The following is a 71,875-nucleotide window of genomic DNA, read 5'->3' on the forward strand; positions in this document are numbered from 1 at the left end:
GAGGGAAGGAGGGAACCGGGGGCATTGTGGAATTCGTACAAGCTGGCTGCATGTTCCCTGGCCTCTCTCTGCGTTTCTTTAAGCACCTCCCCTGCACCAAGCGCCTCCTTTGGGAGAGACTGTTTCCTAATTCAACTGAGATTCACAGACCCAGGGCCCTTGTTAGGAAATGTCCTCAGGAAATGCTCTTGAAATAGGTGATTGTGCATGTTCTAGTATCCTGTTTCTACCTCTGTCTGGCCCTTTCTCTCTTTCCAAAAAAAATTTCCTACTTCTAGGAATCTTAAGATATAGTAGCCAATCAATACATGTATGTATTCATTTTCTCTGTCCCAAATGCCTCTTTTGGGTACAATTATGAGCAGATGCTTGTCCTGGGTAGTGAGGGTTGGGGGCGGGAGTGTCGAATTCAGAAGGAGGAGGCACATGGATCCTGGCCCTGCCCTCTGGAAGCTTTTAGACTCCGAAGGAATTTCAGGGGCACACCCAGGACTACACCAGACAGAGAGGGAAAATTAGTTTCAGCTGAGCATCAGGGCTAGCTCTAAGTGCTGGTGGGATGGGGAGGAAGGTAGGAGATGGGGGAATCAGTCCGGATGGGTTAGGAAAGCCTTCCTAGAAGTGGGGCAGCGCTTGTGGAATAGGGTTGGAGAGCTGGAGGGTCAAGACTGGACAGGAAGGGGTGAGGAGGGCATCCCTGGCAGGGCAAGTAACTTACACAGGCCAAAGGCTCCCCCTGTGGAGGGTAAGTGGGGAGGTGAGGAGCTGAGTCAGGAACGAGGTGACAGGCTTAAGGGTAGGGGAAGGTAGAATTAGGGAGGGGCTCTAACAGCTGGGTCAAAGAGTCTGGACTGAGTATAAACTATTGGAATAATTGCAGATTATTGCACAGGGAAAGGGTGTTTCTGAACATTGCATTGAGGAAGATGTTTCTCTTTATTGTTACAGGCTAGATTGCAAGTTGGCTTTCTCAGGATTCCCAATCATATGTTTGCTTTTCCTTCTGTAAGTATTCTGTCTGCTTCTGTCTGAGTCACAAAATGTGATTATTAATTCCATATGTTTTGTTCTTCAGGTGGCTTCCCTGGTATCTCCATACTTCGCCTGTAGGTCCACTTTCACTCATCTTCAGTGAAAGCAGGAAGGGCCCAAGGACCACCCTGCATAACAAAGTTGAAGGAAACAGGAATGCTCAAAAGCACTGCCCATCTCCGACCCTGCCGTTCACAGCTTCCTCACCTGGGATTGTTGCTCAGCGTCCATGGATGGACTTCAGAGGCGTGTGTGACATTTTCCTGAGGTGAGCAGCCTCAGAGGGGTCTGTGATTCAAAAAATGTTAAGATCCACTGTTCTACTCTTTGTTGAGAGGTAAGTGGCTGAGGACGGTTCCCAAGACAGAGAAACGGGGTAGAAGCGTACTTAGTGACAGTTCCAGGAGCCTCCAAAGGCAGTTGAAGGAGATGGAAGGAGAAAGAGCAATTGGGAAAAGGGAAATAGGTTCAGGGGGAACTAACAGGAGGAGCGCCCCATTTTTCCTTTTCTTCCCCTTCTTTCTGGCTGCTCTGCCTTTTTGGCCTTGTTTGGCTTTTTCTGCCTTTCTTGACCCTCCAGCTCCCCAACCCTATTTCACAAGCTTTGCCCCACTTCTAGGAAGGCTTTCCTAACCCATCCGGACTGATTCCCCCATCTCCTACTTTCTTCCCCATCCCACCAGCACTTAGAGCTAGCCCTGATGCTCAGCTGAAACTAATTTTCCCTCTCTGTCTCATGTTGTTCTGGGTGTGCCCGTGAAATTCCTTCGGAGTCTAAAAGCTTTTTTGCACGCTCCATGTCCTGACAATTACAGGATTCTGATTCCTCTTCAGTTCAAATCTATTGAGCATCTGCCATCTATCAGACTTTCACTGCATTATCTCATGCAGTTCGTTTGCTGAACCTCAAGTGCACTGAATTGAGCCGGTCATCTCCCTCAATTCATGGCAAGTTAGCATCATCGGTTCATGTAAGGCCCCTTTTCAATTCATTCTCTTTTTCTCTTTCATCCTTCATCTCTATTCTCATTACCCCTCCTTATTGGAGGCACTCACTTTAGTGCATTTAATAAAAGCTCTCCCAACCCATGCTGTATATGTCTATTTAGATGTATTCATCCGTTCAACAAATGTGGAGTGCCGACTATGTGTCAGGCACAGTTATAGGGGCTGGGAGTGCGGCCAGGAACAAAGCAAGAAAAAATTCCTGCCTTCATGGAGCTTACATTCTAGTGAACAAATAAACCATGAACAAATAAATAGGTAAAACATATAGTACCTTAAATAGTGATAAATGCTATGGAAAAAAAGCAGAGCAGGGGGATAAGGGTGTTGTGGGTGGTTGGGAGTGGATTGGAGCTTTATATGGGGCAGTTAAGGATGGCCTTCCTAAAAAAGGTGCTATTTCACCAAATGCAGGTAAGGGAACAATCACGTGAATATCTGGCCAGGAATGTCCAGGCATAAGGGACAGCAAGTACAAAGATCCTGAGGTTGGATCTTGCCTGGTATGTTAGGGACCAGAATGGTCAGGAGGCCAGCGGCTAGAGTGAAATGAGTGAGAAGAGAGAGAAGCAGAAGACTGAAAAATGGTTGGGTCAGTGGCAAATGCTGGAGGACTTTGTAGGCCACTGTAAATACAGACTTTGGCTTATACTCTGAGTAAAAAAGAGAAGCCAGTGGGAGGTTTTGAGCAGAGGAATGAAATGATCTGTCTACTTTTTCCCCTTTTTTTTTTTTGAGGAAGATTAGCCCTGAGCTAACATCTGCCACCAATCCTCCTGTTTTTGCTGAGGAAGACTGGCCCTGAGCTAAGATCCGTGCCCATCTTCCTCTACTTTATTTGTGGGACACTGCCACAGCATGGCTTGCTAAACGGTGCATAGGTCTGTGCCTGGGATCCGAACCAGTGACCCCCAGGCCCCTGAAGTGGAGCATATGAACTTAACTGTTATGCCAGGGGGCTGGCCCCATGATCTGCACACTTTTAACAGACATATGTATATCCTTGAAAAGCATACAATGTTATTTTGGCTTTTTAAAAATGTACATTAATGGCCTTGTGCTATACACCTTAGCCTGCTCTTCTTCTCCCACTTAGCATATTTCTAAGCTCTCCCAGGCTGCTATACGTAAATCTACTTCACTGTTTCTGACTGCTGTGTAATATTCCATTGTGTGCATACAGCACATTTTATTTATATATTCCTCTAGTAATAGATGCTTGGGTTGCCTCCAACTTCTCACTACCACCAGCAGCGCTGTGATGAATGCCTTCATATGGGCCTCCTTAGCACCCAGGAGTTTCCTTGGCTGTATACCTAGGAGTGGGATTGCTGGGTCGGAGGGTGTGCTTACTTAATTCCACTAAGATTGTGCTTCAGGATGGCGGCCTCAGCTACATGCTCACCAGCAATGCACGATAGTGGGTAACTTCTCATTTAATTCTCATACTGATTCAGTAAGGTAAGTATTATTGTTCCCATTTTGTGGATAAGGAAATTGAGGCTTAGAGAGATTAAGCAAATTATCTAAGTTTATATAGTCAAGTGGAAGAGCCAGGGCTCCAATCCAGAATTTTTGATATAATGTTTTTTGCTCTTACCACCGTAGTACCTGGTACCGCCTCTTCCAGAAACAAGATGCGGCATCCACAGGCAAAGAGACTATACTTCTTCTTTGTGCTATCTTCCTCTCCTAATTATTGCCTCCCTTCAGGTTGGCTGGACAGAAGACACAATTCTTGAGGTTCAAGGAACTGCTAAAGGAGAACTGTGGCCCCCACGAGTCTGTGAGTCTAGTGAACTGGAATGTTGACACGTTATGCTAAGTGGTGAGTGGGGTGAGCACAGGTGTTCCGAGAGTGCACAGAGAGGGCACCATCCAGCGGAAGAGTCAGGGAAGGCTTCCCGGGGAAGCAATTTCTGATCTGGGTATTGAAGATAAGTGGGAGTTAGCTGAGTGAAGGGGGCCAGAGAGCATTAGAGGAAGGAGACAGGGTGAGTCCAGAACTGCGCAGCTGGAGCAGGAACTGGGAAGGAGGCGAGGCTAGAGGATTAATCACGGGTCAGATTATGAAGAAAGGAAGCCCTGGCAAAAGAGTTTAGGTTTTATGCTGAGGGCGGTGGGGGGCCACTGAAGGGTGTAAAGCCGGTTGGGGGAGGGGACGACATACAACTCCATCAGAATTATAGTGTAGAGGGATTCCACGAGTTAAGAATTGACTTCTTATCTATCTTGCCTGCTTGTGGGTAAATCATAGTGTTGGAACTGGTGAGTGGCAAATAAAGGAGTCTAGACAGACTCGTAGAGGGAAGGCCTGACCCGATAACCCGAGGGTTCCTTTTGATAATCTATAGAGAAGACTTCAATTTGGACTTCATCTTTCTGTCTTTCAAAACCTCTGACATTTCCTGAAATGCTCTCAAAACCAGAGCCTCAGTGGAGAGAAGAGTGTGTGGCTGCTTTCCCTGTTCCCCACTACTCGTTCCAGGGCGAGGCTGCGAATTGTTCATCTGAAGCCCTGCTCCCCGTGAGGAGGGGACCATTTGAATAGCAGCAGGGGGGTCGGGGAAGGAGGAACCGCATGCTGGGCTCGTTCATTAAGAAAATATATTTGGCGTATTTAGACAATGGTTTGAGCGAGTTAAAAATAACTCCTCGTGAAAAATTAATAGGGAGCTATAAGTGAGTGTTTTAATACAAACTCACAGAGCAGGGCATGTTCTCCAGGCGGCCGGTGGTTGACATCACAGATGGTGCAGGGTGTTTATAGAGCATGGTGTGGCCAGTGAGGAGAGTTGTCTGTAGAAGTGAGCTCGCCTTCTCTCCCAGAACCCTGGGGAGAGAGGAGACAGGAGGCCTTGGTTTGGGTTGTGAGCTACTGAGCCGGGTGACTTATTTCTTCTCTCCCTACCCATCACACTCTCCTAACTGTGGACATAAAAATTGTAGTGAATTTTGCTTGGTTGCTTTGGGTGAGGTTTATTGAGTGTCAGAATTCATAAAAAGTCCTTTCTGGCTCTTTCCCTTTCTTAGTAATGGACCCCCGGTTGGCTGCTGCATCCATTTCTCCAGTGTTTCCTTACCCAGCAGCAAGTTGTTCTCACTCTTGCAGGTAGTTCTGCAGTCCTTGCCCCTGTCTCCCTCTTCCTCTCTTTTCACAGTACCCCAGTGTCCTACATGAGTAAAGTGAAGGGTTGGACTGTACGTTCTCTGCCACCACCAGAGCTAAATGGATAATGCAGAATGAGGGAAATGGGGACCAAAGTGACATCTGACCTTGGCTGGCTGCATTTGGGGGCTAAGGGTTTTAAGACTGGGGGGACCAATATTTGTATTTTAAACCCAGATGATATTTTAAAAATGGTTCTGTAATTGCAATGAGGCCCTCTAGGCCGTGAATTAATGTGTCATAACTCACGCCCAAGCACTGCGCAAACATCCCACGTGTGAATTATTACACAATAAATTCATGCCCTGTTGTGTCTTACAGCTTAATTAGTACATGAAGCTACATGAGTTGGACGAACCCAAATGGGATTATGTCATGCGGTGCGTAAAAAAGCAGAATGTTGGGAGGTATTTGGCACTCTTTCGGGGGGAATGCAGGGTTGATTTTCCTATGACATCCTTTGGTGTCAGTTTCTATGATATTTGGGCTGCAACAGGTGACGTGTAACTTCTGAGCTTTGGTTGGTTGGTTGAATAATGGGTTCAGTAAATATTTACTGTGTGTCCTAGCCATTATGGAGGGATAGCACATATGAGATGAAATATGGCCCCTGCCCTTAAGGAGCTTTATTCCAATACTAGAGGTAAGGCATGGCTGCAACAACAGCAGAAAGTGAGAAGGGCCATAAGAAATACACAAAGAAAGTGTCTCGGGAGTTCAGAATGGGGAATGATCATTTTGGCTGGCACGGTGGTGAGGGTTGGTTGGTGAAATCGGAGAAAACTTTGTAGAGGAATGGCATCTGTGTTGGCTCTCTTCAGGGACAGATAGGATTTTGCCACACGTGAGGGGCCGGGAAAGATTCTAGGCAGAGAGAATAACGTTAGGAAAAGCACGGAAAGCAAAGCAGTGTTCAGAGCACACTGTGTATCTTGAGCCTTGGCTGAGTAAAGGGGCAACGTGCACAGGTGAAGTGGAGCCAGGGCTTTCCTACGAGTACAAGGAACTTTGGCTTTGCACCCACTACCCAAGGTGAAAATCCTTGGGGTTGGTTCTTCTACTTGGTGATATCTGTATTCTTGGACTTCAAAGTTTCTCTGCTACTGTCTGCTTTGGTAACCTGCTCAGAAAGTGCACAGCTGAGAGTCAGGTGTCCTCGGTTCTAGTCTTGTTTCTGCCACTAACTTGCAATGTGAACTTGAGCATGCTGCTCAGTTCCTTCAATGCTTTGCTTCCTCATCTGTAACATGAAAGGTGAGAACTGATCATTTCTAAAGCTCCACTTAGTTAAAAAAGTTTCCCCTGGTTTTTCTGCCCTCTTACTCTCTCAAATGTCTCTCTCCTGCAAGCTATGTGAACCTGCATCCTGCCCACTTTTCACTATAACCCATTGTTGGAGTGTTAGGGGTTTTATAAATAACACCCTGTTTCCTCCCTGCTATGTTTGGAACCAATTGATAATCAAGACATAGAGATGAAAGAAGGAAACAAAGGCTGCCTTCTGACACTTACCTTCCTTTAATAAAACACCTAGATTCAAATACCAAAGTTAATCCTTTCACAATGGGGACATCATGGGATTCCTTTCACAATGCATATATCAAATCACCATGATGTACACTTTAAATATCTTACGATTTTATATGTCAATTATACCTCAATAAGACTGAAATAAAACAAATAAAATTTCAAAGTTTTCTGTGTGTCTTTATTTTCTTTATTTCATTCCCTAGATTGTAGATCATAGTTAAGGAGAGTATCTTGTTCACTCCCTGACAGCATCCAGCTGGGTGCCAGGCACATAATGAGCATTTAATAAATATTTGTTTAATTGAATTGAGCCTTATTCATTTCTTTGGTACAAATGATTCTCCTTCCTTTTGGGCTAGCATTTTCTTACTCCTTTAAGATTGTCTTCCAGGAGACCTCTTTGATAAACAGCGTTTCTCCCCGTCCTTCCAGGGTCTAGAAGTGTACCTGGCTGCGTCTAACTTTGTCTTTGTTTCGCTACGCCCAAGTCATTGTAACTATCCTGTCTATTCCATCATAGTGGAATCTTGTTCAGGGCAAGGACTAGGTTCTCTCCTTCCTCTAGACCCAACAGTGAGAACAGTGTTGTTCATACAAAGAGCGACAAGGGATAATTCACCCCTGGGGCCGGAGAATGCCTGAAACGACCTCCCTCTGTACCTCTCCATCTATTCCCACGGAATTCGGGGAGGGGCAGGAAGTAGCAAAATTGATAAAAGGCCCAACCCACTCTACCTGACTCCAGGGAATCTCTGAAGACTAGACTGGCTCCAGCGTGGGCACAACAGGCATCTTTCCTGAAGCAATCAGAGTTTTATGCTTTGGCATAGAAGAAGCGCCAGTGTTTTTCTACTGTACTTATGTATGGGGCCTGCCTTGGGAGGGAGGGATGGGAAGGGGCTCTCTTACTTTCACAATCTCTGATATTTCCAGACAGGGAGTAGGTGACACCAGTGAAACCTACTAGAGGCAGGGTTACCCATATACTTGCCAACACCTTTAGATGCTTTTTGAGAGGCTGGTGTAAGAACCTTATGAGAGCACCTAAGATTCTTTGGGGAGAGAGAACTCCCACCCAAAATAGGACTGAAATAGGAAGAAGCAGTAACTAGACAGGTATTGAGACATCATTACTTTGGAAGGAGCAGGTATGAGTGGAAACTGAGAAAGAGATTTTGGTCAAGAGACGCTTCCTGGAGGAGGATGCCTATGGCGCAATTTGGGAAATAAAAGGATAGGCAAGTTGGAAAAGAAATGGGACAGTGGGGCCGGCCCTGTGGTCTAGTGCTTAAGTTCAGCACACTCTGCTTTGGTGGCCTGGGTTCACAGGTTTGGATCCTGGGTGCAGACCTACACCACTCCTTGGCCTTGCTGTGGTGGTGACCCACACATATAATAGAGGAAGATTGTCACAGATGTTAGCTCAAGGCTAATCTTCCTCAGGAAAAAAAAAAGAGACAGAAATTCTAGGCTATTTGGACCTTTAGAATAGTGGAAGAATGAGACTCTTATGAGGATATGTTTTCTCACATTTGAAGTGGGATTTATGAGCCAGGTTTGTACTGTGTATTGTGCCCTGGAGGGAGATTTCGGAACAGGAAGGTATGAGAGATGATTCTCATTGCCATTTGGAGGATAGATAGACAGATGGAGATGGATAGATGGACTTTTCTTGGGAGACTCTTGTAGAAACTGCTCCAGTCATATAAATCCTTGCTTTTCAAAGTATGGTCCACGGACCAGTAGCATGGGTATCACCTGGGAGCTTGTTAGCAATGCAGAGTCTTAGGCTCCAACTGAGACCTATTGAAGCAGAATCTGCATTTTTAACCAGCTCCCAAGTGATTTGTATGCTTTTTTCAGGTTTCATCTAAGCACTGGCCTTAGATGATTGATGACAGCTGTCTGGCCTTGGAGGAGCACTATGGAAGAAGGATCTGAGAACTTTGGAATTCGGGGCACAAGAAGAGGGGCCTAGATTGGGGAATTGAATTTTGGGAAGAGGGAGAAGTGTAGCCCTGGCTTACCTCCTTGTCTCCAGGCCTCCAACACCAGTCGCTATGCCAGGGCTTGGCACTCTGCCCACCTCAGGTAAATGTCTGCCGCTCCCACGCCGGAGTCTGCCTGGTCCTTGGGGGCTCCCCTGGAGCAACATTGCATGAATTGGGATTGCTGCCAATTTGGCTTTGTCTACTTCATATGGATGCACTGAAAGGGACTGGGGAGGTCATATTAGTCATGCCCCTGCCTTAGGGTTGTACTGTCTCTTAACCAAATGGGTGGCAATTTGATCATACTAATTGAGGAGGCTACGGGGGTTGGAGAAATTGAAATAGGAGTTCTTAACTATCTGTAATAGAAATTAGGATATCTTCATCTTTCAAAGGCTTAAGGAGAGACCAGATGACTGGATAAGGGGTCATATCCTGGCAGGGACCAAATTAAGGCTTTTTAAAGGAACTTTTGATGATTTTTAGCCAGCTAATGACAAATAAAATATACGAGATACAGAATTCCAGAGACCTGGGGTGATAAGCAATGGAAAAAAGTTACGAAAATGGAAAAAGTTCTGGGCTGAGAACTTCTCTGAAGCTTTTGAGGATTTATGTACTTCATCCCCAACAAGAATGAGTGACAAGGAGAGGTCAATATTTAAGGAAAACAGGTTGAGACTGAACACGAGGAAACATTTTCTGAGGTTAGAGGGATGACTGAGGGAGGAGAAATGGGAGGACAAAGACTCTCTGGCCGCACACATGGGTGTATCAGTTTGGTGGAGTTTGGATGCCTCGGAAGGGCTCCTGCCCTGAAACAGGGAAACGAAGTCTCAAATATTTTCTATCTCAAGGATTCTCTAGTCAGCTCCTTAAATGAAAGGCTGGGGAGGCTGTGTGGGGTATGACAGGTGGTGAGGTGGGGGGACGATGAATGATGGAAGAAAAACCAAATCTCGTTAGAGCACTGAAATCATTGCTAAAAATTTCAAAACAGGACTTGGGTTTAGGAGAATAAGTTGCACTTTAGGGCTCAAATAAGAGTTTTAGGTTTCCATTTGTTTTCACTCTACATGTATTTATCTTGTCTCATTAATGACATTTTAAAAACTCCTAAGGGAAAAGAACATCTTTTTAATTTGTTACTTCTTTGTATCTCCAATGCCTAAAAAGTGATGAGGATAGTAATAGCTACCGTTTGTTGAAAATACGCCCTGTCCTTTGCTCTAAGCGTGGATAAAAGTCTTCTAATTTAATACTATAGTTCCATGAAGTGAGTATTACTTATCCTCATTTTACAGACGATGAAACTAAGGCTCAGAGAGGTTAAGCAATTTGTGCAAAGTAAGGAGTGGAGCTAGGATTTGTATCAGCTCTGAGGAAAGGTCGTGCTGCTCACTCCTGAGCTGGACTCTGCACAGAGCAGTGGCTCAGTCAAGGACAGATGATCCTTGAAAGTTGATGGCATATTTAGAAGTGATTGAAAGACAGCGAATAATTCCAAATGGTGAATAATGAGAAAACAATTTCTATTTGTTCTTTAGAATGTAGTCAGAGACACACTTAGTGACACATGCAAGCTTATACTCAGACATTCCCTCATTCAACTTCACTGGGCTCCACCCTGCAGTCAGGAGCTCGGGAAGGGGAAGAGGCTGAGAATATTATATTCATAGAGCAACTCTTTGAGAGTCATTTGTGTACGCATACTATGTGGGCATATGTGTTTGCATTTGACTGGAAATAGGCGCCAAGTAGTGGGGCATGCTTATCTCAATAGGTCTATAAACATGAATATATTTGTTGGACTTCTCGTGTGTGTGTGTACGTGTGTGTGTGTGTGCATGCACACGCATGTACATCCTGAAGGAGTTAAACCAGCTGTGGGGAACTGGCTGCCTTCCACCCCTGCCCCTGGTTGATGTGTTTGTACCAAACCCTGATATTTATTTTTCATCGCCTCTCAAGGGAACTTCAATGAGTTTTCTTTCTGGAAAGTTTATGGCTAAGATGCTGGGCTGCTTTGGGGCCCCTATAAATCTGCTATAATCAGAGGAGGTTTGCAGAGAAAGAGAAACAGCAGCCGCAAGGCAATCCCCTCCTGTGTTTTACTTTCTAGCCTCATACACAGTTGCTCTTGGATGTGCCCCACCCGCGTAGCTCCCTCCACTCTCCTAGAACCCCTGATGGAAGGTGCTCAGAGAAGCCATTTCATTTACTTCTTTGCCTCCAGGTGGACTTTGTACTTTAGCCATCCCAGAAAGAGAATTTAAAATTATACTAATTAAGAAATCTAGAGTTGAGATTGTGAGAAACTCATCATTTATGAAACTGATTTCATAAAAAATCAGAATGAACTTTCACAGAAGCAAGGGTGGTGAGAGGAGTTGAATGTCTCTGTTTAATTTTTTAGAAAACTTTTAAAAAATGTTGTCTGAAATGCTCCTGGAAGAAGGGGCAGGATGAGCCGCACATTATTAGGAGGCAAACACAGCATGGGAACTCCCCTCTCCACCTTCCAATGCTGGTAGTTGGGAGATTTTTTTATGAGGGATTTTTATGACAAACGTTACTTTGCATTTGACATTTAACAGCATCTCTTGTCCAGGGAAGGAGGAAATATAGATATTTATTGACATATGGTGTCAGAAGATGAAGGAAAATTGACTATGGAGAAGGAAGGGGGGGGTCTCCCTTTCCCCAGGTATGCAAATTATCTAACTTAATTTGTGTAGCATATGCTTTTCTGTGCTTTCTCCTCTTCTCAGTAATGAGATTAAGAAATCATTTCGTTGTTAATAAAGAACTCAGTGGGAGGAGAGAGGAGATGAGAGACATAGATGGAAGCATAATGGGACCGTGTCCTATTTGTTTTTTTTGTGAGGAAGATTGGCCCTGAGCTAAAATCTGTTGCAAATCCTCCTCTTTTTGGTGAGAAAGATTTGCCCTGAACTAACATCTGTGCCAGTCTTCCTCTGTTTTGTATTTGGGACACAGCCACACAGTGGCTTGATGAGCGGTATGTAGGTCTCTGCCTGGCATCCGAACATGCGAACGCTGGGCCGCCACAGCGGGGCTCATGAACTTAACCATTACACTACTGGGCAGGTCCTGGACCCTCTCCTATTTGAACCTTATATCTGTTACATAAGACTAGATACAAGAGAAGTGGGGATAAACGGAACCTGAGCTGGCACTTGGGTCCTGGTCCCTGTTTCCTCTATTCAAAGCCTCGAGCTTCTGCAGTGTTATCTTGAATATCACTGATCCTTGCATTTCAGTCTCTAATGATAAACGGAAGTTCAATATCAAATGATGCCCAAACTCAAGAAATCCTTCCCAGTAGGTATGTTTTTCCCTTTACTTCCCTTCTCCCAATCTACTGAAATCCTACACAATCATCATGGTCCAGCTTAAATGCTCTCTCCTGCCCGAGCCATCCTGGATGACCCAGCTATTTCCTTTGAACTCCTATATTCCTCTGACTGTGTCAGTCTTATCATATGCTGTCTTACTGTTCCCTGTCTTCGGTTGTAGTTATCGTGTATCTTCTTTCTCTCTTGTTCAACCGTAAGCTTCTGGAGTGGAGAGACTGTGCCCTGTATATTTTTATATTCTCTCCAAAGTGCTTAATACAGAGCTAAAGAATTGTTAAATAACTGTGATGAGTTGTAGGGAAAGAGGTCGTGGGTAGAGATGTAAAAGTAGGGACATTATGGATATTGATTAAGGATATTATTGTTAATAAAAGTCTGGACATGATACTTTCAGGTATTGATCATATTATTAGGAAATTTTTATCCCACCAGTATATTTATTCCCATATAACTTATTTCTTCATCATTCATTCTTTCTTTCATTCAAATAGAGAGCTTTTCCTAGTGGGGAATAGACAATAAGCAAGAAAACAAATGTTCAAATAATTACAGATTGTGACAAATACCTGAAGGAAATAAAATGGTCTTATGATAAAGAATAATGGGATCTTCGTTAGATAGGGATGTTAGGAAAAGCATTTCTGGTCACTGTCATATATTTACCCTACTATAATTACGAGTTAATATGATTTATAACCTGGAAACAGCAATAATAAAATCAGTAACAGAATTAGAACAACAGCCTTCCCACCAGGGGGCGTTTTTGTCAACCCAACCTTAGGTTTGGTTCCTTCCTTCCTCCAACCTTTGCCTTGGGAAGGGGAAGTCAGGGCCCTCCCCTTGCCTCAGGATGGACCCTGCCCCCTCTTCTCTAGCCTAGGAGTCAGCAAGCAAAACAGGTGTTAAGAGCTTTGATCTTGCTAGAGACTTGGAGACAGATCAAGGTAGAGGCCTCTGAAATAATGGCCCAGGATGTGAGAAGCTGGGGAAGAGATGGAGACAGAGCTAGACAGAGAGAGACAAATTGCTGTCACAGAGACTCCCTTTTACCTCCCACATCAGTCTCAGTGGGTTCTGGGCTCTGTACTTCTTGGGAGAGCTAGTCAGGACCTTTGAGCTTTTGGGGAGAGGGGAAGATGTCCTCTCAGTGACATTAGAGACCACCTTGGTCATTCCTGGAGTCCCTGATCCAGGGTTGAAGACATCCCAGGCTGTGAGGAGCATATAGGCTGCCAACATCCCAGTGGCTTCGGGTAGTTCTTTCGTTATCAGGGGCTGCCTTTGACCACTTTCCTTCTCCTTCCTCCTGGCACAAGTTGGTAGCATGAGTTCGTCTCTTGTAGAGGACTGGTCACATTAGGAAAGGTTTGGGAGTGGGTAAGAAGAATATGAGATTGGTGCCTGGAGATTTTACACCCGATAACCCTTTCCTGACTCCCTGCTTCCTGTTGGGATGATGCATTTCAGTTGCTAGCCTAAGACTAAAGGTTCCCCTTCTCACGAAGAGCTTGACCTCCTTGGTCATGCTGAGGGACACCTCATCTTGTTGAGAGGATCTTACTGAGGTTAATGTAAGTTCTCTAATTGAAGCTATGGCCCTCACGTCTCTTCAGCTTTCTCCCACCCTATCAGGACTAGCTTCTCTGCAAGTGTATCTTGCACAAGGATAAAGCCTGTGCCTCTGCTTCAAGATGAACCCTACCTCTCTGCTCCATGGTCCAGAAATGTACCTCGAGGACTCATATTGCTCTGTTTTGAAGAGACACTTGTTGGAGGAGGAAGAACTATCCTTCCTTTTAGCTGTTTAAGGGCACGTGCAAGACAGACCTCCGGTCATCAGAGATGGACAGGTGCTTTAGAGCAGTGGTCTCTACATAGCCTTTGAAGTCAGACAGCCAAGTTCTTGTCCAAGCTGGGCCACCTGCTGTGCCTGAAGCAGGAGGCATGCAGGAGTAGTCATACTTCTTCTTCCATCTGCGCTAGGGCCAAAACCTGAGATGAGCTGAAGTTGGATTTAGATCTGGCAAGGGACTTTAAGCTATGGGTGCAGGGTAAATGAAGTGGAATAGGAATAACACTGCTTGGGAGAGGAAAAGGAAGAGTGAGGCAAGAACATACGTGGAGGCAGGGGAATGGTTAAGCTGACTCCTGAACCCAGGGAGCCCAGGCTTATGTAGGGGACAGAGTTAACAATCTCTGAGATGTGCTAATATTCCAGCTCCTAGCTGGAGGTCCTTTCCGGAGTCTATTGCAGTGGGCAGCAGCCGTATTGCTTCCTTCTTAGGCAGACAGGATAGGGCATGTAGCTCTGGACAGGCCGGGGCAAATCCTGGTGCCAGGGCTGATATTAATGCGGATGAATATGGGCAGGTTTTCCCAAGGAGCTTTGTTCAAAAGATGGTAGAGGGAGGAGGAGAGGATGGGAGGTAGAGGAAGAGAGAGGGTCCAGTTATCCTTTCTGGGTTCACTGGATTAGGGGATGAGAGAGAAGGGGAGACTTCGGTCACAATCATGGTCTGCATTAACTGCTTTCCTTTCGTACTTTATCCTTTTCTCAGCTACTTTCCAAAGAACCGGATTGCTAATAACTTCCCTCATCCTCCATTCCACATGGTCTCAGTCAGGGGACCATCTTCAAGTCCTGAGTCTCTTCTGGAAGAGGCTCTGCAACAGCGAAGCAGCATGCGTCGTGGGAATTTCGCCCCTAGACCTAAACTCATTTCCTTTTCTGACAGAAAATCTGTCTGCCTACCTCCTCTTCCTCTCTCCTCTTCCTCTTTCCCCTCCTCACTAGGCCTGTTTCTTTCTATACCACTTAGTGGAGCTGGGGGGAATGGCTGTGCATTTCATTCATTCCACTCTTGGATCATCAGTCCTCTGGTTCTCCGCCTGCAAGCCCTCCGCTCACTACCTCCTGTCCTCTCAACTCCTCTCCCCCCGCTGCCTGGTCAGTTCTTCTTGCGTTCTTTCTTTCTCATTTCTATTTCTTTTTTTCCCTCTCAACCTTCTTCATCTATGATTCCAGTGTTGAGGAGATGGGAAGATATGTTTTAGGGACAACATCTGTGAGGGAGTGGACTTCGGGCACAGCAAGAGGCATGGCGGTCAGACATCAGGAAGAACCTGATAGGCACTGACCCGTGGCCCAAAGGGCAGCTGCCTCCTGACCCATCCTCTCTAACAGATAGGGCTGAGGTGCTCGTGACAGAGACTTAAATTAAATGTGGTTAGATTAAGGGGTCAATGTAAAGTGACTGTTTGGTCCTATAAAGCAATATTCCTTCACCCATTCTTTCTTCTCAATCTCTCAATTCAGACTTTGTTTTGTGGGCTTCTAACGTAATTGTTGATCCTTAAGAAGATGGTACAGACCGAGGCTATGACTGGACTCCAGCTCTCTCTCAGCTGCAGCGAGGTTACCTTCTTTGGTCCATCTTGTTCTTTGGACATGACCCCAGCCTTCTGGCCTCACTTCATTGATAATTAGCTCAAATTCGGAAGTTGGATGGCCACAAAAACATGGGCTTTTTTGGCGAGTGGTTCTCTGTTTTGATTTGTCCATTTGCCTAATTCTGAGTAGACCCGGGATCATAATGATGATGATGATAATGGCAGCAACTATTTATCAAGCACTTATGTTAAGACACCATCCATATCATTTCACAATATGTACAACTATAAAATAAATAGACACTCTACCTACTCCATCTTATTCAATTCTACAAGAATTCCATGGAATAGGTGATATTATTCTCATTTTACAGATGAGAGATGGAAGCTTAGAGGGGTGAAGTTCCTTGTTCAAGGAATTTCATCTACCTGACTCTAAAGCCTAGCTTTTCCCCGCCACTGTGCTCTATTGCACAACCGTCGTTTTGCGATCTTTAGATGGAAGGCTTTGTATCCTTCGTGATGCTGTTTTGTTTGAAGCAGCATGAGGAACATTTAAGATGTACTGACTCTCAGGAGTGGAAAACTCTGGTAGCCTCTGAAGGAGACTGTGGATATGCTTTGCTCAGTAATAACAGGGGGATGGCTGAGAGACTCTTTTGACCGAAGACAGGGACCTTTTTGGCCATTCTGGGAGCAATACCTGGCATATCATAGGAGCTATGAGTCCAGTGAAGAGAAGGTCCTTAGTCAATTTAGGAATGGGGACACCTGTGAGAGAACAGGGTACCATCCAGCCTCCTCTAACCTAGCCTCAGAGAGATGGTGACTCTGGGGGTATCTGGGGCTATTGGCAGAATATTTATCAGCTTTCTGGATTATTTGTGGCAGAGTTTGAATTCTAGACTGGCTTTCCTCAGTGACACTCTGCTCTGCCCAGCCCCCTCAGTTTGTTCTGCTGTATAACTCCCTTATTCCCCCTGAAGGGGTGTGAACTTCTCATACAGTGATGCTGCATAATGACGTTTCAGTCAAAACAGACCACGTATACGACAGTGGGCCCATAAGATTCGTACCATACAGCCTAGGTGTGAGTAGGCTATACCATCTAGGTTTGTGTAAGCACACTCTATGATGTTCGCACTACAACGAAATTGTGTAATGACACATCTCTCAGAACATATCCCCATTGTTAAGTGACACCTGACTATATTTATTTGAGTCAAATGGAATTAACAAGCTAAACTCATTACAAAATATTATGTAGTACTTTCCGGAATCTCTGTATCAAGTGAGCGGGCAGTCACGAATAATCCTAATTAGCAGATAATTCAGATTTTAAACAATCAAAATGTTATTTTAGTTTGGACTTGATCCTGATGTAGGAACAGGATATTCTTCTGTTCTTGGAATTCACAAAATTTCAGATCAAATAATGGAGCTTCCCTGAAGGGGCTCAAATCCTCTTAGGGAGATGGACACAGTCTGGCTCTCTGCCTGACCCCCATGTCCACTCTCTGAACTCAGACTACTACAAATAACCTGCCTATGCGGACAGGGTCTTTCTCTCTGTTAATTAAATTAAAACATTTTAGCAATTTGTTTTTCACTGTGCCCTCTGAAAGACAGACGGGTGCCCACGATGACCAGCCCAGCTCTAGGAATGTGAGCTTCTCAGGCACTGGAATCTGCAGCCCTCCACCTGAAGAGCTGAGGAGAAAGCCCTGCAGCTGGTGAAGGTGACAGAATCAAGCTGCTTTATAGACCTGAGAGAACTTAAGTGAGGGGAGGATGTGGAAGGGGGGTAGGTTGGAGTAAGCAGGCAGCTTGAGATGCTCCTTGGTACTGGCTCCTTGGCAACGGTTACTAAGCAACCCTCATTCACCTCTCTTGGCTGCCTTCTCCCTCTGCACCCCCAGTACCCCCCTCCCACTTCCTCCCTTAGCTGCCGCAAGGAGCTAGAGAGCTTGGAGTGAATGACAATTTGGAGAAACAGCCGCAGCCCGAAGATCTAAGAGGCTCTAAAGAAGATGGATAAGAAAATCGATGCATAATAAAAACTGCAGGCAAAGCCACCTTGATGGAGGGCGGGTGGCTCTCTCCTCCCACCCTCGTTAGTCTCTCTGGGCTCAAGGCTTCCATCTTAGCCCAGTGTCTGCTCTTTCCTTCTTCCCATCTGCCTTTTGCTGGTTTAGGGAGAATTGTTTGCCTCTGGGGTGGAAAAAGGGAGCAAGGAACCCAGAGAAGGAGAAAACAAAGTATATGCAGGGTGTCTGTAGAGGTGCTTGATAGGGGAGGGAGAGGGGAAAGGTAGGGTTTATAAGAGAGAAGCTTTGAATGGAAATGAGTTTAAATTGCACCATAAAGTAATGCCCTTAGTCCAAGGAAAAACCTTAATAATGGAAGTAGGAAGGCCCCATGTGAAATGTGTGAAGCTACCCTCTCAGCAAGAGAATAGAGAAAAAAGTATAAGCAATCTTTCTGGAAGGACGAGGTTGGAATATGGCTTGCATAAATGAAATAATTTTTATATGAGTACCTCCTACTGGCACATAGTGGGGATATAATAAATATCACCTTTTTTTTTCTTAGAAGCTGGAGATGGACGAAAAGACATTTTAGAGGTCCATGTTGGCCTGAGAATTTGTGGAACAATTCTGTGATTATTAATGGTTTTGGTTATTACTATCTTTCCATCCACACAGTCAGGAAGTCTTTTCTGATATCAAACTCCACCCCATTCTGTTGAAATGAGAACATTTGATCAGTTAATCAACTCTTCATTCCTTGGTGTTTACTGAGCACCAGCTGTGTGTCAGGCACTGTGAAATTGGTACTAGGAGCATTGTGTCTGTTTGTGATACAGGGTTTAAATATTATGCACAGAGAGTGGAATAGAAATTCATTAGGGAGTGGGGGCCTCAAATCGATGTATGAGAGTGTTTTGAACATTGTAAAGTATGCCATGGTTGTAAGGATTATTGATGAGGAGACTTATTTTAGGATTTGAAGTCCTGCACTCCAGTAGGGAGGAGAAGGGGTCCTGGGGTTAGAACTCATTCAAAGCAGGCGGGTCCTGTTGGGAACAGTGCTCTGCTGGGATACCTGCGGGTTTGGGATTACAGTGCTGACCGGCAGAGGACTGAGATCAGAGCAGAGTGCTTCTCCCACCTGGCTCAGGCTTATCTGCCATGCTCTCCTTCTGCTCGTTTGCTTTCCAGTTTCTCTCAAACAGGGGATGTGCTCTTTGCTAAGCCATCTCTTTCCTGTCCTTCAAAACATTCCAGAAGTTCCTTCATTTCAAGGACGCCTCCTGGATTAGACGGGAGCTGGTGACTTTCCTGGTCTCACTGTGACTGGACTCGGAACCCCCTCATCTTCATTTTGTATCCCTCCCCGACTCCATTTTTCAAACCCTGTCCTGCCCTCTCATTTTGCACACATCTTGGTCTCTATTCTCAATTACATTTACTTCTGATTTCTGTGGGATATTATTATTTAATATTGCAGCCTTACCTTCTGATTTTCTGGGTTCATTTGTCTTTTACTTATTATATCATTGTGACTGTATTAGCAGACCTTAACGTGCAGGAAGCTCATCTGTGTAATCTTTTTCTGTATAACCCAGCCCAGAAGTATGTGCAGACAGATGATGAAGAAAAGCTTAACGCTTATACTGTTACGACCTGCTGCTTCTTATATCCATCCTGCATCCCATGTTCCCACCTTCCTGGTCTGTCACCCATCACTGCCTACCACCCGCCTCCCCAGCTTGCCCACTCCGCTTTTTATTTCTGTAACTTGGATTCTTTTTATGCTTGATTCTGGTCATAAAAATCTCAAGAAATTATGGGGGGGGGAGGAGCATCAGGCTATACAAGTTAGAGTCTGACAGATACGTATTCATGGACTTATAAACTGGGCACCAGAAACTAAGAGTACATAGTGTAAAAGAAGGCTTGGAATTGGAAATTTGGCTCACTTAAGAAAGCCTTCCTGGCAGGGGAGAATGCTGAGCAGGGCTTGAAAGAAAGGAAGGGATAGAGCTAAGTAAGAAAGAGAAGGGGATGTGCCAGACAGAGGTCAGTGTGAGCGTTTGGAGGCAGAAGAATAGAAACAGGTTTGCTTTATGTAAAGCAAAGAGTGAGCATTGTGGGATTGCAGCATGAAGCTTAAGTTCTAAAGCTTAAGCTGAGGAATAATGACTTGAAATTAGGGGTAATTGTGAGCTACTGCTGGCCCTGAGAAGAGGAAAGTTCAGGATGATGGTGAGGGTTAAGTTTGTTGAGTGGGGAATAGTTAGATGGAAACCAGAGGCTCGTAGAAAACTTCTTCTGTTGTCCTGATTCTGACCAGAGACCTGGTCAATGGCCTGGCTGAGGTGTGGGGAGAAGAGGGCGGTGGAGGAGAGGGGGTGAAGATACAGGGAGCACATTGTTTCCCCAGAGCTTGCATCACAGACTTATTCCCCTGGAACAAAACCTTCTGTTTTCGGCTCCTGCTGACTCATCTCTCCCTTCCCCCCCCTCCCCATTAGAGGAGCTCTCACAGGCCTGCTGACCTGCTGCTGCTGCTAGTGTGGCAGTGATGGGAGAGGACGACTCCACTGGGCCAAGACTCTTGGGTTGTACCTTTTTGTATTTCTTTATTTATGTTTTTTTAGACTCTTACTTGAATATAAAGAAAAATTGAAAGAACCTTTTAATCACTTCCCCTCCTTCCAGGTTGGATGACCTTTGACTTATTTCAATTGAATAGGAAGGTGCTAGACTTTCCTGAGCCTTCTCTGGCCACTTACTTGCTCAGGTCACTGTCCCAAGCTTTTTCGCAACATCTGGAAGGTGCCGGGAGAGGCCGTGGTTGAGGCTGATGAGGAGAATGGGCTCCCTGAAGGGATGTTGAGACCCTGAGACTTAATACCTTAGAAGTGTAAGCATCTTCAGAAAGGGTTAATAAGATGACGGTAGGCCTAGGAAAAGGGAGGATAAAGGAAATCAATTCTCCAGACTTGGAGTTCTGGGACTAATTTTCTATCTTGAGGAATCCTGGGTAAAGTTAGAGTGGGAAGCTTCCTGGGGAGGGAGGTTGGGATATAACAAATCTAATAACACAGAGTAGGTTAAATGCTGAGGATTTCAGGAATAAAGGTGGAGGGAAAGCCAGCAGTGATTGAGTGGGTTCATGCTTCTCTCTTGGTTGTGTTTGCATGACCTGCACAAGCTGAAGCCTGAAGGCCCCCAAAGGAGGTTGTTCCGTCCAACCCCAGAGCCAAACTGAAAGGAAGCAAATGAATATTCATTGAGTACTTACTAGGTGCTAGATGCTGGTCTACTCTTCATATGTTTTCTAATGAAGTTAAATCCTCATAAAAACCTGCACACGAGGCTCAGAATTTAAGGTCTCAGCTAATAACTGGTGGAGCTGGGAGGCAAACTCACTTCTGACTTTGAAACCATTACTTTTTCCATGACGCTACACTGCATTTCCATTCCAAAAATTCACTTCTTCAGTTGGCCAGTGTGGTGTCTCCAATCACATTACATGCACAATTGTGTGTTTTAAGGCACTGTGCTACATGTTTTGGGTGACAAAAAGAAAGGCAGAGTCCCTACCCTCCAGGGTGCTTGAAGTCATTTGGGGAGATTTTGTGTACATATCATGTGCATATTTAAGTATAGCATTGGGAAACTGTAAGTCACGGCAGTAAGACAACGCCCAGTGAGTGATACAGATAATTAAGTGCTATTGGAATTCTGAGAAAGAAGGGAGAATTGGGATTGCTAGGGAAAGCTTCATGGATGTGGTAGGATTTTAAGGAAAAATTTAAGAATAGAAGAGAGGAGAACATTCTACATGAATAGAATGGCACAAAGTCATGGAAGCAGGAAAGCAAAAGATATATTATAGGGCTAGTAAACAGAGCTTTCTCTGAGCTTCTTAAGGTCAAGGATAATAGGTATTTACATTTGTTTTCTAAATATGCCAAAGGTATTAGCTAGATGTTAAGTCCATATTTTTTGAATAAATGAATGAATGAACAACCTGTTTGTCTGGCACAGAGAGATCCTGTGAGGACCTTGAAAGAGATGAATAGAACTGTAGGCACTAGTGGAGGAGATGAAATGACACGCAAAAACTGTTTAAATGAGATTGTTCTTGAGGCAGTAGGAAAAGAGACAGAGGCAGGGAGATTAGTTAGGATGCTAATGTAGAAGTTTCGATGAGAGATGCTAAAAGACTAAACTAGGACAATAGTGCGGGAATAGACATGAACGAATGGAGGTACCAACATTGTGGACGCGTGATGAACAGAACCTGATCACTGATGGACTTTGACGGGCTGGCGCTGGGGAGGGTGGGTAAGATGAGAAAAGAGGGAAAAAGAAAGAGGAGTCAAAGGTGAAGCTGGAGATTTGGTGATTAGTAAAATAGTGGTAGCTTTAACTGAAACAGAGAAAGTTAGGAGGAGAGGCTGGTTTTGGAGGGAACGTGAATTACACTTTAGATTAAGTTGCTGGTAGAACCCTCACTAGGAAAATTCATCATACATTGGAAGTGGATGACGGGAGAATGTAGTCACATGTGGGAGCACAGATTCAAAACTCACCCACATAGAAACGATAATTGAAGCTGTGAAAATTATGAGATAATTGAGAAAAAGGTGTGTAGAGGGAAAACCAGAAAGTTGGAGGTATCTTTGAGAAGGAAAGAGTACATTACAGGGCCACCTTTCATGTGCTGTTACCAGCTCTTCACTTGTCTTGTTCTTGAGAGGTCAAGTTAAAGAACTCTCTAGAAACACATAGACCCTATGCTCGGCCCTCTGGAAGTCTTCTCTTCTCCACTCAAGCCCAGATGTTGACCAGCACAGTAATAGCTTGGGCTTTCATGGAAAAATTTTGGCTCCTCTGGCTGAATCAGATGGAGTCTATCCTAAATAAATGTGTCTTCTCAATTTTCAACTCTCTAGAGAAGAAGCAGCAAATCCTTGGGCAGTTCTGTTCAGGCTAGCTTAAAGTGCCCATGCTTCGATGCAAACTTGTTTTGCACCCATTTATGAAAGACTAAGAACCTCCGTCTGGGAAGTGGGTGGGTGGGGTGGACAGTGATTTGTTCTTGAGCCCCAGACGCTTCACCTGACTTTTTCACAACTCCCCACCCTTTTTACTTTTCATCCAGAGATCTCAAAGCTCTAAACAAGCCTTGATCCTCCCTGACCCCCTGAGTCATCTTCTGCTTCCATTTTCCCAGATGGGGGTGCAGTGGGATCCCATGTTTGGGGATGGGTGCTTGGGAGTGGGTAGGGAGGATGAGGTGGCAGCCATGGGATCCAGGTGCCCCTTCCCAATCATGGGGTGGGGTGAGAGGCAGGCATCAAGGTGGCTCCACGTAGTTTGGTTTCAGCTCATCCTTTTGAGGTTGTTTTATGACTGAAGAGACTCCGGTAAAGAGTTCGAGCTGAAGAAATCGAAGAACAAACAAAGCTGTAAAAGACGCCGATAAAATTCCTCCCAGCTCAGAATAGCCTTTGGAGCTTCTCTCAAGAATCTGAGAGTAATCTGGAAAGGCTAATTAAGTCTCACAGCCCCCCGTAGGGACCGGGGCTGGATCAGGGCAGGACCAAGTTAGGAGAGGGGAGCACTGAGAGAGATTTTCATTCTCTCCCTCTTCTCTAAACATCCAATTTGGAGGTTGAATTAAGACAGAGGGGGAAAAGGGGAATGGATAATGGGAAATACTGCTATTTTGTAAGAGCCCTTTTTATTAAGGCATGCTTGAGAGTCATGGGGAAAGTAGGAATTGAGGACCCTGAATTGGAGAATGCTAAGAATGGAGTGTAACTGGTTGGGAAGAAAGGAGAGGCTCTGGGACTGTGAGCATAGTAGGTATGCACGGGGGTGGTATGAAGAATGGGTCTAGATGGGGTCGAAGGCACCTGGACTTGGAGGATGGCAGTTTGAGGGTGAGTGGATCTGAACGAGGGGCTTATCAAGCTAAAGGGTCTATATTTGGGGATGAATTGAAAGGAATTCTGGATGGAGAAACTGTGTGAGAATAGGGAGAAGAGATCAGAGGGATGGTGAGGTTGGATGGTGAGGGCTAGGAGAAGCGTCTGGGTGTAGGAAGAAGAGGTGAGATGAGCTTGGAGGGACCCTCTGCTGAGGTGAGTGGTTAGAAAGCCAGGGGTCAGCTTTTTCACCCCAAACTAGCTATTTTTCTGTTCTTTGTTCCAAATGAATTGGTGTATTGGCCATAAAGAGAAATCTTATGAGCTCATATGACTTAGAGGTGGGAGGGAAAGATTTGATGGGGGAGTATTTGTGATGGGAAGCTGGAGAGACTGCTGGTTTCCATGGTGATGGCCGAAATCTTCATTTCTATTCTCCTGACTTCTGCAGTGGGCCAGGAGAAGCTGTAAGGGGAAACTGCTACCTTTTCATCTCCTGGGATCTGGGATGGGATGGGGAGGTTGGTGAGGGTAGTGGTAGGTCTTTGACAGGGGTAGAATCTCTAGTTACAAGATTAATTGAGTTATCTCCTCTGATATCTCTAGGTATCTTCAAGAAGTCTGTGGATAGAAAGAAGCAGCAGAAGCTGGAGATCCTTCTTACCGGTGGCAAGGTCTGGGGCTTTTGGAAGTGCCTACGAGCAGTGCCATCCTAATCTGAGTGCAGACAGATGGGCCTCTCCTCTGAAACCAGAGACTGAGTTTGGGTACCCAGCGATCCTTCCTGAAATTTCCCCCACAGCAATAGGAGCCTATTTCCCACACACTGAGTCTCTCCAGCTCTTCAAGGAGCCTAAACACAATCTGGCTGCTGTTGGGTGCAGGGCACTGGATCAGGGGAGAAGAGCTTGATGACAGTGGGTGGGTAGGAAAGGCTAGGGAAGAAGCTGTGGCTTCTATGGCCCAAGTGTCAAGTGTGTAAGGCCTTGATATTGTAAAAATCCCAGCTGTACAATTCTACCCGTTTTCCCTACGAGGCCAGAGAGCTTGAGTGACGCACCAAAAGACACCTCGCTCACGGAGCTGGCTTCCTGTCCCGGCGTACCCTGACTTTTGCCCCAGTCATACCCCCTTTGTAATCAGCTCTGAGTTGAGGTGGGTGCCCAGATGCCCAGCATTATGAGATCACGTCTTAGGCACAGTAGCTTTTGTGTGCTCCCCAAATTCCTTCCACTTGCCTGACTTGTCCAGTGACTTTAAAGTAATGCGGCTGCCAGAGCTGGCTCCTCCATCCTCTGAGATTCGCTACGGGATGTTTGCTGAAAAATTATCTGTCTCCAGCTTGTCTGTCCTGTGCTCAGTTTTTCTTAGCCATCACAACAGCCCCTGACCTACAGGCTCCCTGAGCAGCACCTCCTCCCACAAGAGGCACCAACTGTGGGCTATGAGGGAATGCTTTCTGCACAGAAATTTCCTCATGCCTTTCTCTTTTTCCTTGTGACTCTGCTCTCATTCTGGTTCCGCTGGTGTCCTGGTGGCCCCTCGTTCTGTTGCTCTTGTGCCCTTTGATGCCCGTTCTTCCTCCTGTACACCAGGGCTCCTGCGCCTTTTTCGGTGTCCCCTTCACTCTTGTCTCCTTCCCCTAGTTTCCTCTCAGCCTCTGCTCATCTCCTTACAATGTCCCTCAGCCCTCCTACCCTCCTTTCCCCCCTCTCTCTCTTCCTTCATCAGATATTTATTGAGTACCTAGTAAGTGCCAGGCCCTCTGGTTGGCTCTGAGGGCACGCAGGCTCTGAGCAATTTGAGCCAGCACAAAGTACTCGAGACACAAGCCCTCGAGCAATTTTGATACAATGTGACAAGCGAAGTACCTTAGCCTTCTCCTGCCAAAGTCCTCTTTCAGCTGTGACAAATTGGATTGATTCACATTCCCTTAGTAGTGCATTCCGGTGTTTCACAATTCCTACAGATGGGAAGTCCTTCTCTGTGCCTAACCTTAGTTACTCCTGCTGTTAAGATCATTCCCTGGGCTTCAGTTTACTCACCTATACATTTGTTTTAATGAGCATCATAATCATAACACTTACTTTTTCCATATCCTGGGATGTTTGTGAAGATTCGTTGACATAATTGGTGCAAAAGTTCTCTAAAAACTTTGTGAATATCAGATAATGACTCTCTTAACTTCTCAGTGGAAACAGAGGAGAGCCTTTTTCTTTGGCAAATGGAACAGCTCAAAAGATAATTTTAAATAATTATGGATTGCATAAACCTTTAGTCTCTTTTCTATTTAGTCACTATTTGTAGACGGCAATTCTTTGATCTCTGTAGCCAACGAGATCCATGTCCCTTTAAAAAAAATTTCCTTGAAGAAAACAAATGCTTCTCCTTGTAGTAACAGGGATTGAGGGCAGACTTCAGAAAGGAGCCCTCAACTACCTAGGTATGAGAACATAAGTAATAGGAGAAATCCCCCTAATCGCAATGCAGTTTCTTTGCGTTATCGTTGGAGACGGGGGAATTTTTGTGATGACCTGGGAGGAGCCCAAGGATTACATGGGAGAGCGGTGGTGACGCTTGATCCCAGATGATGGGTTTCCAAGAGAAATTAAGAGTCTGACTAGGCTGCCCTGAGTCAGAAGATGTCATCAAGCTCTGCTTCTATTAATGACTTAAGAGCAGCTGCTGGATTCACCCCATTTCCTACAGAGGGTGGAGGCAGAGAGCAGGGGCAGAAGCTGCTCAGAGGCAGAGAACTTTCCTGGATCCCGGGATTGGAAGCCAGCCTCTTTCCAGCTCATTGGAGCCCTTGCTATCTGAGCTTACCCTGAAGGATAGGTTGCGATGGAGTATCACTCTGGTGCTTCCCCATTGGATGGATCAGCATAATGGGTTTCGGGGTAACTGCCTGACTTCTCCATGGTTTCCTTTCTCCTCGACTGCCTCCAGACTGACCCAAAGAAATGTTTTTGGTTTCTCAAACTCCCTTCTCAGCCCCCCATAGTGCTGTCAGGAATTTCTTCCAGTTGTCTAGCTTGAGGCTCATTCTTTATTTTCGAGCAAGCCTGCTCCTTCACAGCATGGGCCTGGTAGAAACATCCACATGTTGTGCTGGTATTCTGTTGTGTGTTGCCTCTTCTCTAGCCCAAGCACGCACTTTTTGTTTTTTTCCACTCTTTTTAGTCTGTACCTTCCATGCCTCTGACTTTAGGCAGAGCCCTTTCTTTGCTTCTGTGGCCTCTCAGTGTAGCCACTGTCTTCTTCTTTGGGAATGTTTCCAAATTTGATGGTTGGTAGGTTCTTTTCACAGAGTGTTTTCATTCTTTACCAGTTCAGCTCATCCCTTTTCTCTCTAATTCCCTTGTGGAGCCAGAAAACAGCTGTGTGTTCCCAAGGACTCTGAGCCTGGGCATTTTAAGAGCTCGCCTTTCGCATCGTTAGCCTGGTTCTTTCATCTGCTGGCTGCTGAGCAAGGAGATCCATGCATGGAACCCGCGGAGCAGCTCCTAATGACTCAAGATGAGCAGGTCGAGCTCAAAGGCACAACAGAAACCCATTTGTAATGTGGTTGTTTTCCTTTCAAATCCCTAAGAACATAAGCAACCTATCCTAATGTATAAGAGTGAAGTGTGCGGGGGATTTTGTGGGGGATGGGGTTTGGGGGTGGGTGTTGGGCTTGAGAGATGGTTCCAGATTTTATTTTGACTTTGGGAGGCCCATCTTTCAGCATCTCCTCAGTCTAGCGAGGGGTTAGATCTTAGTCATATTTAGACAGTAGCACCAGCTTCTCAGGACCTCTGCCTCCACTATGATGGTTTTTTTATTGTGGTAACATATAATTGACCATTTAAGCCCTTTTTAGGTGTGCAGTTCAGTGGCATTAAATACATTCACATTGTTGTGGAACCATTACTACCATCCATCTGTAGAACTTTTTCATTTTCCCAAATTGAAACTCTGTGCCCATCAAACAGTAACTCCCGGGTCCCCCCTCCCCCAGCCCCCAGCATGTCTCCACGAGGATTTGACTCAGTCTCTTAAAGCACCATTCTAGCCACAGAGCCTCTGTTTCTTCTGCTATTAAATCTCAGCTCCTCAGATTGAATTTCAAGACCCTTCTCCTCTGGCCCCCACAGACTCACTCCCATGAGCTCCTGTCATTTCTTGGCCCAGAGTCCCGCTCTGAGAGGCAATTCTGGGCCCATGTCCTTGAGCGAGGGTCTTTCTTTCCCACCTGCTCCTTTGCACATATTGCTCTTCATCCTCTTCCCCTCAGTCTGCTTGGCCCTCACTTTCACAGTCTGTTCCATGCTTCTCTTGCTGTAAGACATCTCCCTGATGTCCTAAGATGCCCCAGCCTCTAGTACGTGGCCCTCTTCTTGACCTCAGTAGTACGCTGCCTGGTTGTTCTTATCCTGTTCTGGCCTCTTTATCTCTGTGTCTTAGTTCCCTCTCAGACTGGAGGCAAACAGAGACCTCTTGCAGAAATCCATTCTGGGTTACGTACTGTCTTCTATATCCTTGATGCTCACAATGTGGTTCAGGCTCCAGCGACGTTAGCATCACTCAGGGTCTTGTTAGAAATGTGGGATCTCAGGCTCCACCCCAAACCCACTGAATCCAAATCTGCATTTAACAGGACCCCCAGATTATTGACATGCACGTTAAAGTGAGGGAAGCACTGCTGTAGGAGGGGCGATAAATAATTTATGTTACAGTGTGCGTGAGTACAACTGTCTAAGTAACACCTCTAGACTAGATTCCAACTCTGTAGATATTTCTGAGGAGGGGGAAGAAGGATATTTTATGTCCTTTGAATTTATGAGTTCCTATCAGAATTGCCTAGAAAGTTGGGGAACTGACTCTCCGAAGCTGAGAGGGAATAGGAGTCAGTGTTCTCAAGGGGGAGGGATGGGAACCTCCCCAGCTGTCTATCTCACAATTAGACAGAACAGGGGCAAAGCTCCCTAAAATTCACTTTGAGGTCGGCTGATGGTGTTCCCCCGGAATTAAGCACTTGTTCCCCCAGCAGACATTTGTCACTGAAGTCCTGGGGAGAAGCAGAGCTTACAGGTCTCAAAATAACCTTCTGGTTTCTGTCTCCATGGCTGGTGCTGATTCATATTTTGTGGGAGGTTTGACTGTAGCTGGGAATGGCTAAGGAGCTGGTGTAATTCTCTCCCTCTTCCTCCCCCCACGGAGAGCGAGTGAGGAGAGGCACGAAGAGTGGAGACAGGGTGTGGGAGTCAAACCTGTTCTTCACATAGCAATCGCCTCGTCTCACTCTTTGCTCTCACTCCAAGAAGTTGAGTCCACAACTGGGAAAACCAGGAGCCAGTCTCTGAGTCTGCTTGGCTCATATCCAGGCTCCCTCTTTTTTTGTTCCTTCTCCCTTTGGGAATCAAAGGGAGTGGGTCCCGTCTTCCCCTGCTCTCCCACTTGCAGCTGTAGGAGAACTGCGATGTACGGAAGCACGGGCTGGAGGTGGGAGTTTGAAACTCTTTAGGCTGGTGTCTTACCCTCCTTGGTTATCTCCAGAAGAGGGTGCCAAGACCCACTGGCCTTGCTGTTTTTTAGGGCATGAAGCGTTTATAAAGTAGTAACTGGAGGGCAAAGTAGTTTGGGGTAAACTGTTATAAAGAGGTGGTCTGTTGAGTGGAAAAATAATGTAAATGAGAGGTTTCCCTCCAGAACCATGGGAAAAGATTACTCTGAGTCTGTCCCATGTTTTTCTGGGCCCGGGTCCCTGGATTTTGCTCTACTGGAAGAGAAATGTTGTATTGGTTCAGTTGAGCAAAACTTTTGATGAGGCTGTAGCTTTGAGTCTGCATTCTTTCTTGGGCTTCTTTCTAGAGAAGACTCAATATTTGGGGCATTTGGAGGTAGAGGGATATTGGTGATGACTGGGATATAGAGAAAACATGAAAGTGTAGCCAGGAGAAGCTATCTCAAGAATCTGTAATGAGTGTGTGTGCTGTTATTTCTTTTCCAACAGGCTGCATAATTTTTATGACCAATTATTCTATTTGTAACGACGCTGAGATAACAGAGATCGCATCTCATGCTCCATGGCACACGCCAGGCACTCATGGGAGCTAGAGGATACCAGTCCCTATACAGGAATTGGATGGCTGGAGTGTTGCGACCAAGATTCAGTTCTAGCAGGAGGGCTAAGGAAAACTTTGTGAACAGGAAGGGTGTAAGGACTGTAGTTGTAAAATGAGAAATGTATTGGGGGTGGGTAAAAGACCTGTTTTTCAGCTTGAGAATTTTGTGATTCAACATATTTCTGATGGTGTTATTTATGTGTAACAAACAAACAAGTGTCTTTGGCTGTGGAGATAGTGTCATCCCCAGCCAAGAGGAGCCAGTCTTTTCCCACAAAGGATGTGAGGGCTCAATTAGAGAGGATTGGCTTTAGGAGGTTTAGGAAAGACTAGGCCCAGACTGGGGGGAGCGTGCTCCTCTTGGGCTGGTGGTTCTCTTTTCTCTTACACCCAGCTTGCAAGTTCAGACAGGGCTGATGATCTCCTTGACAGATCTGGTAATTGGTCCATCAGGCCTGAGGCAGGCAGGTTAAGGACTGACATCTAGTTGTTCCCACCGATTGGTCTGGAACACTTACCAGCTCCTGCTTTCTTAGTGTTCTCTAGGGCATCTACTTGCCCTCTTGCCATTTTTCTGTCTGGTTTTTCTTGCCCATTAATTGTTAAGGGTTGGATATTTGAAACCAGCAGGCCTGGGTTTGAATCCCATCACTACCACTTAGTATTACTTAGACTCTTTGATCTCGTTTTCCCATCTGTAAAATGGGGATAATGAGACCTACCTCTCAGAATAGTTGTAAGGGTTAAATGAGAGAATGTTTGTTAAATGTGGGCTGGACACTAAGCGAATGCTTAGTAAAAGGTAGTCAACAATTTTCTTTAGAATTCCCTCTCTCTGCTCCCTGGCCACTTTTCGGTAGAGTATTGAGAGTTGGGGAGAGAAAGAGTGATGCCCACGTAGATGGACACAAGAGGTTGACTAAGAAAAATGGAAGGATAACAAGAGGGATGGACACCATGGAGACAGAGACTCAAAAATAGTTATAGGTAGAAGAACAGAGAGTGGAAACCAGGCAGAGGCAGAGAGAAAGTGAAAGATACAAAGACGGAGAAGGGAGAGAGGAACAGTCAGAGTTAACTGAAAGAAGAAGAGAGATAAAGTCAGGTGGAAAGGCAGAGACAGGAGTGAAAGCAAGACAAAGACCATCAGAGGACAGAGATGGAGAGTTCATTTGTGGAAGCTGGCATAAGATCCCTGGGGCAAGAACTTTCCTGCTTTCTTCTTGCCCTTGATGTTGTGGGACTTGAGTTCTAAGTCTCCGCAATCAGGATTGGGGGCCGGGGGGGGGGGGGAGCGCGTCCCACTGCCCGTTCCTCCTTGCAATCCGTTCATCCCATTCTCAGCCTGGTCATCACAGATCTACTCTGCCCTGAAGCGAGAGCGGCCCTGCCCTTCTCCTCTACGTACCTTTCCTCCCACACCACCTTAGTTACCCAAGACCATAGGGATTTTTCATTTCAAACAAAACTGTTTGGAGTGCAAAAGCATCATGGTGTCAGCCAGTCAGTGCAATAACCAGGTGTAGTTTTACAGTCGCTCCCCCCGACTGTAACTGCACTTTCATATATCTCTGGCTGCGACAGGCAATTTTCTTTCAAAGATTGTTTTTTCTGGAGCCTGTGATTTCTACTCTCGCCTCCAACCTCTGGGATATTAAAACGGGGTCAGCGGCTCTTGGCAGGCTGACCGATTTGTGGTCAATCCCCAGCTCCTCTGTTCACCCTCCCTTGTTGCTGTGTCTCCAATCTTGGCATCCCTCTGCCTCTGCACCCCATCGAGTCAGGCTGGAGGGAAATGGCTTCCATGGTCCTCGGTAATGAGCAGTTTTGTCCCGTGTCTAACCTTAAGAGTTGGGGTTGAATGGGGTCGGGGTGGGGATCCAGGAGAGGACTCACCTTTTAAGCTCTCCCCTGTTGTCCATGTCCCCCTGTCCCCCCACCCCCACCACATTGTTCTAGGATGGACCTGTCAGTTCTTTTCTCTAAAAGTATTGTAGCTTGTTATCCAGGGGGATCATTTTGAAGAAATGGGTGAATAGAACTAAGGTTTAACACTAAGGAATTTTTCTCTGCTAGAAACTGGGGGTGGGGTGGGAAAGCTGGTGTAATCTCTTTTTCTGGCCAATTTGGAGAATTAGTAGAATTAGGAGGAATTTCCATATAGATTAAGGGCTGGGTCAGGGGAGGTCTGGCCTACGGGGAAGAGATGAGGCAACCTTTGGATCCCTGCTTCCCTGAAGGGAGACAGTGGCTCTGCTCTTCCCACCAGAAGCAATCTCTTCCATTGTTCGCTGCTATGGTATTTGCTGGTCAGCAAAATCCCTTCCCTATCTCACCCAGGTAGGATTATTTTCTTGGAAGAAAGGTCTGTATCTGCTTTTCGGGTTGCCCATTTTAGGATTTCTATTCCCTTCTTTGGCCCATGGCCTGATGCAAAATCCTTCCTGAGGTCTAACTCTAGATCCCTCTTGCTTTGCTAACAGATCGAATCCCTTGAAAAACAACATGACAGCACACGCTCCCTCTCCTCACTCATACCATCCCTTGTTTTTATTAAATAAAAGTAAGTGGAGCTATAAGATGTGACTGGCCTGGATCCCGGCTTCATAAAACAAAACTAACACCCTCTTTATCAAGGGGCTGAGGCATCCAGAGAAGATTTCTTAGGCCATTTTGCTGTCACGTAAATGGGAATCAATATTCAATAAGCCCTTGATGCACTACGCTAGTGGTTCACTTAATACTGGCTTCCAGTACAGTAAGTGGCGTTGATATAGGGGAGGCTCGTTTGTAAAACAACACTGCAGCCCTCACCTCCTGGATATTGCGTTTGGCTTCCCCTAGGAGAGAAGATTCAAACCTTTGAGTAAGCAGGAGCATCTTTTTGCCAATCCTGCTGCCTCGGGACAGACTCTCCTATAATCTAACTTGAAAAAGAGAATGGATTTTATGCTTTTAAAGCCAACCAGTCTAAGAGATCCCAGAGGTTAATAGGCCCACATTCTATTAGGAAGTTTCCCACTATGCTTGGCCTGATTGCCTTCCCCTTCAATAAATTAGTCAAATTGAAAACCAATTGAAGGATAGAATTGATTCCACCGCTAACCTCTGAGAGGAGACCCTTCTGTGCCCTCAGAGCCTGCAGCAGTTAGTAATAATGCCTCATTTCCCTCAGCCCCTGTGTTTGCTGCAGGGAAAGACTACTGGCCCTCTGGCCCCCTGGTGGATGCATGGTGGGTCTGGTTTCTCCGTTGTACAGTGACTGTGAGAGTTTGAGAGGAAACAGACAATTGAAAGATGGTCGATTATTTTGTTCCCATTCTAGCACACCTTTGTGGGGAATTTGTAACCTTAGGCTTGCTTCCCCCACACAGCTCTAAGCAAGCGTGTGTTAAGGAAAAGCAATCTCATGTCTGCCTAAATAACACAGATAAATATTGTACAAAAACTTCTCATAATCCATTTCAGAACCAAATGGATTTTAGAAAATTTATTAAACATTTTTGGATCGTCTGTGCCTTTGTTTTCCATTCCCAGTGTTCACAGAGAATAGGAATTCACAATTTGGGGTTGAAGTGCGAACTTACATAGAGATTTAGCCTGCATTGTAGTCTTGGCTATTTCTTATCCTGTTCAGGAGGGTTGACAGTTTGGACGAAGCTGAGGGCAGGCTCTCCATTCGCTACTGTTTGGGGATGCACTGGAGGAGGTTAGACCCGCTTTCTGCAGTGACCCTGTAATTGTCCCTACAGGAGAGATGTCCTGAGTCTCCTAGAGCTGTTTTAGACCAAACCTTTAGAAAGTTTCCATCGGGTTGCAGATAGCTTTAGGGAATCTAAAGCAAGAGGCTGGCATTTGGCCTCTTTGCTTGGGCATGAATAGCAGGAGAGCTGTCCCGCAGTGTTTGCTTGTATTAAGTTGTTTTTATGGGGAGAGCCCTCCAAGAATATTGAGTAATGGGTGCATGTTTTGAAGGAGAGGTACAAATAAACTCTGGCGGGTTTCTTGTCTTCAGAGTTCCTCATTTGGCACAGCCTCATCTTATTGGGAAGAGACCAGCAAAGGATACCCAGGGGTGAGTTTAGAAGGGGTTCGGGGGTTTGATAACCTGGCTTGGGACTTTTACAACAAGTTTCTGGGGTACCTCAATGAAGGAGAAGGGTACTTGCTTCTCCTTTTCCAAATAAGAGGAAATGAGACCATTTAAAGCTGGTGGAGGTGCTGAGGCCGAGCCTAGCCAAGACCTTCCCGATAATAAGCACAAAATGACTGACTCATTCAGTTTAGAGTCCCTTCTGTCCTCCTCCCCGGTCTTATTTTTTGCTGCCCTGTGCTGGGTGCGAGGGCCAACTGTGGTTCTGACATCTGTCACCTCATCAATTTCCAGGGTTGACGGGATAGGAGTCTCTACTTCCCTCTCCTTTTATGTCTGTCCCTCTTGAAGCTACATATTAAAGAAAAAAAAAATCAAGAAGTGCGTTTCTTTGGTTAGGAGTGCTTTCTTTGTTTAGACAGGCGAGTCCTCCCTGCTCACCTCCCTTGTTTTAGCGAGGTCTGCACAGAGGAGGAGGCTAGACCGAGAAGATGGACCAGAGAGCAAAGATTCCTGGGGATAGAACTCCTAGGGGATAGTGAGCTCCCAAATTACTTTCCTAGGGAAAGATGTCATGGGTGACACTTAAAGCTTTCACCACTCTCTGAGATGGTTGGGCTTCTCCCAGCAAAGGCATACATGGTCAAATGTTGTCTTGAAGAGTCTTGCCGTACCATATGCTAACATTTTCCTTTGCTTTCTACTGGGATTGAACCAGTTATCATGAGGCAATAGCATCTCAACATAGGGTATGACTGATGACCAAGCCCCTCTTTCCTTCTGGTTAAACTCCCAATCATTCGGTACCTCTGGTGGTTCATTCTTGCCACAACTTGTGTTCTGGCATCAGTGTTCCCCCACGCAACAGCTGATGACATCTCTTGGCCTCCCCCATTCATTCAGCAACACCTCTCCCCCAGCCCGCCTCCTCTGCCTGCTGTCCCAGCCTGTAACCCTGATCTCATTTCCTCCTACCTCTCACCATTCTAAGACCTCTTGCCCCAACCTGTGCCTGGGCTCCTTTCTCTGGAGTCCCTCTCATTCCTTGGGAGAGCCCACTCCTGTCTGATCTGGGATCTCCCTGAACATGTCTACCTTCCCCAAGACTTTCAGGAACCAGAGGACTCCCCAGAGAAGAGGGTGGCTCCTATCCCTGAGGTTGCCCCCAGCTCCTCAGCGGGGCGGATTTCATGGCTGGGTTGTATGTTGTTTGTCTGTCTCAGACTTTGCAGCCCCTGAGGCAATGGCTCTGTCTTTGCAGGCTCAGGGAAGCCTTGGCAGCCAGCAAATAATAAATAATACCCTGGTAACACCACCTGCAACTTGCTAATGAATGTCTTTCCCCTGCCTCCCTCACCTCTTGGAGGTTGGGGGTGGGGACTCCCGATTTCTGGGCAAATGGATGCCTTCTCCTTTTTCCTGTCTGGGAGCGTTGAGGTTGGAGGGTGGGAACAGGTCTTTTTTAGGGGCAGAAGAATACAGAAAAGACCTTAAAGAGTATTCTAAATAAAAAGAGTACACCTCTAATATTTCTTCTGATGCAGAGTTTTGGAAAGATGGAAGTTTTTACTAGTGGGACAACAGGTCTGGGGCTCTTTGTATTTCTTGGGGTCTCCTGGGCTTTGGTTTCCAGAGGCAAGCTGGGGAGTTATCACCTGATCCCATCTCTTCCCTCAAGGAATGTTTTCCTAAGTCATGGATTCTCTAAGTGTGACACTCAAAGTCCATAGATTAGGCCACTAAGTGACTCTATTGTCTTCTTTTAGCTTCGGAGTATTAAGGTTAGCAGGCCAGAGGCAGTTTTCTTGAAGACATCTATACCTAAAATTCCAGCAGTTGCCACCAGGTGCCTCAGTGCTGATTTCGCTTTGGGTCATCTAAAGAGAGCAGGAGAGGTATGCAATCTTGTCCATTGATGCACTTTCAAATGGTTAGAAAAAGTGCCATTATTTTAAAGCACATTTTCTGATGTAGGTTTGACTATTAAAAAACACATATGCCATCAGGCAAAAGCCCTTTAAACCTTTGTTGTGGTAGTTGTAGTAGCAAAGGGAGTGAGTGGAGAATATGATTTTCTGAGATTGTCTGTCTAATGACCCATCCAAATGGTCCATGGAATTGGTTTGTGGTCCATTTTTCTAAAGGCAGGCTTTGTGGTCTGTATCAGAAAGAGCCATGCAAAATGATTTTGGATTCATGCCAGTGTAGTGATTTCTGTGGAACTGGGGGAGGCAGGTTGGGATGTTTTCATTTACCTGATCCATGTAGGTCTTGGTGTAGTATTATGGAGCCTCTAAAATGGGGCAGAATGGCAGGATCAGTGGTAAATAGAAATCACATTCTGATCTACACATTATGGGTGTAGAGTGCAGTGGATGATAACTCCTCCTTCTCAGTCTGAATTCGGGTTTCGTATATAGGTCACTTCTATAGAAGAAGTGATTTTGCCTCTTTTGATACCCAGGAAAATGAAGACCAGCTTCTTCCCTGCCTTGCCACTTAGGAGTGTCACTCATGAGACTCGAGTTTCCCAGAACCATCCTCCTCAAGTTCCCTTTTGATTCAGGGAGTGTTTCCTCAGCTGTTATCCATCTCCTTTAAGAGGAGATATTTCCCTCATTTTTGTTTCTGTCTTCCAAAGTTACCCTTGCCCATGCCCACGCCCCCATGCCTCCCACCAGTTCTTGGGGTATAAACAATCATGTCTGCTATTTAGGGTAGATGAGCTCCGTGTTGGATTAATTCTGCATGATCCTGCTTGTAGACTGCTGGGGGGAGGAGCTAGCCTCCTTTTCATTCTCCTGAAGTCGGGACCCAGACCTGGGCCAAGGAGGCTCTCTTTCCCACGTGTAGGAAGCTGATGGGCCCCCCTTCTCTGCAACATTTGGCTCCCTGGATTCTCTGAGTCACCCTCTGACCCTTACCATCTATAGCAAAGGCTCAGACCTGCCAGGCAAACTTTATCCAGTAGACTTAATGAGCACCTGGTGGCTAAGTGCTTTGAGATCTTCTAGACGAAAAGGGCTGTCAGTGGCTCACGGGTTATTACTGTCAGCGTGGTGGCGGCGGCAATTACTCTGGATGATCAGGGTGCCCGGCTCCTTTTGTCCCTCAAGGGAGCACCAGGCTCTGGAGGAATGGCACACTGCCTTGTTCCACCTGCCTTGGATTCTGATGGGGTGTTAGCAAGGTTCCTTTTACCATCTGCCATCTTCCCTCTGCAGCTGGACAGGTAGCACTGCAAATGCTCAGTAAACTCTGAAGTGCTTATGCTCTAGGGAGTGAAGTGGTTCTGAGGAGTGTAGAGAGACAGAAACCAGACTCCTCCTTTCCAGCTTCTGTGTCTCAAGAAGGACTATGCAGAGGAGCATTCAGAACTCGGAGGATAACCACCTCAGTTGACCTTCTGTCTCTAGGACTGAAAGCGGGGGGGAGTAGTTGTTGCAGGGGAGCTTGAGAAAGGCCAGTCTACGGGTAGGCATGAGAAGAAAAGGAAATGGCTTCTGACTCCAGCTGAGAGATGAAACATGTCAAACCAGGGAAGTGGTGGAGGCACCGTCTCTGAAGGGTTTTAAATGAAAGGAATTTTGATTTCTGGCTTGGATGGTTGAAGTGGAGGAGCATTCCAGAGACAGAAGGATGCTGGGGGTAACCTTAAGGAATACGTGCTCCTAAGTGAATAAATTCACAGGCCGCGACCACATTCCACTTTTCTGCCTGCGAGGGGTGGGGTTTATGTTCTGGCCTTTAATCCCTAATAATAGTGGGTGACGGCAGAGTATTTTGAGTGGTAACTCAAATGGAATTGCTGCTCAATTGCAACCACCTGGATAGGGTGGGTGGGTAGAGGCAACCAGGGCCTCAAATCCTTATTTACCCTCTTGCCCTCATCCTCTGCAGCTTTACTCTGGGCACAGACACCATTCCTTTACCATTTCTACAAACCCAATCATCTTCCTTGGGAAGGAAGAAAAGTCACAGGTTTTCCTTGAGAAGTCATTTTGTCCTATCCTCCTGAGAAGTTATTTTTACCTCCTGGAAAATCTTCTAACTCAAATAGGAAAGATGCCCTTTGTGTTTAAAAGTCTGAAATGAAGGTTTTGCACACTCTGGCATCTTGAAACTCTTGCCCTAACCACAGGTTGTCCTCTTTTCTCTTGCTTTTAAAGCCAGAAATTGCAAATAGTGCCATCTTCTTCACTCGTGTCTACGCTGGATCAGTTATCACCTTCCCAGTCTACAGGTCCGTGTGGTTGGCCAATGTCTCTGCATTGTTTGCTGCCCAAATGACCATTGTTCAAATAAAATATTTTACCCAGTCGGAATTAAGTGATATTCACTACAATTATTAGGGGTTCTAGAAAAGCATTTTAAAAAATTTACATGGCTTTGAAGAAAGGATATAAATGAGAAAGTTATGATTAATGTGGAGAAGAGAAAGGTCGGGAACGGAATGGGGAGATAGAGGAAGTAGGGAGGAGAGGACATACTGATCAATGGATTTGAAGTACTGAAAGCTCAAGAAGAGGAGAATGCTGGTTTTTCCTGAGGCCAGAGCAGAAACAACTGGGGCTTTAACCGTGAGCGATTAGGATTAGACTAAAGGAAGCACTGCCTTGCTGGGAGGTTGAAAGAGGCTACTCCTGAGAAAGACTGTGGGATCGCCTATTCTTAGCAATCCTGAGTAAAGGAGCAGTGAGAGTGGGGGGAGCCAGCGCAGAATGAGAACGGCAGGAAGAATCCCGTGCTGCCCTCCTCTCAGCTGTTTTCTGTCCTCCCTTATCAGTCAGGATTGTCCAATCCCGCTGTCTGAAACGGATTTGATGACTCAACAATGACCAATTAGGCGTTAACACATCTATCTCTGGGGCTATCTAGCCATCTTTATGGAGAACAGGATCTTAAATCTTTGCTCATCAGGACAGCCAGAGGCTTTGCCTAAACAGTGGAAAGAGCCATAGACATTTTTCATAATTATAATGACTTTTTACAGGGAGAGCCATAACTCCTGCTCCATAACTCTAGTGTGAGAGAGGAGCCCATTGCAGATTCTGTGACGCGGGGAATGGAGCCGTCAGAGGGCTGGTCTTCTTCAGGCAGTCTGTGCTTTCCTACCAGGGACAACTTCTGGGAGTAAAATTCACAAAGGAAGATAAGATGATTTCTATTCTGGGCAGCCTTCTCCTGAGACGAGACAGACTGCGATCTCCAGAGGTAGACGGAGTGACAAAAGGTCAGGAAATTAATGAGTGGGACATGGCCTGGCCAAGCTCCAAATAGCTGTTTGTGGGGAAGGGCATTGTGGGGGTCCTTAGTTATGAAAGTCTTCCTGATGGAGCTGAAAAGGAAGAGGGCCTTCTTAAGGGAAATGGCCCTTGTGTGGAGGTGGGTGAGTTGGAGAGGTAGAGCAGCTTAGCAGCCTAGATCCATTATGGCTCATCAAGAATCTTGTTAGCTTTCCCGTCATCTTAGTTTTCTAGTTAATTAGCTCATATTCCCTGATGGGGAATCTCCTAGTGATCCCCTACAGTCTGCCTCCAGCGTTTATAAGAACATCATGACACCCTGTGAATCAGGCCTGAGATCTTCCTATTTCAGCACTACTCTCCTTAGCCCGCCTTATTTAATGACTTTTTGATCTATTTCCTTTCCCCCTGTAAGATACATGTGAGAATATGAACATTAGTTCCTATTGCATTTCAGGCCTTGATTTCCCTCAAACTACTAAATAGTCTGTTCCTCATTCTTCCTGCGGTCTGTACTTTCCTCACTTCACCTAAGCAGCTCTCCTGGGCCAGTAAAAGGACAGCTTGTCAAAATGTGAATGATCAGCCATCTCTGCTTAGTTCCCAAGCCAAGGCTTACCTTCCCGGAGGCTTACCTTGCCTGATGCCCTTCTTTGGCTAATTGTATACCGTTAATGGTCTTCACTTCCTCGTGTTCATCCTCACTGATGTCTTCCAGTCTGGGCATCCCTAACAATAGGGCCTGTGTTTGCATTCTGTGCTCCATTCCACACCCCTCATAGTGCATTTTAGAATTCATAATACTCCAAGGTACTAGAGGTGAACAATTACCTAGATAATCGGATCTGTGTAGACAACCTATGTTTTTCTGAAACATGTTTAGAGAATTAAAATATCCATACAATTGCTTCTATAAGCCTCTTCTTTGGTCAAGTAGACATAATGTAAGGGGTGTATATATATCATAGAGATTTACCTTTGATAGTCTCCTAAAAGATTCTTTCCTTGGTCATAACCCTAAAAAGATAAGCTACTGTGCTTCTTTGATTCAGCTAACAAATTGCCTTATTTGTGATAGTTACTATTCTAGACAAGGTCGGTGGGAAGATAGACCAGTAAACCAGCGTTTACACTAGAGTATGATCAGAGCTGTGATAGAGTTACCCACAGGGTATGGTGGGGGTGGGTAGAAAACTAACTCAGATGCAAGGGGATGTCATTTACTGGCCCAGTCGGCAAAAGTGGGTGAGTGGTTGTGGTAGCATAAGACTAAGGCTGGACACCAGAAAGTTTTTCTCAATTAGATTACGATTTCTTCATCTATGCATTCAAACACTAAACAGTCCTGTAGGCACAAGCACCAACTATGTGCTGGTCACTATGCTAGCTCGTATTTAAAGATGAATAAGATTAAACCCCTGCCATCGAGGAGCTTGCATTCTAGAGTGGTGGACAGAAAAATAAACATTTAAAGGACAATACGATAAGGCTTGAGGTAGAAGCATGGCAAAGCTGGTATTTCCTTAATTAAAGCCAGTTGAGATGCTATGCAGCTTCGAATGCTTAGAATGGAAAGAAAGAGGGTAATTTCAATGACTTACCCTCTTACTCCTCTCAAGTCTCTGAATAGGTTGATTCAAATTCCACCGTGCAGTTTATTTATCATCTGGAATCCCGGCAGTTGAAGGATCCCAATATATCAAACTTCCTAGGTCTCTGTCTGGACGCTCTTCCTAGCTCAGGAAGCAATTAGTCTGAGAGAGACAGAAGTGAGAGTGCAGGAGCAGAATATATATCCTTTTAAAATAATTTAGTAACAACCCTAGGTAAGTGACCAATAATTTATAGAGTCTATTCTTTTTATAGAGATATTTCCTTGCTGCTCAACCAGCGAGCTTGCCGGGTTTAGAGGATTAATCTTTGACATAGTAAATATGCTCAAGTTGTAATTCAGTCGCAAGGATAAAGGGAACTTAGACTTGTCTTGTATAAGGGAAAAGATATGAAATGGGTTTGTTGAGGAACCACGTGGTAGTCCTTATTATCTCTTGTACTTTAGCAGCAAGAGTTTTAGAACTGCAAGGGATCCTATAGATCCTCTAATCCACTGTCCTATTTTACAGAATAGAAGACTAAGACCTACGGCACATGAGACGGTGGCAGATCCAGAACTGGAGCTCATGTCTGTTGACTCATCCTGCAAGACTTTTAATACTACCCATGCTTCTGCCTGTCACATTCAGACTCCTGCTTTACCTGCAAGACTCCCCTATCAACTTCCTTCCACTCAGTTCTTTTTCCTCCCTCCCTATTGTCTACTTTAGCCAAACCAAGCTGCTTCCTGGTCTCCTGACTGTGCTACACGTTTTCTGGCCTCTGAAATGTCCCTTAAGCACTTTCCCTGCCAGGCTGGGATGACTTCATTTTGCTCTCCCTTCTTCTCCTTTCTTCCCCTCCGACTCAGCTTCATATTCCCTCTTCCAGGAAGCCTTCCTTAAGTAACCTCTTCTGTCTTTGAATGCTTCTTGGCCCTGCATCTTTTCAGCCCAGTTGTTGGTTTGTATTTGCTGCTTTGTTGGTTAATAAGCATTCTGAAGTCACTTTATAGATATTTAGATTCTGTCAATTTAGTTAGATTAGGAGCTTCTTAATGGAAAGGCTTGGAACACACAGGGGGATATTATATTGTTGCTTGAATACAGCTGGGATTGGACAGTCTGAGAAAGTTGAAATTACTTCTGTATTTGGGGAGAGGAAAGAAGAAAAGAAGACTGACTTAGCGGTGGATGGGTCTGGTGATCCTTCTTAGAGTCAGAGGGGTATTTGAAGTGACTTCTTAAGGTTATTTCCAGTCTTGGGGTTCTGTAACCTTGTGAACCAGCTTGGATATGCCACAGCCTTAACCTGGTGCTGTTACCAGTTTTGTGGCCTATGTTAACTAATAAGACATCCTGCAACTAGTAGGTGGCAGACTGTTGTGTTCATTGCATGTTATGAAGAAAAAAATAGCTTGGTGAAAGGCCCTTCCTATGTGGAATGCATTGTTAGGTGGAGCACCTGGCTGCCCCGTGGATGACCTCAGTTGCCGCCTGGAGGTCTCTACCTAAGGGAAGGGAGGCCCTGAGAGCCATTTTGACCCAAGTTCAATTTTCTAGAACAAACAAGCTGATCTCTTGCTCCAAGGCCCAGTCAAAGAGGCTCCAGAGTGTTTATTGACTCTTGCATGTCCCTGCCCTGGAGAACAAACAAACAGCTCAACCTGACTCATTCCCTCCACCAGCTCGACTCGGTCCCATTGCTGGGCTTTGCTGGGAAAAATCCCTCAGACCCTATGGCGATAAGAGAGCCAATGGCTATGGGTCTCTGGTCATATATTCCTACTCCTCTTTCCCATAGAACATTAATCCTCCCTGGAGATGCAGAAGACTAGCAGTAACTTTGGATTCACTGGGCTTGGTCTCTCTCCATTGCTAGAGGCAAATTGGCTTGCTTCACTGATTCATTCATTCAATAAATATTTATTGAATGCCTACTATGTGTGAGGCTCCCCTCTCATGATTGGGGCTGCCAGTTTTTGCTATGGAGAATGCTGATGCTTCCATCTTTTAACTAAATGATTTGAAATCCGCCTTTCCTAGCATCTTGATATAATAATAATAATAATAATAATAATAATAATAATAATAATAGTAATAATAATAATAATAGCTTTTCCCTCCTTTACCACTACTGGGAGAATTTGGTTTCTGAACCCTAAACATCTCCTTTAATTAAGCCTTTGATGGATCATTTCTACCTCTTGGGATATCCTCACCTTGCTTTTCATCCAGCCCTGCTCCACATGTTCCTCCTTTTTTATGCTTGTATCCAGTCTTATGCTTGTATATTTGTGCTCAATTCACTGCCTCTTTTTTTGTCTTTTGCTGAGGAAGCTTTGCCCTGAGCTAAAATCTGTTGCCAATCTTCCTCTTTTTGCTTGAGGAAAATTCGCCCTGAGCTAGCATCTGTGACAATCTTCCTCTATTTTGTATGTGGGTCACTGCTACATCATGGCTGCCAACAAGTGGTATAGGTCCACACTCAGGAACTGAACCCAGGCCACTGAAACAGAGTGCATCGAACTTAATCACTAGGCCATGGGGCCAGCCCCAGTGCTTCTCTTTTTTAGAAGAAACTCAACTCAGACCCTCCCCATTGTTGTGTTCTGAGGAGTACTGTGTTTCCGAAACTGTGTAATCCTCAAAACGCTCATGTCCCACATGCGTTAATAGCAGTTTCTTAAAAAAGGATTACATGACCAGTTCAGTTTAGGAAACACTGGACCAGACAAAACTAAAATCTTAAACTTCAGGGCTTCTCAGAACCTTTAACATAGTATTCATTTTGAATCTCCAAGAGGGGACATACTATGCAATATTATTAGACCACGGAAGCCTTTTTAAAGAAAAATCTCTTATCGGTTTTGGGGACATGAGTGTTTCATGAAATTTAGTTTGGGAAATGCCAATGTAGTGGAAGGAATATTGGACTAGGAGACGGGAGCCTGGAGTTGTGTTCCTCTCTGCCAGTCATTTTTCTAGGTGACTCTGGGCAAGTCACTTCATTTCTCTGAACCCCTGTTCCTTTCTTGGAAGATGAGGAGTCAGAATTAAATTATCCCTCAATCTTCTTCTAGCTCTGACATTATAGAATTTTTTGCCTCATTATTCTGTTTCTTTCTTAATGTTTGTTCCTACCGTCAGTCTGAGGACCTCTGAGATGGGTGTTATATCTCTTTTTCTCTGTGTGTCTTCCTGAAACACTTAAGACACAGTCCATCCAAAGATAGAGTGGGGATAGAATGACAATACCTGGCAAGTGTTGGCCACTGTACAAAGGCATCCACAGGTAGGCCCAATCTCCTCAGTAGCAGAAACTTAAATCTAAGATAGATGTCTTGACATACCCATAAAGGACCTACAAATAATGGAATAAAACATTAAACCAACAAATGACTAAAGAGAGCTAGAATAAATGCATTTTAGACATTACAGGAAAGGAAAGCTATTTGTGGAAAGAAAACATGGTAGCTCCATATGCAGCTGAATGTCTTAAGGGAAAGGTGTGAGAAGCTCCTTGGAAGAGAGGAGCAGTGATATCAAGACGGGAAAGAGAAGATATTCTCTGCTGACGGGGTGGGTGAGGAGAGGGGCTGTACCTCCGGCTTATGGGGCAACCTACTTGGCTGAAAATTCAAAGAGAATGGAATAACATTCATCTGGGACGTATGATGGAATGGACCAGATAGTGGGAGTCAAAGAGGGTAAAGAAGGACTTTCTCTGGAGCACCTGGGAAGTAGGTCAACACACGTTTCACTCCCAATGATCTGTGGAGAGCTCGAAATCCCGGGGTGCTCGGATAAGACACACACGTGTGTATGTCCTTGGAGACAGACAGATTCCTTAGTGGGTGGCCTAAAACTCTTGCCTTCTCTTGCATTGGGTGTGATGGGCGAGAGCCCTAGATTAAGTTCATGCCTCTGGGCATTGTCATTTAGAGAAGGTGAGAGCGATGAGCAGAGACGCTTATCTTTACAGCCGTTCTTGTTTGATTTATATTCGGTTTGCGTGTGTGTGTGTTGAGTCTATATGCACCTGTCTATGTGTGTGAATGTGTGTTTTTGTGAGTGTGCACTTGCACATATATGTGGAAATGTGGCCAGGTTTTACATGTATATATGGGTTTGCAAAGTGCTTATATGTCCATCTATGGCTGTGTCTGTTGTGAAAGGATGAGGTTTAATTTTATGTATATGTGTGTAAAATGGTGTGTACACTCACACGTGTGTAGACAGTGGTCTGTTTTATATTCATGAGGCATGTATTCACATAGATATTTTACCTATGAATGTTTATATGTATTTATATGTCTATATTTATAGACATTTGTATGTCTATATTTAGGCTATACCTGAGTTACTTATTTTGATATTTGATGTTTCTTTGTCTTTAGGAGTGAGTTTGTTTCATTAATTCGCTAAGTATTTATTGAGAGCCTACTATGTATGAGGTACATGTCTGTGTATGCACACAGGATGTGTCTGTGTTTACATACAATATGGAAAGTGCACTTATGCACATGTCAACAAGTTATGAACTGTCTATGTGTGTCCTAATTTTCTCTTGTTTTTAAATCTTGCATTGCGTATGATTGTAAGCTCTCCCAAATCTTTTTGGAAAAAGCAGGTGATGACTAACTAGATTTAGTACAAGCATCTGATGTGGGTATGTCCATGCGGAGCAGAGTCATGCTCTGTTCATTACCCGCTTGTGATCTCCTCCTCAGCCGTCTCACTCTGTGTACTTCTTACTCCTGCAGAGCTTGGAAAACTCCCTCAGACGCTCATTCGCCTCCACGAACAAACAGCCTGGATTCCCTGCTGGTCGGCTGGACCAGGAAGAAAGGGTGGGAGCTAGTCAGCCATGGATCTTAAGCTCCAGCTGTTTGAGAATATGTTTCTTTTCTCTTGCCCTCTCCCTCGTCTCATCTTTTCTATCCTTCACCCGGTTCTCCTAATCCTTCGAAAGAGAGGCACAAGGTTTTCTTCTCCCCAGAGCAACCAGAGAGAGAAAGCAAAAAAGCTTTCGCTCCAAGGAACTCTGCTCCTGTTTTATGGGGTTTGTCAATAACGTTCCTTCACTAAGATAGCATCTCAGCAGAATGAAAGAGCCCTCTGCTCTTCGTGAAAAGAGCTGTTTTCTCTTGGGGGTGTGGGGGGGTCATTAAATAAACCTGTTTTTTAAAAAAGTACCTCTGCAACAAGGAAATGTGTTATTATTGTAATTGTCTAATGCTAATTATACTTATTACTATAATAACCATTTGGTTGTAACAAATGATGTAATCCTCTTCATTTCTGTCGCTGCCAGAGCTGAGTGGTGTGTCTACAGCAAGGGGGGATGGGGGTGTTCTTGGTGGGGAGGAACAGTCAGCCTGGTGACAGTGGGGAAGCTTGTGCTGGTGATGGCTTTGCTGCTCAGTGGGGGAGGGGTGCAGCATAGAAGAGATCCAGATTGTTTTACTCCCCAACCTTGCTTCTCTGTGGAAGATCCCATTTTAGGTCCTTTCCTGAAAGTGTTTAATCATTCAGTCAGACCTTCATTTATTCATTCAACAAACATTCATTGCATACCTGCTATGTTCCATATTAAAGTCAGCCCTAACTATAAAAAGTAAATAAGATAGGATCTTTACTGCTTAGAAGCCCACAGTCTAGCAGTGGGGACTGATATGCAAACATTATTTTCAATGAACTAGGATGAGTGAGACATAGGGAGGTGTATTTAAAGTGCTATGAGAACAGGTATGGAAGAGGTGATTTATTCTGTGTGTGGAAGCCTGAAAAGCTGGAGTTTTGGGGGCTGGGCCCTGTTGCTGAATGGTTAAGTTTGCACGCTCTGCTTCAGTGGCCTGGGGTTTCGCCAGTTTGGATCCCGGGCACAGACCTGGCACCACTCATCAAGCCATGCTGTGGCGGCGTCTCACATAGGGGAACTAGAACGACCTACAACTAGGATATACGACTGTGTACTGGTGCTTTGGGGAGAAGAAGGAAAAAAAGAGGAAGATTGGCGACAGATGTCAGCTCAGGGACAATCTCTTCACCAAAAACCAAAACCAAAACAAAACCAGCTGGACTTTTTGAGGAACACTAGGAGTTTGCAGCACAGAGGAGGGGAGCTGGTCGTTCCAGAGACAAGGAACTATTGAAAGCCTAGAGCCTGTTTGTGTTGTAATATTTATGTCAATGATGTTAATAGCTAATATGACTTCATATCAGGCACAGTTCTAGGCTCTTGCATTTGCTAACTCACTCAGTCTTCCCAACAAGGCTATGAGGCAGCACCGTGGTGAAGATTAAGCAAATCAATAGATGAAAAGTGCCTACAACGGTGCTTGATGTGGAGTCATATTAGCTATTTTATTATTGTCATTCCAATTCAGCAGATGTGAAAACTGAGTCTCAGGCTGGACAGCTTGCCCAACTTCACATACACAATAAGCAACAAAGCTTGGATTTGAAACCCAGTTCTGAACAGAGCCCCAGTTTTTACCCACTCTTGTAATTAAGGTGTGGGGCGCATACTTGAGAGGGGTAATAATTTGTAGTGAGGCTGCCAAATAGTTTGGGGCTAGAGTGTGAACGGCCCTGTGTACTATTCGAGGTTTCTGAACAGGGAGTAACAAGATCAGATCTGTGTTTCAGAAAGACAACTCCGGAAAACTGGCTCTGTGTGGATGGCCAGCCTCTATGATCTCCTAGTCTTACTCTTGATGTGTTCAGCTCAGCAGTTGATACAACCCAGCTGAGCTCATAAGTGCCTGAGCTGGCTGGCTGTGAGGCATGGAAGAAAGAAGAGTTGGAGGAACTATCAGATTAATAAGATCTCGGGAGTTGGGGCTGGCCCGATGGTGTAGTGGCTGAGTTCACGTGCTCTGCTTCAGTGCCTGGGGTTTGTGGGTTTGGATCCTGGGTGTGGACCCACACACCGCTCATGAAGCCATGCTGTGGTGGCATCCCACATGCAAAATAGAGGAAGACTGGCACAGAACTTAGCTCAGGGATAATCTTCCTCAAACAAAAAGAGGAGGATTCGTGACAAACGTTGGCTCAGGGCCAATCTTCCTCACTAGAAAAAAGCAAAAGATCGTGGGAGAGAGCCAATGCAAATTCCCAGGCCCCATCACTGGGTTGTCTAAATAGGCCACAGTAATATAATATCCATAGGCCTTGACTTTCCTCAGTGTTAGCAGACACTTCAGACCTTCTCGATTTGGAGGCTGGGACTTGTCTGTCTTGGTCACTGCTCAATCTCCAGGACCCAGCAGTAGTAGTACTGGCCGTGGTTGATGTTAATAAACCCATCGTATGAATGACCATTCACTCTTCCTGGAGCTCTCAGTACTCTAAGCTTGGCCTAATGCTCTCACAATTGAATTTTTCATTAGCAATCAAAAAAATTATTCCTCTTGTTATCAGGGCACTTCTCTCCATCCCACGTTACACACAGACGTATCTTCCCCTCCTCCTCCTCTTCTGTCACCTTCAGTTCAGCCAGTTTGCCTGAGTGGGATTTGAGGCGTGCATCCCAGGGAAGAGTAATAATGGCTCACATTTGTTTCACGCTTACCAGGTGCCAGGCACAATCCTAAGCACTTCATGTGTGTTAACTAAGGTCTCACAACTGTGCAAGGAGATGCTATCATTAGCCCACCTTTACAGGCGAGGAAGCTGAGTTATGAAGAAGCCAAATAACTTGGTCAAGGTCACACAGCTGTTAAGTATCAGAACTTCATCCTATACACCAGCGACTCTGAAACCTTAATAAGCATACAGATCACCTGGGGTCTTGTTAAAATGCACATTCTGATTCAGTGAATCTGTGGTTGGAGCTAAAATTCTGCACTTTTAATAAGCTCGCAAGTGATGCTGTTGCTGTTGGTCCATGGACCACACATTGAGTAGTAAGGCTCTACATCCTGTTTACTACGTCTCCAAATCAACCATTTTCTGACTCACTTTGTCACCAGCTATCAGAGTTATTTCCTGAATGGACAGGATATTTGTTTAAAACAGTTTTTGAACCATAGGAGTCAGCTTCTTTCTGGGAGAAAAAGGGGAGCTGGAAATTGGCCGCTTATATTGACACACCTTTGTGATCCTTGTCCGAAGAGCTGAGCCTAAGCGATGGGAGGGTGGCTCTAGACTTCCTGGGAGCAGGCCCTGCTTACTGCAGGCTCTGTGCTTGTCTACTGGTTGATGGCCATGGCGGAGGCACCGCCACCCTTTTCCACTGCAGTCACTAGTTGAATTAGACCTGGGTATTGAGGGTGGAAGTGTCCCAGCCTCGAGGCTCCTGCTGCAGCCTATTGATTGGCTGTGCCTCTGGAAGTCCCCGGGCTCAGATGTCTGGAATTCTTCTTTGTTAGCCCCTTCCAAGTGCACAAGTTAATAAGAGAAGGCAGGAAGGTGACGGAGAAAAGAGTAGATCAATAAATTTATTAACACGTATTTGTTGAGGCCCTGATACTAAAATGCGATGATTTTACCCTAACCCTTAGCCCTCAGATTAGTTGCAGGAATAGTGTTGTCACCTTTCATCCAATAGCTTTTCTAATCAAGGCTACCTTCTTCTTTATTTCTCAGCAAGGTGTACTTATGACACATAATTCCAAGACAATTCTGAAGGCAGAAATACATTTTTGAAAGACAAGAAACTGCTGCATTAAGAAGTCCAAAAGAAATTATTTTATTTTCTACTGACTTGGTGAGAGCTCTGTCACAGCTCTCCTGCCTTAGCTCAGACAACTGGCAGTTGAATATAGCCACTTTGGCGGGAAGCTGAACCTCTAAGGTCTCTTCTAACCTTAAGACTCTCTGATTTCATCCCAATCAGGCCTGGAAGCCACTGGTGCCCAAGTGAAGCAGTTAAGACGTCCATGGACATTTATAGCTCCCAGACAGCTTGGGTTTTCTCTCGGAAAAACCTTAGTTCAACTTTTGGAGAGGTGCAATTCCCAGTGGGAGAAGCAGAGACCTTAGTGTTGTGGGGTTTTCCTCATCCTTTCCGTTTCTTCCTATCCCTGTGGCTGTCCTTACAGTCCAAAACAGCACCAGCCACCAGACCCTTCTTCATTTTTCTTATTTAAATAAAATTTAAAAACTGGGCTATTAATTCATTCAACAAACATTTTAAAGTGCCTACTATGAATAATACATTGGGTTAGTTGCTATGGAATATAAAAAAATGAATGACAGGTAATCATCGTCTTCAAGAATAGCCTAGGAGAGTAAGTGGTTGTGAATGGCAGTATGCACCAAGAGAGAAGTACACACGAAGTTCTATGGGGCCCAAAGAAGGGAGAGCGAAGAAAATAACGTGGATGGAGGGAATTTCTTAAACTGTAAATACTCCATAAATAAAAGTTTTTAACTTCCTAAAGCAAGAGAAAGAGAACAAGATTGGGAGTCAGGAGGCCTGGCCCTAGACAGAGGTGGGAAACATGGCCCAAGGCCTGTTTTTGTATAATCCTCAAGCTAAGAATAGTTTTTTACATTTTTAAAGGGTCATATTAAAAAAAGAAAAAGAAGAATGTGCAGCAACACATGAATGGAAGAACAAGAAAAGAGCGAAGACTGAGAAAAAGGGATCCAACAGGTAGGAGGAGAACAAGAAATGTTGAGTAGCACCAATAGAGTAGGTTGTCAACAGTGTTAAATGGCAAAGGGAGGTCAAGTGGAATGAAGAATGAAAAGAAGCCATCGGCTATGTCACTAGTGACCCTGTGAGGACACTCAGGAGAGTGGTAGAGTTGGGGGAGGTAGTGTGGGGCCTTTCAGGATGTCGGTGGCAGAGGGAAGGGCGGAGACCAGCTATGAGGCTGAGGGGAGCAGAATCAACAGAAGCAGATAACATCCATTTTGTCCACCACTCAGGGGTACAGGAGGATCAAATTAAATAATGTATGTGAAGGTGCTTTGAAAACTGTAAAGTACTGTACGAATAAAAGGTACTGTGTTACTATAAACTGAAATACCTTCCAGTTCTAAATTCTATGAAACTATTTCTGTCCTTTCGTCCAAGTTTACAACTTAGAACCAAAGACTTCCTATCCATATTATCGAGTCTAAACTATCGAGTCTTCAACACCTTTCTATCAGCCGATTATGACCGTCATCTCCCTGGTTTCTGACTTCCCAGTATGGAACTGTCTGTACCAGCTAGGCACACCTATTTCTCATCCTCCCTGCAAACCTCATTTTCCTTTACTCGGGAGGCTTCACCCAGACCGTTTGCCTTGCCTTAAGGTTTAAAAGTTGCCTGCTCTCACTTTGGGGAGACCACAGACTTGTCAGTATTCACTCTATCTTTTCACCCTTTTCTCCATTTCACTTCTATTTCATAATGACTTGTGATAATTTAAGGGTCTAGACTTTTCTGCACCGATAGTCTTCAATAGTCCCTGGAAAAAAAGAACAAACTATTGAACTCTGCACATTGCCCATCATTCATATCCCAGTAGAATCTTTCCTAATAGTTCCTTAATAAAGAGAAACAAAACATTAAAAAAAAAAAAAGTTGCCAGCTTTCAGGGTTGACAGACTTAGCAAATAAAAAAGGATGCCAATTAAAATTGAATTTCAGATAATACCAAATAATTTGTATGTATGTCCCATGCAATGTTTGGGCATGGGCACCCTGTATTTTATTCGGCAATCCTTCCGCCCCTGCTCTCTTAAGTTTATCTGTCTGTGTCTTCCTTTCAGGATGAGTTCAGAACTCAACTCATCTCTGGTCTTTGGCATAACGATTTGATAAAAAGAATATGGCCTTTTCTAAACAAACAGATCTGGATTCAAACCCTGGCCTTCTACTTCCGTGTTGTACGAACTTGATTCAATCTCGTCATTTCTCCGAATCTGTAAACTACCTTGCAAGGCTCTTGTAAGCATTAAAGTAAATAATGTTTGGATTGTTTGCTTAGGACTTACATGTATATAACCTTACATATATAAACCTCCCCTAGCCCACAATTTCTTTGCTCTCTATGCCCTCTCTACTTAGATACTCATCTTCTACTTCCTTCACTGTGTTGCTGCTTAGGTTTTCAGCCTGGGTTAGAGTTCTGGGGAGGGGGCCTTGTCTTTCCCATCACTCAGGGTATGATTTATCTGGATCGTTCCTTACAGCACCTAAGGCAGGGTTCTACCCATAAGGGGCTTCAAGATGGGGATAGACCAATGGGCTCCCATGTGCCTTTTTTCTCTGGATTGCTTGGAAGGAGTTCAAGGTCAAGTCCTTAGGGAGCTCAGGGGTGAGTCTTCCAGCCCACATTCTCTTACCACTGCTATGCTAGCTCTGCACAGCTTTCCTGAGTGGGTTGATGGTGAAGAAAGGCTTTGTAAGCCCTTTGGGGTGAAGGGTGGAGAATGAGGGGAGCCAGAGTAATCATTATCATTAATGTTCTTCTCTGTGACTCAGATTAGTTATAAACACTGAGATTCATAAGAGAGAATTGTACTGATGGAATACAGGTAGAAAGGCAAAGGCCTTGAGTGGATTTTCTTTTTTTTCTTTCTTTTTCTTTTTTTGTGAGGAAGATTGGCCCTGAGCTAACATCTGTTGCTAATCCTCCCCTTTTGCTTGAGGAAGATTGTTGCTGAGCTAACATCTGTGCTAATCTCCCCCTAGTTTATGTGGGACACTGCCACAGCATGGCTTGAGGAGCAGTGCTAGGTCCACGCCCAGGATCCGAACCTGCAAATCCCAGGCTGTCACGAGAACTTAACCACTACGCCACCAGGCCGACCCCATGGATTTTCTTTTTAAGCTCCAAACTCCCAGCTAGAGGACTTAGTTTCTGTTGCCAAGTTGGGCTTCTCTGCTTGCTTCCAATACCCCTAAGTGGCAGGTGGGAGGTAGAATCTGATGTCCCTTCTTCCTCCTGCCTGAAGCTTCCTCGCACCATCCCTGTTGTAGTACCTGTCCACTTCCTCTCACCCTAGCTGCTGAGGATATGGGTCAGCATCCAGGTTATCTAGATCTCCCAACTCTGCTTTTTATCTCAAGCCCAGGAAAAAACCCTACACCTGACCAAACTCAGTAATAGAAGGTAGTTTTCCACCCCCTTCTCTTCTCTGGTCCCCTGGAGCTTATTTCACTGGAAAGGAACGCAGGTTGATGTATTTTTAAATGGCTTTGATTTTATCACCTTGCTTAATGATTTGGCACGTTATTTATTAGATGGGGAGCTTCCCAGAGGGGCCTGGCCCATTAACGTATAAATAATGTGGCAAATAGTTCAATAGAGCCATAAAAAAAGTGATTTAGAAATAAATTGACCTCTGTTTGTTACATGTAAACGAAGGCCCAGGGTCATAATGTATTTTGTGCCCTTAAGCTGGGATGGCGGGGCTGGGGTGGGGAGGGATGAGCAGGGGGCTATCACAGACACTGGAGAGATTTCTCGTCCCAGCTCTTTTTTCTCTGCCGTGGGTGAGGGTGTGCAGATGTGATGTGGGCTGCGTCGGTGTGTGCAGCAGGGTGGATAGATACCTCTGGTCTGGGGCAGCGATAAGGTTAGTAAGGATGCTGGGGTAGGGGGAGGTTCAGGTGGGAATTTCTTTCTGGACACAAATCCCTGTTTGTGATTTCGTCATTGCCGAGAAGTTAACATTTAACCCAGGTATGTGGAGAGAGAAGTTGATGGTTTGGGAAGCAGGAAGTGACTTGGGGCACTCAGCTTACCATAGTGAGCACCTCTGATGGGGACACTGTCTGGTTCGTCTCTCCCTAGTACAGTGTGTAGCACATAGTAGGCAGTCAGTAAACATTTATTGAACACATATTCACATATCCGCAATGATTACTGAGGGAAAGCACAGTGTGGATAATTTCTGAACCAGTGGTGAATAAATAATGGGTATGATAGCTAACATTCATTGAGAGCTTAGTATGCACTCGGCTTTCTATTAACCACTTTACTTATGTAACCAAATTAAATCTTTTTATGTTTAAATTGTGAAATATGACACATATTCCCTATAATGTATAAAGAATACATGTGCATTTTAATGAATAATGTGGCATATAAGAACACCAATATGACCACCACTTATTAAAAAAAGAACTTTGCCAGCACCCCAGAAGCCCCCTGTGTGCCCCTTTCAGATCGCTCTCATTTCCCTTTCCCAAAGGTAACTATCCTGCATTTTGTAATAATTTTCTGGCTTTTCATAATGGTTTTAGTAACAATGCATACACCCTCAAACGATACAGTTTTGCCTTTTTAAAAAATTTTATATAAATATACTCAAATTGTGAGTATTCTTTTGTGTCTTGCATTTTTCACTCAGTATTGTATTTGCGAGCTTCATCTATTTTGTTGCCTGTAGCTGTATTTGTTTATTTTCCTTGCCATGCATATTTCATTATATGAATATACCATAGCTTATGCATTCTACCGTTGATGGATATCTGCATCCTCTCCAGTTTTTATCAACTGGAAACAGTTGCATTTGCTCTGAATATTCTCAAACATGTATCCTAGTGCACATGTACCCAGGTTTTGCAGGGTCTATACCTAGTAGTGGAATTTCCGGGTTACAGGGGAGGTGAACATTCGAGTTTACTTGGTAATACCCAATTGTCTTCCAAACTAGTTGTACCAATTTTCACTCTAACTAGAGTGTCTGAGAGTTCCTCTTGTTCTCCCGTCTTTGCCAACTCTTGGTAGTCTCTGAATTTGCTAACTTAATCTTTACAATATCATATGAAATTGGAATCATTATTGCTATTCCCATTTTACAGATGATTAAACTGAGGCTCAGGGTATTTAAGCTACTTGCTCGGAGTTGTCTAACTGGTAAATGGCAGAGCCAGCATTGGAACTTGAGCCTGACTCCATACCCCCGTTTTTAATCTCGATATTTACACTTTGTCTTGATAATGAATACTTGATAGATTTTGGATAAATTATGCAGCAAAACTTTTCTGCGCTTTTAACTTTGTTAAACAACTGAAAAATTCTTTCGTTATCTGTTGAATGGACTATTCTTCTTTGTGCTTACTACCAACTCGTGTAGTAGGGAAGGTGGCCTGTTTCATACTCAGGGTGGGGGGAACCATTTAAGGTGAAATACTTAACCTTAAATATTAAATATTTGTTAGAGAGTATTTAACACGCAGTTGACTGTAGGATGTCCAGAAGAAGCTTCCAGACATGATCCAGACCACCCCTCTCTATAGGCAGGTAAAAGAGCTGTAAACAACTCCGGGGTAAGAGACTCCACCCAAGGAGCCAGAAAGTCCTTTTTTCATGCTGCTTTAATTTCTGCTGCTGTTTTAACTCATTCCCTCTAGTCCATTCTTCCAAAGACAGCCCTTAACATATGATCAAAGGCCCCCTTTCTGGTTTCAGGGTATCTTGTTGGCTGGGCAGAGTTTCCAATAGAGTCAGGGCTTTAGGGTGTCTTTCATCCTAACAGCTCAAAGCCTCCCACGGACGTTAACCCATTAATCACCAAGCTGCTCTGTGAAGTTGAGAACTAGGCAGTGGGAGCCTCCCCCGCTTCCCAGGTAGAGAAACTGAGTCCATGACTTGTCCAGAACTGCCCAGGAGTCACGATGGAGCCAGCAAAGGAAGCAAGGTGTCCAGGGAGACCATCTCCTCTCTCCTGCCAGTGATTCAGGGCTCCAGTTTTCTGCGCATTCAGCAGAAAAAAAGAACTCACTAGAGAATGGCAAAGTTGAGGCTAGTGTTACAGGATGTTGGAATCCCCTTGGAGCTTCTGAGAAAGAGAATTGTGCCCTAGGAGGTGTGCCTTCTTCAAGACCAGGGCCAAGGTCATTCATTTTTGTATCTTCATTTGTGCCTGACAGACTGTGCTTGGTACACAGAAGGCCCTTTACTGCTGAGTGAATGTGTGGATAAACGAATGGCAGGATGCCTGCATTTGTCGTGCTGATCTGGGCCACCTCCCCACTCCCAGATTTTCCTTCTAACATGAATATCTTTGGGAAGGGACATGGGCGTGAGGAATTGAACTAGTAGTCAAACTCTGGATGAGATGTGAGCCTGGGTGAAGCAGCGAGGAGAGGTGCCTTATGGCTCGGAATGGAAGAGGGGATGGGTGAGAGGAGTTCCTGAGACTCTCTCTTACTGTGCCAAATGAGATCTATAAAGGAAGCTAAATTTTAAGCTTATTTCAGTAATCCTGTGTGTTTTGCCCCTCACCTGCCAGAGTATTCATCTGGAACAGGCCCCTTGACCATTATAGCCTTCATCCGTTCTGCTGCAAACAGCGGAGCTCTGGGCCACGTGACCGGATAAGAATATGAATTTTATTTTCTCCAGGTACCCATCATTTTGGTGACATTGTCAATGGGTTCCTGTTTAGGGGAAGCAATGAACATATGTCACTTTAAAATACCCTCAGTGTGCTCAAGAGATCACAAAATCAAAGACTCTTTTAGAACTAGAGGAAATCCCTAGGGTCATGGCTTATGCGTCCCTGCGTTTCAGTAGAAGATGCCTAATTCAGTTCAGGAGTGAACTGGAGGAGAGTTATCTTGTTTAGAATGTTTGTCTACATGAGGCTCTTCATGTGTGTCTCTCTCTATGTGACTGTGTGTATGAATGCAAATTGGTGTAACTGTTACATGTAAGAATCTCTATGCGAGAATGTGCCAGGAGTGGGGAGGTCCACATCTGTGTAGGCCTCTTTGCTTCTTTTGCCAGCATCTTTTCCTTAGGTTTAGTGTAGCTTTTCTCTATCTTCAGACCCTTCTTCCCCTCAACCTTCACTTGATGCCAGTTGGAAGCTCCTGAGGAATCCTAAGGTTGGGGTTGAGGATATTCACTCCCAGCTCTGCTCCTGGCATGTCTATATTTCAGCCACCCATCGGATCCCATCCCCATCCCTAGGTGGGCTCCCTGCTGCCTGCGTTTATCTCCCTGTTTGATGATGTCATTTAATTAGCACACACGTTTTATGGGACAAACATGGCCTTGTTTGCCTTATAACTGGATTTCACAGTTCTGTGGGGACGAGTCAGGAAATCTCAGCCCTGCAGTGTTTGGAGTTCAGGAATGCCAGGTCTCTAGGAACCTAGGACTTTTGGGAATGGTCTGACTTAGAGCTCTATCTTCCCCAAACTAGAAAAGCATCACTTCTCTCTTCTCTGGGTCTCCATCCCACAGCATATGAATAACCTTGTTGGGGAAGTGGGAAGGCTGTGCCATCCACCAGGGTCTGTCCTGAATCTACGTTGCTCGTGTGACTGTCAGACTACTTTTGGCTCATAGACAGTGACCCACAGTGGCCACTCATAGGATAGTTATAAGCTTCCCGAATATCACCTCTAGGGGAATGAGATACTGATAGTGGGACAGACACTCAAATATGGCTTGTGAGCTTGAGGTCCCCAAGAGGGAAAAATGGAGAGAATCTCATTCCTTTGACAGAAGGACTTGTGGGTCTAGTGGGACAGTTGGGGTGTTGAACCAAACATGGTTCATCCAGAAGCTAACTAGAGAATGGGGGGTTACTGTTTATGCAAGTTTGTGTTAGGAACACAACGTACTTTTTGTTATTGTTTCATTAGTTGGTTAGGTCAGGAAGGTCTGGGAAGAAATAAGAATGAACTATTCAATCTAGAAAGATGAGTTCCATCTGATTTTCCTATATCTCTAATGAAGGAGACCCTGCCCTCTGCTGCCATGTGTGACAACCTTTTGTCAAAGTAGCTTTCCTTCTCTTGCCCAAAAAGTCACCAGAATACCTACACACGCATACATTAGAAATGTCCATTTGCAATTTTTTTTTTTAAAGATTTTATTTTTTCCTTTTTCTCCCCAAAGCCCCCCGGTACATAGTTGTGTATTCTTCGTTGTGGGTTCTTCTAGTTGTGGCATGTGGGACGCTGCCTCAGCGTGGTCTGATGAGCAGTGCCATGTCCGCGCCCAGGATTCGAACTAACGAAACACTGGGCCACCTGCAGCGGAGCGCGCGAACTTAACCACTCGGCCACGGGGCCAGCCCCTCCATTTGCAATTTTTTGATAAATACACTATTCTTTTCTCAGCTTTAGACAAGACCTTTCTCTGGCTCGGTGTTGGTGAGTGACCAAGTGTATGTATGTGAACTCTGCATGGAGGTGAGAGATGGCCCGAAGGAGCCACGAGAAATCGCTGCTTCTTTCATTCTCCCTCTGCCCCCCTCAATCCCTCTGCCCCTCAGGGGTGAGATTCTCAATCTCAGGCCCTCACTCCTGCCCTCCATCTGTTCTCTCCCTCCTCACTCTGGCTCACATCTTTCACGTTTCCCTCCTTGGACTATCTCTACATCCAACACCCCTTTGGGCTCCTCCTTCTGAAACCCATCAGTCTGCTTTCTCCAAAAATCACTGGCAGAAAGACATGTATGAAAAATAGCCTGGAAGAGGGTAAGCATTGCTTCTAGGAAAAGGGAAACTGAGGCAAGTGTCAGTCTGGGGATGGGAAGAATGTTAGGAGAGAGTAGCAGTTGGAGGAGAAAGGCCCCAAATTGTAACTATAACTAAGAAGAATAAAAATAATTCTAATCTCAGATACAGAGGCTTGTTTGAATATATTAATATGTTACAAATTTAAAATTGGACATTTTAAACATGACTCCCCTTCTGGAATAGTCTGGGCCTAGTTCTGCCTCTCAGAGGAAGGATTCAGTCTCTCTGGGGCCTCTGTTTCCAGAATCTACTTTGCCAGGACGTCTTTAGAAAGTTTAGCCTAACTCCCTCCTGCGGCTGCTTGCAACACCGTGTGAGACCGGTGATGCATACAATTCATCTTGAATGTCCCCTCCTCCCTGGGAGCTTGTGACAGCACATCTCTCCCGAAAAACCATTAGGTTCCGAAAGTGTTGGGACTGGCCTCGACATGCTTTTGCCCTCTGTGCTGTCCTATCTCCAGATGACTTCAGAGAAGGTGAGGGTGGTGTTCAATGGATGCTCCAGCCTCCCCCTTCTCTTTCTTCTGAATCGCCAATATATTTTCTCTGACAGTTTGCACAGACAGTTAGGATACTGTGTAATTACTGTTGCATTTGAAATCCAAACATGATTTATATCTGACAAGCTCAGTGATCTTTGGGATGACTTGCTGTGTGTATGCGTGTTTGTGTGTGTGTACGTATGTTGGTTATGTCTTTTTGTGGGAGCAGAGTAGGTTTTAGGCCCTATGCCTCTCTCCCACTCAGTTACCTCCCTTTCCTGAATCAAGAAACATTGGAGTACACAGACCGCTGGAGGGAGAGACAGAGTCCCTGTCCTCAGCAGACTCTCAGTGTGATGGGAATGACGTGATGCCCAGGACAATGACAAACACCCAGACCTAACGAGACGAGGGTGGAGATGGAGTCTACTGATGGAGGATGGAGAGAGACTACTGGAAGCCAAATGAGTGACTTATTGACAGAAGACTCCTTCAGAAGGGGTCGTGGGGAGTGGAAATGGCGGATTAGGACCAACGAGAAAGGAAAGGAGGGTGTCTTTGATGAGAGAGAGAATGACCTTTAAGGTAGGAGGAGGGAAATTTGCAGGAAAGGAAGCAGTTTTGCCTAGCTGAAAGGAAGTGTCTGAATGAAGGAGTCCCAGGGAAGTGGAGTGGGGCGAGGACGGGTGTTCCAACGGGCAGAGCGGTCAAAGTGCTGGCGCGTTTCACCAAACAGCTGTTGGGAGGCATTTAGGTCGTGGCTTTAAAATACTAGGTCCGAGGTGGGAAGGGGGGTTTTCCCTGCAGTGAGGGGTTGGGCTTGAAAAGAGCAAGGACTTAAAGCAGTGGAGAGATGAGGGCAGCTAATAGGAGTTGGGGTGAAAGGCCGGGGAAGCCACTACTACGGCCTTTCTGAATGTTGCTCCTGAGCTTGTGACAGAGGGAAGGTGACTGGTTCTTTTCCACTTCCCTTCTAATTCCAGTAGGAGAGTTTAAGTTTGGACGAGAGAAAGGATTATATAATCTCCCAGAGCAAAACGCACCACTGCATTGTCTCCATGCCCCCAAATATGTGTGGACTGTGAGGAGGGCACCCGGCTTTAAGGCAGAAGGATGAGCAGGGCTAGGGCTCATCTTCAGCCTCAGGGGTAGAATGGGAGGGGGGTAGCTGTTGTTCTTAAGTTTTGCTCTCGGCGTCTCTGGCTCAGGCTTCTGTCAGTACAGACCTGCATCCCGGCCCCACCCCGACTGTTGATTATACCCCTTGGGATGCATCATTGCTAGGAAAGCAGATGTGCCAGATGTGACATGTTTGAAAGAAAAAATCCCTTACCTCTGAGCCTTGGGGAGAGCTGCTAATCATCATCTTGCTACTGCTTGTGGGGAGGGCAGGGCTGAGTTGGGGTTTGTGCCAGCTTCCTACCCTCCTAGCCCTTCTGCAAGAGGCTCTCCAAGCGCCTAAGGAGCCAAATGTGAGAGAAAGAGAGTCCAGAGAGAAGGAAGAGAAACTGAGGCCCGTGTCAAATGGAAGAGATTTTGGTTGCACAGTAGTGGGTGGGCTGCCAGCTAGTTCATCTTTCCAGGCTGAGCAGCTTACAAAAGGAGGTGCTGGTGTGTGTGTACGTGTGTGTGTGTCGCAGTATGGGTTTCTAGAAATCCAACCCAATGACATCACTTCAGTTTATCTACCAGCTTCTCCTGGAGGACCCCTATGACTTCCCGGGAAGCCTCCTGCTTCATACCCCACTGCTGCCCTGCAAGTATTCCCAGTTTCCTTTTCTTCCTGTCTTCAGAAATTAAGCTTAGAACTTGCAGTGTGTCTTGTCCTTTGCCTGAGGGGAGGCTCCTGACTCCTGCTGACAGATGTCTCAGTCTGGGAAGCCCCAGCTTGCTTTGCTTGGTGCCTCTCCATCAAGATGGCGCCCGAGGTACCCAAATGTCAGGGTCCCGGTGCTTCAGATACTCCCCCGGCCACCTCTCGATGCTGATGGGATAGAGGGACAATTTATTTGATAGGACTAGGAAGGGATTAGGAGAAGAAATCCAAGAAAGACTCTTGGGTGTACTGGAAAGTTCTAAGTCTGAGGTCAAGATAAAGTCACACAATACTGCACGATGCCTAGGGAATGGCTATAATGGCTCCATGGTGTCTACAATCCTTAGGAAGGTAGTTGATTCCAAAAAAGGCTCTGCTCAGATTCCTAGGAGGTGATTCTTGATTACATCTTTGTTTAAGTGTTGACATTTCCTACATTTATATATTTATTTATTTATTTATTGTGAGGAAGATTGGCCCTGACCTAACATCTGTTGCCAATCTTCCTCTTTTTGCTTGAAGAAGACTGTTGCTGAGCTAACATCTATGCCAATCTTCCTCAATTTTCTGTGGGATGCTGCCACAGCCTGGCTTGACCACCAGAGCTAGGTCTGCGCCTAGGATCCAAACGTGTGAACCCCAAGGCCGCCAAAGTGGAGCGTGTGAACTTAACCACTATACCACCAGACCGACCTCTGATAGTTCCTATTTTCTAAACCAGATTCCAACTCTTCTAATCCAACCCCAAAGAAAATGGACCTACCACCAAGCCATCTAATGCTGGGCTAACCCTAGGACTTTAATGAGTGTAAGTTAGCAGAGATCTGTTCTCTACCAACTGAAAGTCCACGGACTAAACCAAATCCCAAAGTACCCCTATCCTTAACCCTCTCCTTCATCCTGATCCTGAGATTAACCCTAACTCAAATCCCAATTCTAACCCTGCTTCTCCCCACGCCCCCTCGCTCGCTCACTGCGAAGAATGGTTTGATGGGAGGGAGGAGCTGGGAAGGGGAGGGCAAGATGAGGAATGCCTCTGGGGAAAAGGAGGAGGAGGAGATCCAGCCAGAGCGACCTGGAGGAGCCAGTGTGGTATCTGGGAGCCTGGGGCATGATCCCGGTACTTGCCAAGCCATGAGTCACGACTTCATTCTCCATGGCATCTTGTTGGGGGTGTGTCTGGGCTGGCAGCTGGTAAACAGGCTTGCTTAGAATGAAGTGCTTCTCCTCTGCCCCTCTCCCTAATTTTGGGGAGAAGGGAGAAGTATTCTGATTTGAGGGTCCTTCTTTCCTCTTGTCTTTTAGATTTCACGAGACTTGAGCAAAGCAAGAGGAAAGACTTGGCACTTTGACATTAGTTGCAAGAAAATCATGGAGAGACTAAATCATGGAGAATGCAGAGTCTTGAAGCTTCCAAACATGACAGGTGACCTAGTCCAGCCCCCTGAGTGTCATCCCCTCAGGGATGCTGAGTTGCTCCATTCTGCACTGTGCCCTCTCATGACACATTCTCTCCCACCTGCCTCCCACTGTAGTCATCACCGGAATCCAGATAGGCATCCCCTGTGGCCGGATAGAGATCTTTATGGGGGATAAACCTGAGCCTGTGGAGGAACTAGCAGCTGGAAACACCTGGAACTTTGTCCCAATCTGGTACCTCTCCCTGGCTAACTTCAGTTCCGATGCGTCAGTTTTCCATCTACAAAATGGACCAGCCCTCACCCTTACTCTTGAGGAAGGGAGAGAAGTATTAGGACATTAATGATTGTTTTCTGAAGTTGTGGGATGATTAGGGTTATTATTGTTTATTCCTTGGGGAAGCCAGACAACCATCAGCCTGACCCTAAACACATATATTTCAACACAGTTGGTGTCCTTAGGGCTCAAGGAAGCCCTACTCCTCCCTGCCGGCTCCCCTCACGCCACTCCTTAGCCCCTATCTGCCAATCCTACTCTAACTACTGTAGATATTTCCTGGGGGAAGGAAGATGCCTGGTTTCTTCATGCATTCACTCTAGGCCTCATTTTCACAAGCTGGAGCAGAATTTACACTCCCCTCCCATCACCGATGTGGCTCCTGTCCCAGCCTTCTCCACAGGGTTTGGAGGCTAAAAGTCCTCTAAAACCAACTAAGAAGTGACAGTGGCGGGACCTGTCATGCCGTATGCTATGAAAGACCTCTAAAGCTCCAGCCTTGAATACTCACTTCAGCTAAGCCTATCCAGCTCCTGGGTGCTACCCACTTGGAAAACACCAGGGTTCCAGCTTGCTGAGGATTTCAAAAACGCAGTTTGATTTAGAAGAAAGTCAAAATGTGTACATCTAAAGAGAGTTGAGGTCAGAGTTCCTGCCAGCTGCCTCCTTTTTCCTCTCTCATAAGGCTGAAATATTGTAGCAATAATCACTAACATTGAAATGGCATTTTACAATTCCATGGGGTTTTCTTTTATAATCATACAGTAACGTTGTGTGCTTGGAATTCTTACGCTCATTTTACAGATGAGGAAACAGGTAGAGTACTTAACATGATTTCTTTAAGGTTATAGAACTAGTAAACGCCAGAGTTGCCACTTGACCAAAGGCCAGTGACTGTTGCAAGGGGCCTGCAGCTCTGTTTAGTGTCCAACTACGAAAAAGTTAGAGAGCCCTTCCTGAAGAATTTCCAGGGTAGGGAATACAAAGTTTCTAATGAAGTCAGAGAGTGCTCTTAACTCATAGGGTCAGGATAAGATGGTTTTGGCATGGGGCCCAGAAGAGATGAGATATAAAAAACTAAATCTAACTGCAAGGTCAAGAAAATATGAAGAAAATTTGGAAAGAAATGCCATCACCTTCAAGCTGGTAATACGTTATTGATGAAATTTTGGACATTCTAAGCAGTCTGATTTGGAAGGAACTTCCAGAGGCTACTTTGCACAGGCCCCCATCTCTAGGCCTTACTGTCAACATGAAGTTGGATGCCCAGTTCTTAAAGACTTCAGGGAAACAGGAGCCCATTGCAGTATTTGACCCACCTGCCTGTTATTAATTTTATCTTAGGCCTAATCTAAATCTCTTTGCTTCTAGTTCTGTGTTGGAGAGTAGGGAGTAGGGAGTGGGGGATATCTCTCTCTATCTACCTATCTGTCTATCTATCTGTCTGTCTATCTATCTATCTGTCTGTCTGTCTGTCTGTCTGTCTGTCTGTCTATCTATCTATCTTCTATCTATCTATCTATCTATCTATCTATCTGTCTATCATCTAGAGCGATTTGGAAAGCTGTCTAGAAGCTTCAGTGTGATATCCATCATGAGTTTATAAACAGAATTCATCCTTTTCAAGCTTCTTCAGCCTAAATAACGCCAACTCCCTTGGCCTTTTCTTCTCACGTCCAGCTTTGGAATAATGCTGTTTGTTCTAGGACTCTCTGGGTGGTCAAGTCTCCAAGAATACAAAGAGCTGTTATTTCCTTTCTCTCTGATTCAGGCTGTCCTTGCTTTTCTGCTTCACCTGTTGTAAAAGCTTCCTAACAGAACTCCTCTCCTTCAAGTCTCTCCCTTATAACCGTCCTAAACTCTGCTGTAAGATTTGTCTTCCTAAAACTTGACCCTTATCATACCACTTTTCTTCTCAGAAACTTGGCTGGTTCCCAAAGCTACCCTGTTGAGTGCTAACTATGTGTCAGGAACTATACTTAATGCTCTATATGCATCACCTAATTTAATTACAACATCATCCCTGTGTAGGCACTTTTGTTTTCTCCATTCAAAGATGAGGAAACAGAGGCACAGGGTAGCTATAGAACTTGTCCAATGTCTTGTGACTGGAAAGAAGCAGAGCTGAGATTTGAACCCAGGACTTGTGACCCAGAGCCCACGCTCTGCCAAGACTCCATATATTGTTAAATGTGTCTAGCAGTGATGATTTACCCTAGAACAAGGTAAAGAGACTGAGGGGACAGGAAGAGGCTCCTCATGGCCACAGAGCAGCAGAACTGAAACTACAACCAAGGTCTCAAATAAACGCATCTGGATGTCGTAGCCTCACAGGGTGGAGATGAAGAAGTGGCACCGTTTCTTTGTGAGAATGACTCCAATCACTGGGTTGCGCCCCCTCCCCCATCTTCCCGCACCTGCACTTTGCTTAAGCACTCTGCCCTGAAGCAAGAGCTGAGATCTCAGTTTTTGGGGAAAGTGAGATGCAGCGTTGCCTGACAAATGGGTGGGTCCTCCCCCACCCAGTTTATGAGCCCAGGGTGGCTCCCTCCTAACACCCTGCCTCTCTTTATGGCCCCGCTGAAATCTTTGATGTCTTCTTCCTGTGAAGAGGTGGCAGGGGAGAAAGAAGCCAACCTCAGCCAAAGAGGCCCTGCCCACAGTCGTTGTGAGGTGAGGGAAGGGGCTCCAGGGACGAGGACAGGGATTTAGCATAAGGAGCAGTCAGCTGGACAGACTGACACTGAGCATCCTTTCAGGTCCATAACTCTTTGGGAAACATTGACGTTATATTCGTTCTCTTTCATGATGTTAGAAAGAACATGCATGGGCTTTGGAGTGAGCCAGACCTGGGTTCAAACCCTAGATCCTTAACATTCTAGCTTTTTGACCTTGGGAAAATTACGTAACACTTTGAGCTTCAGTTTCCAAATCTGAATTGAGTAATACACTATTCATCTCACGGGATTCATGAGAACAGAGTGAAACATGCATAAAGTGGGCAGTAGAGTGTCTTATATCCAAATTAAAATCCTCCCCTAATTAAAAGATAAGTTCCTCGAGAGTGGGGATCTCGTTGGCTTGCCCCTCTCCAGATCCCTTCACCTTCTCCATCACAATGAGCCTCTGCCTCTTCTCCACTCGTGGAGAGGGGCATTTTCACTCAAGCATCTCCTGCTTTTCTCACAAATGCACAAATCCCGGCATCCATGCCAGTCTTCTTTGCTGTCATCTGCAGGCCCGTATCTTACCCTGGAGAATGCTGTAAACAGCCTCTGCTCCACACTTGGCAGTTTTTTCTCTTCTCTGCCGTCTTCCCTCTGTCTTCCATTAAAATGATTTTATTTGCTTTGCTCCTACTCTTATCCATCTATAATTTTTATTTTATAGTCACTCCATAATGGTCTGGGGCCATCCCTACTGAATCATCAACTGGTCTTACTTTAGGATTTAATTTGGTTTTATTAAAATTACCAAAATTCTCCCTGGGCAGGTGTAGACCTGGCCAGGGAAAGCTCGCTAGGCCGTTGACTGTGAGGCCCCTCCTCACTGGTAGATTTCCAGGCTCTTCAGTTTCTCATTCAGCCACAGAGGGTGAACGCTCCTGGTGCAGGCAGAGAGCGTGTGTGTGTGCATGTGTGCGTGTGTGTGTCCTTGCCCTACTTTGCCTTATAAAATCTCAGCAATGGGTTTCCCACTCTCACTACCTTTACTTGACCACTTCTACACTTTTTGGGGGGAGAAAATATTCATATACTTTCCTTTTGTCTTTCTAAATTCATAAATGGGAATTTAGAGAATTCCCAAGCTATCTGGTGTAAATGCAGCTGAGACCAGTGAATGCACCTCAGGAGAGGGGGATATAGGGAGAAAGCATGTGTGCGCGTGCGTGCGTGCGTGCATGTGTCCAAATGTAGCTTGCGGTGTAGATATTTCCCATTTAGCTATGGGAGTATTGGCTTACACTGCCTAGAGAAAGAACTACAAGGTATTTTAAGCGGCTAAAGAAGCTGCCTACAAGTAGCCACTATACCTGCTCTTGGAGTATAGACACTCAATCAATGACAGTAATTGGTTTTAGCTGCTTTCTAATTTTACTTTTCCTCTCTCCAGGGAAATAGAGTAGGAAAAGCTCGGGAAAAAATAGGATTTCCATTTAGATTTTCCAATAGGTTGCTTATTCTCTTGAATAAAGATATCTGCATTAGACGCAGAAATTTTAACATTAGCGCTGTTGGACCCAGAAGCAGTAAAAGAAGAAATAGGGTTCAAAGAAAATGAAAGTGGCAAAATTAAGAAGAATCTTCCTGAGTTGGATGTCTCATATTTACCCTGAGGGTAGATCATTGACTGTCCCCCAAGGCCACCAATACACACAGATCCCACTGAGAGGTAGACCTCAGGCTGAACCCCCCACCAGTTCCATGGACATCTTTGTTTTGGTCCTCTGTCTAAAGAGAGACGTTTTCAGTTAATCAGAGCTTGTGCCTCCCAATACCTTCCCCCCATTCGCCTCCATAGTCCTTGGATCTGGGTATTTTCCCACCTCTGTCTGTATACCCACACCCCAAATATCTCCTAAGGAATCAAGGAAGAACTCTCCATTGGGAAACACGTACAGTGCTCTCCTTTACTGGAGAATCCCATAAAATTAGGTCCGAGAGCTGCTGGGCTGGAGTGTCTTCCACTGCCGCCCCACAGCCCTGCTTAGCCGCCTGTTGCTTTTAAGAGAAGAAGGAATCAAACTGGAGTTAAGAAGAGTTAGCTTCCTCCTGGGAATAAGGCAGGGGCTCTAGTTCTCCCTTAAGGATCTAATTTTGAATCTAAAGGATTTAATGAGAAATGAGGCCGTTTGAGGTAGTCAGACTGGGCATTTGAAAATCGACATTTTTCTCACTGTACTTCCTTTCCTTAAAAAAAATAATGTAACATGGAAGAATACGGTTATCCTAAAACACTTTATTTTTTAATGAAAGAGGGTTCATTATGCTACCGGTCTCATCTCGTCCCAGAGGAGGGAAACCTCCGTGCTCAGCAAGTTTGCTAAGAAATAATTATAGGTTCAGATCTTCCCCAGGCCCTGAAATTCAATTAAAATTTTTTTGTTTTAAGTTGCTCGCAGTCACATGGTATGTGTGTTTGCATGTGTGTGTTCGTGTGTGTGTGTGTGTGTATGGATGCACACGCGTGCCCTAGTTTTCTTTGTAACTACTCTGGGTTCCCAAACGAGAGGCTCCTAAAAGACAGTAATCCCCACACTCCCGGCCCAATTTCTTTGGCTGGGTCTACATTAACGTGATGAAAAATGCTTCTGGGGAAGGAACCTTATTTTGTTTTTTGTTTGTTTTTGGTTAGAAGTGTCCTGATTGTCTACCATTCCCCAGTTCCTGGGATACTTCTCTGACTTATAGTGGATCAGGTCACTGTAAATAAGTGGCTTTCAACCCCCCACCCCCCCGCCGTGGGCTAGAATCCCCTGAGGGAACTTTTAAGAGGTAGAGATGTATGGATTCAGCTGGTGTGGAGTGGAGCCCAGGCATCAGTCTTTTGCAAAAGCTCCTCAGGTGCTAAGGTGCGGCCAGCGATAAGAACCACTGGAGAGATGGCAGCTGTGTTTGGGTGGCATAGACAATGTGGGGATTTGGTGACGTAAAGACACCCAAACAGAGTCATGAGGCTCCAAATGTGACTGCCTACTCTGCTCAGCTCACGGCGTAGTTGTTTTAAGTAGTATAACCATAGGGGCAGAGTGTTATCTGTCACTTGTGTCCGAACTCTTGAGTTATATCTAAACCTGAGTGGGAACAGGAATCTGCAGTTGCCCCCCCCTCCAATCTCACCATCACAAGAGAGGGGGCATTTCTATTGTCGGACTGTCCCTGTTTACTTAAAGATTATTTAGGGAGGATAGTGTTTAGATGACAGACCCTGTCTGAGCATCCCAGGAGATGGGGCAGTATTTATGGATTCATTTAGGCCACAATTGACCTTTTCCCCAGTTTAAAGAAAGTAGCTAACTGCCCCCAGGCTTCAGGGCACAAGCCCTCCTGGCAGCCAGGAATATGGAAAGAGGGAGGGCAGGACTAGGTGAGGCCAGATTCTCACCAGGTAATAAACCAAAATAGACACGTCTAATAGAAGTCTAATAAATGGATTAATAAAATAAATAACATAAATGTGCCTATGAATCCCTATATATCTCAGCATATAAACATATATAGGTTTATATGTATTAGTGGCTTACATAATGTGCATGTGTGTGTGTGTGTGTGTGTGTGTGTAGATTTAAATAGAGTGCTATATAAATATATTTATATAACAACACTAGCCTTGTGGGGCCTGGAGGTAATTATGCAGATATCTCAGGTATATTTTCTGAAAATTGTAGCCATTTTCACTGATATCCTGATGCTTCCAAGTATTTGGATTTATAAATTATTTATATTTTCTATTTTGTCTATAGATGTTTGTTGTTATCTATATTAGCTTTTTTCAGAGGGAAGGTACTGAATTTGTGTAGATATCCAAAAGTGGGCAATTCAGACTCAAATAATCTACTTTGGGGCTTAGATAATCTGCATTTAATAATTATGTAAACCCAGTTCTAAAATCTTCACTTATTTGGTGCTACTTTTAGATATGGCTCCTGAAAATTTGCACCCGTTGAATGCACTTCCTTTTGCCTTTGAGGACGCGGGCGTGTGGTGAAGAGCTAGCAGGACCCATTGCGTCCACTTTCAATTATCTGCACTCTGAAGAGAGGAAGCGTGGAAAACTATCCAAGAAACAGCTAAGAGAAAGAATTTCAGTTTGGCTGTGTGATGAAGTCCAAATCTAATCTCTCACTCTTGATCCTCCTCTCTCACAGCAGCACACGTGCACACACATGGGTGCATGCACGCATGCAGACATGTACACACTGACGCTTTTGTCAGACTGACCCTAATTTCTTTCTGGGCTGGACTGACAGCAGCTTGATGGTCCGTGGATGGGAGGAAGTGGTCTCCAGAGACAAGAATAGACTAGTACACATTATCTATGTAGTATATACATGCTAACATATGTAGAGATATGCTTTTGTCCCAAAAGGCCTTGACTAAGAAATTGTTTACAAACCACTATAAAATCCTTATCCGATTTCTATGACATTTCTGCTTATCTCCCAGTTTGATTCTGTGTCTAAAACTGGAACGGATGTCGGAAGTGTGTCTCCCCAAGCTGCCTCCAAGAGCTGAAGCTCAGTCACACACTGGGCAATGGGGAGTGGGAGGGAAGCCATGCACTACCATCTTCCTGTCCCCTGTGGGTAGTCCCGGCTAAGCTGACTACAGAGGCTCCCAAGACTCTGCTTTACAGGTCCACTTATGGTGATTTGTTATGAAAAAGAATACAGATAAGTTTTATTAAGATTCCTCTCTCTCGAATTATGTTACGTGAAATAAGCCAGCAAGAGAAAGATAATCTGTGTATGACTCCACTTATATGAGGAATTTAAAACTATGGACCAAGAACAGTTTAGTGGATACCAGGGGAAAGGTGGGGTGGGGGGTGGGCACAAAGGGTGAAGTGGTGCACCTACAACATGACTGACAAACATTAATGTACAATTGAAATTTCACAAGATTGTAACCTATCAATAACTCAATAAAAAAAATTATAAAAAAAAAAAAAGATTCCTCTCTCTCTGGGTTGGCTCAGCAACAACTTAGCTTTAAATATGCATCTCATTCTCCTAACTGCTTCTTTTAACTCATTGGCAAAACCAAAATGAGGCACATGAGAAGAAAACAACCTGCCCTTGGAAAAAGACAACGCTGTTTAAGCCCAAGATTGGCTGCTCTCGGATGAAATAAAAGGTAGTTTTCCAAATTGTTTGATCTCAAATATCCTACTTTATTAAACACATCCAACATGAAACCAACTTTTGTTGTTTCACTTGAATCCCAGCCTCGGTGTGGTCCTGGGTGTGTAGGAAGAGGGAATAGACTTGCTCGGTTAGTTCCGTGGATGCCGTTCTGGCTCATCCACACTACTGGTGATGTCGTTAATCGTAGCGTGGACATACCACTTTCCAGTTTTCACCTGGGATATACTACATGGTTTGTGCCAGCAGAATGAAGTGGCTCAAGGAGGATGGGACCAGCTACTCATTTACTTATTCAGCAAAGATTTATTGACCTCCACTCTGTGCTGGGCACTGTGAGGTCTTGGGGTGGCGGAAAACAGGATCCTATCTACGAGGTACTCACAGTATTAGTGGAAGAAATAGGAATATTAACAAGTAGGTATAATACAATGTGTAAAGTGTAATGAAAGAAATACTGCACGAGGTATTATGGAAGCACAAAAGAGCGATATCTAACCCACTCTTTGGGATGGGGATGGGGTGGAGGGTGGAGGGTAGACCCTCAAGGAGGAGCAGATGGTGAGTGCCAGAACTTTTTTTTTCTCCTTCATCTCTGCCTCTAAGCCCCCAGTACATAGTTGTATATTCTAGTTGTAGGTCCTTCTGGTTCTGCTATGTGGGATGCTGCCTCAGCATGGCTTGACGAGCAGTGCCATGTCTGCGCCCAGGATCTGAACTGGTGAAACCCTAGGCCACAGAAGTGGAGCATGCAAACCCAACAACTTGGCCATGGGCCAGCCCCAGAACTTTATTTTTTTCACCTTTGTGTCTCCTAGTCTTGACTATGATGCCATGCTTGTTGAGTGAATTGATCAAGGATTTCTTAAGTCTCTTCAAATGCAGTGTCAAAAGCACTGTAACTGGAGTCAGGAGGTCTGGGTTCTGGTCCAGGCTCAACAATTGTAGTTTGTGACTTGGCCGGGTCACTGTTTGTCAAGATGAAATTAGGGGAAGACCCTGGATTCTAAACCTCCACTTCTCTGCTTGAATAAAATATACTGTCCCCTCTTGCAATGCACACATAATATGTACAAAGGAAACAAAACCAAAGTTTTCTTTCCAAATCCATTTATAAAATAGTCATCAGCTCTCTATGAACTGTCCTTTTCCAATTGTCTGTGAATCTTTTAAAAAATATTTTTAAGTTATTTGGGAGAGTATTTGTAACTCCAGACTGTTTTTTTTCAAAAGTTAGGGCAGGTTGATTAGGACCGAGGAGGCAGGAATCTGAAGAAAGTGAAATAATATTAAAGAACCCATTTGGCTTAGTTCGGCCAGTGCTGAAAAACCGTTTAAAATCGCCCTGTTTCTTAGAACAGCAGGGCAGCAGGCAGAGCCCAGTGACCACGTCCTGTCGTTCTTCACAGAAGGCTGTTTGCTTCTCTGCTTGAGTCTGGCAGAGAGAGAGAGACTGGTGGCTGAAGGGTCCTGACCTGGTTGAAACAGGAGGACTTGCATCTCTGCTGCTGATGTTTCCTCTTACTTTCCCTTACCTTAGGCTGAAGAGAGGAAATAAAAGGTCAATGTTCTAGGTCTAATCAAACAGCTCAGTGTTAAAACTGAAGGGCCATAGAAGTCATTGCTCTTTGCCTCTAGAACATTTAAACTCTCGCTGATCTCAGTTTTCTCTTTTGCAAAATGGGTATAGTAATTCCTGCCCTACTTACTATTCAATGTCCCTCTCTTTTATGGTGTTATCACAATTTGTAATTTATATTTGAATAATATCTTTCTTCCTAACTTTCCAGTAGTATTCATGAAGACAGGGACTCTGTTTTCCTCTCCATTCAATTCTCAGCATCTAGTACAGTGATTCCATATACCAGTCACTCAATATACACTTTAGAATAAATGAATGAATGGTATTGTCAGGATTAAGTAAGATGAAGTATTTGAACTACCTTCAAAAACTGTACAGGTGAAATGTGTGTAAAGCATTGTTTCTAGTCAACCAGAATGTCAGTTTCTTGAGTTTAGGAATGAAGGTTATACTCTTTAGTTCCCATTAAACCTAGCAGAGCACTTTCTACATAGTAGGTGCTCTGTAAATAATA

At 45.0% G+C, this 71,875-nt stretch overlaps 1 long non-coding RNA gene across 3 annotated transcripts; it reads left to right on the forward strand.

Annotated features, from left to right (window-relative positions):
- Positions 1–754: 754 nt before the first annotated feature.
- On the forward strand, positions 755–45,681 carry LOC139083388 (uncharacterized). 3 transcript variants are annotated; one of them, XR_011540075.1, is made up of 4 exons: positions 755–5,586; positions 8,600–8,827; positions 24,052–24,119; positions 45,250–45,681. It is a non-coding gene; the product is annotated as an uncharacterized lncRNA (long non-coding RNA). The 3 variants fall into 3 exon arrangements; XR_011540076.1 differs by lacking the exon at positions 45,250–45,681 and having other exon boundaries at positions 755–5,149; positions 5,528–5,586; positions 24,052–25,825; XR_011540074.1 differs by lacking the exon at positions 45,250–45,681 and having other exon boundaries at positions 24,052–25,825.
- Positions 45,682–71,875: the final 26,194 nt, after the last annotated feature.

This window comes from Equus przewalskii, chromosome 5, assembly GCF_037783145.1.
Source record: "Equus przewalskii isolate Varuska chromosome 5, EquPr2, whole genome shotgun sequence".
NCBI classification, from domain to species: Eukaryota; Metazoa; Chordata; class Mammalia; order Perissodactyla; family Equidae; genus Equus; species Equus przewalskii.